The following is a 62,334-nucleotide window of genomic DNA, read 5'->3' as shown; positions in this document are numbered from 1 at the left end:
ATGTATATTATAACTCTATATATCTCATAAAATTTCAATTTTTCTTTTTAATTTTTCAATGTTCCTTTATCTTTTATTAACATTTTTCTTAAATATAAGATTTTCTTATAAATATAGGATTTTTAATTGCCAAATATGTTTTATATAAATAACTTCTCTTTTTAAAAGCAGATTTATTTATAATTCACAAAACTGTCTCTTAGAATTAGTAAACCAAATTGTTCGCGAAAAATTGTCGTTGACTCTGTTATTGACGTATCGTCGAGAGAAAAATAATTATCTGGTTCATAATAGTGCATAGCGTTCGTAACCAGATGCAACGTCGACGCACACGCGCCGGAAACAGTCCTGCTGCCCTATACCGTCGCACGCGCGTGCACGCGTGTGCGTGAGTGCATTCGCGTTGCACTGGTACATTGCGAGGGTGTGGGTACGAGTGTGCGTAACACCACCACTATATAACGAGAATGGCGGCCCTAGGTTGACAGGAAATGGTTCGAGATAAGATAATGAGGCCCCTCTCGCCTCCTCACCGCATCCGGCAGCTTTCTTTGCAGCGCCGGCTCTCGCGTAACGTGTTATAAAAGGCTCCTTTATATATGCGCCACTTATAGGGACACAGGTACAAACGCACCGGGGATCCGCGACGCGAAGGACCTTTGATGCGTGCGTCCCCGATAGCTGTCCTCGTAAAAGAATAAATACACGAAGAGAGAATAATTAAAAAAAAAACCTAGGTAGAAAACAAATAAAAATAGAAGCAAATTAAATAAATATAAGTGAATCATCTGCATCGAGAAAAAGAGAATTAATATTGTTGACTTGTCTAAGGTGGTGGCGGATAATAACTCTTTCATCGAACCGTGATAAATTAACTTTTTTTTAGAAGATCAAAAGTTTTTTGTTATCATCCAGCATATTTATAAAATCCAACTTTTTTATCTTGACGTCTTTCTTTCTCTTATTTTCTTTTCTCTATGATGCTTTAAATAATATTTTACATTGTATCGAAATAACTATGTAATGCAGGATTATTATATATGAAAAGTTTATTTTTACAACATTTTTTACTCGCGATTTAGATCAGTATTTCTTGCAAATGCGATATAATCTACGAAATACACATTTGATGACAAATGCGCGAGATGACAAGTTTAGCGTTAAAAAAAGCTAGTTTTTTTTATTTTTAATAACCGACGCACAGATAGTCGCCACGTTTTGTTGGGATTCGTCAGCGCAGTCGTGACTAACCGCATCCTGTTGTCAGTGATAACGGAAAAGGAGTATAACCACGAACGAGTGGTCTGTTTTCCGTCTGTTGTTGTACAAATATCAACGAAGTATCATCGCCGCTGGTGAGCACCGATCATTAACATTCGATTCTCCACCGGTATTACGGAAATTTAAATTTAGCTACTGTTTTAAATAAAATATACGTGCGATTAATCATTTTTATCCTGCTCTATCGATGTGCTCCGATTGTTTCCGATAATATCGCGCAAAACGGTTCGTTTGATACGCTTGTGGCAGAATAAATATGGGATATTAAATTACATATCTGTACACGACAGAGAGAGAAAGAGAGAAAGAGGAAGAGAGAGAGAGAGAGAAAAAAAGAAAATGCTTTTATTGCATTTATTGATAAAATGTCGAACAATTATTATCGCGGAGACTATGTAGCAATATATAAAAAAATAATCGATCCTTTATAATATGACGTTCTTAAAAAAATATAAAGCAATCTTTTTTTTTACTTATTGATATTTAAAAAGATATTCTGTAATTATTATTCGCATAAAAGTTGCGTTTTAAAATTTATTTCTATTTTCTTTTCTTTCACCTTATAATAATATTTTTTTCATTATAGGAAACGAAAATACATTTGAGATGCAAATTACACAGACGCACACACGAGCTATGTATTAATTTATTAATTAATATATCAACTAGATGCATTAGCTTGTTTGAATAAGTCAGTACATATATAAATGTCTCTTATAAATTAATAAGTAAATGTAAAATGAAAGGAAAAGAATATAAAAGGAGAAATAATATTAATAAATTTATATAGAAAAATTATTGTGTATTATATATAAATGTGTTTATTAAAAAAATCGAGAATCTATAAAAATACGTTTCGCTCAAGTAACCAGACAATATAAATTTATTCTATTTTCAAAGACTGAAGTAATATATCCAGTTAAATAAAGATAATAGGATAACGTTCAAATATAGATAAATAATTATCTGTGGTAATAACCGTAATTAATGACGTTCTACGTTTATAATATTTCGAAGGAGAAAGAGAGAGAGTCCGCGCATAAACAATTTCGCCAATTTGAAAAATTCATCCTTAATTGGAGTGACGGTCAATCACTGGAGCAATCAGGCCGCTATTTGTCCACCTAGATGATAAAACATTCAGAGACCCGTAGGTGGACCGGGCATTTCTTTTTTTGTCGTCTCCTACACTTCGAGGATGACCGTAAGGTTCATGAATATGGGGGCGCCCGCCTATTTCTTTCTTTCTTTCTTTCTCTTTCTCTCTTTCGTTTTCAATGACTCTCGAAACTGGTGCGCCCACATTCCTCAAGCACGCACAACCCACGACGTAAACTCTCCCGCGCGCGTTCGCTATCTAACTAGCCGTAAAACTGCCCACCAGTATTTCGCTTTGGTTTGCTCCACAATGTTTCGCTCTTCTCGAGCAATTTTGTTGATCAATGTGGAGTGGAGGGGAAAGATAAGTTTGAAAACTAATTTTATCTGGTGTCTAGAGTGATTGAATATATTTAACTAGGACCAAAACTCGAACATCTTTTTCCTTTTCTGAATACGTAAATAAATAAAGCAAGCCTTGTATATTTTATTTTAAAAAAAGAAATATAATTTATAATTCAGAACAAATCGTGATATTATCGCACAATTGACGACGAGATAATTATTTTCTAAAAATATTAATAAATTTAAATATAAATAAAATATACATAAAATAAAAATATAAATAAAAATTTTTTAAAAATACAAGTTCTTTAATTGCGTAATTTTCAAGAGAAAAATAATTTTAATACAGCAGATTTGTTGTATAAAATGTAATCTATAATTAAAAACCGTTAAGTATAAGTGCAGAAATGAATTGACGGTTAATACTTATATAAAAATCGTAAATAATCATGATTCTTAAACAACAGTGACAATCAAGATTGATATATAATTATTTACGATAAAATTATTGTAAATATAATTAATAAAAAAATCAATATATTAAAATTGATTTTATAAAAGATTTAATTTTCGATAAAGAGTTAAAAGATAATATTTTTTAAGATTTTTTATGAATTTGCATGTAATTTATCTTATTGACAAAGACATCGAATTTGGAAACTAAATATGTAATTTTATAGAATTTAAAACTGTAATCTACACACATATACATGCTTTACTGATTTCTTTTCCATACATTCTACTTTCTTCCTTAGATTTTCTTGAATACCTTATGCGCAGTAGCTTCCCGCTTTCTCTATCCGGAAATTTTATGTTCAACCATGATATTGCCCGGCATGGAAAAAAATCACACATTATTCATTATTAAAAATTACAATTAGAAAGCACGTTGCTCTAGAATCCTTCCTTTTATAGAAATACAGGAAGCGTTCAATGGTATTAATGCAAGTGTATAAAGGTGTTTTGTTACATCTTCTTTCTGCGCATTGCTCTTATATTGAAGCGGAAATACTTATTTTTATACATAGATACGTGTCGATAAAAAGCCATTTTTTCGAAATAAGATCTTTTTCACACGCATACATAAGGCAAACAGATTCCATTGCTTTTTCTGACGTTACGTTTCGATAGTTTCAACTCATTAATGACAAAATCAAGAATGCGATTCGAAGAAAGCGTCTTGCATAATGCGAAATATATCCGTTGCCGGCTACGGAAACGCAGCGTGGGGACTTCTCGGAACACATGACATAAAGCAAGTACGGGCAAAGAGTTCCGAGAAGGTTCGCCATGCTTGCGAACCTTTCAGGGTGTCCTGTGAAAATAAATTCCAAGCGTGAGAAAATCTGGCTGCGTTATAGGTAGTAATAAGACGAAAAGGGGATTGCATTATTAAAAAAGGGCCACAGGAACCACTTAATGCTCGGTTTACAAGGTCGACAATTGTTCACGAAAAGTGCCATACGTATCTGCTACTCTTTTACTGGGACTTATTTTCTAATTTACATTCGCAGTAACGCGATAATAAGTGACGGCGGTAATACTGCACTTTTAATGAAGGGCTTGTAACAACAGTATATAGAAACTGAGATAACGTTTCATCGAGCGTAACACGAAGGTTTTACGTTACGATAGGTGGGCTGCCAAAGTAAAGTAATCAATGAGGGGAGCGAGTAGAAGGGAGAAAGCTGAAGAAATACCGCGCTTCTCTCGCGCCCACGCGAAGACCTGCGACCTCGTCGTCTGTCTCCCTCGCTCCCCTCATGCTAGAATCTTATTATTCTTTCCGTATAACCGCTCTCCCTTCCGATCCTTGGGAACGAAGGATCGTGTCGAATCGGCGTTAATGGAAAAAGTAGGGTCGATATAGATGATGTATGTGTGTGTGTGTGTGTGTGTTTGTTGGTCTGGTTGTTGCCTGCGAGGTTGGCTCCACAACATCAATTTATCCGGTTACAACGCCCGCTGTACTTGCTGCAATTCGAGCGCGGAGCGATGTATCTCGGTTTACAAACAAATTTGCAAGTGCGTTGCAAATTAAAAAGTTTTGACTCGCTGCTTTACAGAACGCTTTCGTAAGTCCGTAAAACGGGAGCACGTAATTCGTAGGACGCGATTATTCAAGTATTTAGGAGTATATTTCATCGTATTAAACATGTGAAAACTACTTTTCTGCGAATACGTTCCAATACATTTATAAAGCTAATATTATGCGTAGTAAAGTAGTCGAATTATTAAATAAATATTATTGAGATTATTAAAAAAATAAAATGTTATTTTAATAATTGTTTAATAACGATAAGAAATATTGACTTTGAGTCATTTAAATTTCTTTTAGGTATATGACATAATATACTGCTGTTTAACATTTAATTGTATATAGAAATTGCATACAAAATCATATCAATATCATATTAAAATTATATTTATATTATTTTAATTTATATTTCATTTTAAATGTTTGATTAATTATGTAGCATCAACTGCGGTTTAATTCTTGATTAGCCATCATGGTTAATTGATATAGATTGTAAAGAATTCTTTTTTTTTTTTTGTTTTATTTAGCTTATTGTGCAAAGACCTAAATCTACGTTTCCGATGTGGAGGCTGTGCGATAATTTGATAAAATACGCTTTTTATGAAATACCGGTCAAGGCCATGCCGTTTCCAAGGAAAATCCTATGCCAGAGGAAAATATAAAATCGTGATGACATCGCGGAAAAAATTATTAGTTATTATTTATAATCACATAGTGATACTATTGTTTTTTATAATTAAACATAGACAGGACTATGTCATACGTAGAAATGAGCTAAATAATATATTTGAAGTAAAAATTTGAGATATGTATGAGAAGAAAATATTATATTTATTAAAATTGTTGAATTTTTTATTTAATGATAAGTCACATAAGCAGATATAAATATTTCAGATATGTATTTCTCATATCATTTAAAATAATAAAAAATGTAAAAATATTTGAAATAATTCGAAGACTTTAAATATATTATAAATGAAATTTTTTTTCTCTGATATTTTTTAAAGCCGTTACTTTAATTAACGGTTTTGATTATTGCATTTTAAATATATGTTTTAAATAATTACTTTCTATGTATTTTTAAATAAACGCTATTCTATGTTTAACGATCACGATTGGTCGTAATATATGAGGAGAAAAATATCGAATCATTTATGCCATTTATGTCAGGTAGCTTACAAGAAAACTGAATCACCTATTTTCAAGAATTATAATTAAACTTACCATTCATTGACAAAAGAGGAGCACGTGCCATTTATGTTACAGTTGTTTTATTAATGGACAATTTTGCAAAAAATTTTCTTTTGTTGCTTTATTGTAAAAAAAACGATTTAACAGAACGACACGCACATAATATTGGAAGCGACTAAAAAAAGCTGCAAATGTAATATTTCCAAAGTTTATTTTTTTCTTATTTGAATAATAAAATATTAAATTATACAAAATGAATGAAAATTAAAACAGATTAATAAGTATAATAAAAGACTGTCTTAATAAGTATATTATAATTCTTTTTTTCTTTTCACAAGAATAATAGAAAATTCGATTCACAGAACGAAATTTGTATCGGTTATTAGAAGTTACATTGAAAAAAGGCTATAGAAAAAAATATATCATATTTTTAAAAATTATTTTTTTTCAGTTGAAAAACACGCCATTATGCAGAACAAAATAATTTGCAACAGTTAAAGAAAACTCGATTTAAACAAACTATTTTAAAACACACGACATACATATATTATGAAAAATAATGTTTTTTGTTCACGAGAAAAAAGTCTGTAGCCGAAGAAAACAACATTACGGAGTACTGTATAGATGCTATTTAAGAAGATTCTGCTGATGAATAATACGATTAGAAGAAGTAATATTTTTCAAAGAAATGCGTTTTCTAACTGGATAGATATTAATAGAGTCGTACTTTATTTGCGTCAATTAATTATTATATAATTTCTCTCATATTTGAGAGTAAGGGTAAATAAATATATCTTTAATGTATAAAAGAAACTATTTGTGTTGATTTCAAATAATTTTTGTAACAACAATTTTAAAACAAAAATTTTATTTCTTGTTGAAACAGTTGTGAGAATTAACGTATATCGAAACTTTTGTATATACGCTTTCTCTCTTTGCATGTGTTTCTCTCTCTCTCTCTCTCTCTCTCTCTCTTAGTTATTTATTTTTTTTAATATTTACCTGACAAGGCTAACGTATCATAAATCTGATATTGTTTGTCGAGCAATATCGATTTCCCTGTACGAGCAGCAGGGAATTTGAATAGCCGTGCGTAGGATGAACCGGGCGACCGGAAATAACGCGGTTTCACTTGCTGCTTGTATAACCGACGGTTATCGCATGAAAGTCTTGCGGATCGTGCTCTTCGTCGTATTATAACACAATGGTGCATTGACGCGATGTAACTACGGTGATTCGCACATTTTCTCCTCTCTTTTTTTTTTTCTCTTCTTTTTTTTCTTTTTTCTCTTTCTCTCTTGATACGCGTACTTCTTTCTCTCACTTGTCTTGTCTTTGTTAAATTCCAGATTTTTCGTATTTGAAATTACTTTGCTAATAGCAATGTAAGAACACAATAATATATATCTATAGGAATTACAGTTTTTATAACATGAGAGAAAGAGACAGAGACGAAGATAATTTATATTTTATTTATTAATTATAATAAAATATATATTAAGAAAGTACGCACATTTTCTCTCTGTCTGTCTCTTTCTCTCTCTCTCTCTCTCTCTCTCTCTCTCTCTCTCTCTCTCTCTCTTTAAATATTTTCTTGCTTAGTAATTTTTGCGATTTCATAATTATGTTTACTGTTTAATTAATTCAATTAATATTAGTTAAATATTAGTATGATTGAAATATTATTTTGAGCGTACATTTTTGCCTCGTGAGAACTTACTTTTTATTTACTCATTAGCTCAATTTATTCAATGTAGAATAATTAAAACTAAATTTTTTTAAATAGAAAAAATTAATTAGAATTTAATCTTATCAATTACAAGAATATTCTTGGAGTTCTGGGGAGAAAAAAATAGACTCTGAATCATCGCTGTGTTGAATTGTTTAATCTACTCGTTTATGAAGCTACGAAAACGTTAAGAAACGCACAAAATGCGCCACAGAATCGAAACACGTGTCACCAAGGGTCGAGCCTTTGATTACTGGAGCTTGGGCGCATAAGCGTAAGCCGGCATAAATTGCCGATTACCGTTGCAAACGGTCGCCTCCCTTGATGAAAGTAATTAAGTCTCGGCGCAACGTAGGCCGCGCACGACGGCATGACGATAATTCCTGGAAAAGCTCTCGCTCTCTCAGCTAATTACGTAAATCGCCGGTATAGTAACTCTCCTCAAGAGCGAACGCGAGTGATGTTACACAAACGCGGCGAGATCCTCAATTTCCGTCGTATCGTAATAATTCTACGGGCACGCGATGAACGAGTTTCTTGTGGACCGCTCGTACAAAGGTCGATTCATTGAGAAATCAGCTAATGTACCGGGTGTTTCACGAGCGAGAGACTCCGATGAAATCTCGCCAGAAAGCCTCTTTTCTAAATTTATTTTGCAAATTATGTTTAAGATTCCTCCGAAATACAGCTTATATTTTTTTAATCCGCCAGAAATTTATCACATATTCGCTGAATTGGTCGCGTTAAGTAACGCAATAAAGTAATGAAGCATCTTGTATTACGGCTAGTTCTCTTATTGCAAACGAGATTGATCGTGCTCGATAGCTTCGCTTTATTTAGACTCGATGTCCAAGCTCCAAATTCCAATACTCGCACACAGATAGAATTCCCTTTATGGCATTGGCACGCGACCTAATATATCTTGCAATGTTACACAATACCGAATTTCCCTAATACGGCACGAAGCGGGCCATTGGACCTTTCGCAAACAGCGAAATTGAATATTGATTACGTTTTTGTTAGAAATTTGATCACTTATGAATTTAATTAACCGTGCAGATTGATGTTTTTTGAATATTCTACAAATTACAAAATAGTCGAACTAGTATTTGTAGAAAAAAACGGTCGTTATTTGGTCTCGGTTAAAAATCAACGTTCGCATTTTTCTCCCTGGGCAAGTTAAACGCGAAGCATTATCTGAATAATAAGAAATTTTAAGTTTAAGCGTTAACCCGAAAATCACACTAATTTTCCCTCTTCACGATATCACTGACATTTAGTGACAATATTTCCCAAGTGTAATCATGTCGCCCACTCGTTCATAAAAGAGAAAAAATTTAATCTGCACAAATATTGTAGAAGAGAGAAGATTTAGACTTTTTTTCAAGCTCAAAATTCAAATATTTTCTTTTAATAAATATCTCATTGGCTTTTTGCTATATCATGAAAACATAGTATGTAAATTTTATTTATTATAAATTTTATAAAAATAAGAGATAAAAAGAGGAAGAGAGAACGTAGTTTTGTCTAATAAATTAATATTGAATACCTATAGATTATTATCAGCAATCGTCAGCAATATAATAATTATCAGCAGAGATATTAATGATATCTCGTGAAAAACATTTAACGTAATTTTCGCTTTAATTAGAATTTCATCGAAAAATGCATTGATATTTATGTAAATTGTACATTAAATAATGTGTAATATACATGTAAGTAACGAATACAACTTGGATGAAATTCTATTTTGCAAAGTAATTCGAAAGATGAGATGTAAGTGACAGATAGATTTCTGACAAATACATTTCTTTGAAATATCCGTAATCTCGACGACAGTCATGCGAGATAAGAGTGTACAAGCATGAATCAACGCGTGAATGGAATCCTTCCATTCTTGATGACTTTTTATACTCCGTATCTGATCGCACGATCATTCGGTCGTTATCGTGCGACAGCGATAAACCATCTCGCTTCGGCGAGGCACGCTCGTCGGTCGAGTTCGACGAACGTCGCTCTCGACGGCGCTAATTGGTGTAATTAATTGCAAACTCGATGAAAGTAAGCTTACGTAAAAGTAAATTATGATTGCGACGCTCATGACGCGTCATTTCTGTGAGCGAGAATTCACAAAGACTGATCAAAATAATAGTAACAGTCAAACAATATTTAATCATTCACATGTTATTGTATTCGATTTAAGTCTGCTTGCGATACGCTTTATATTGGCGGAATAAAATTTCTAGTCGAGCAGCTACTAGTTTATAACGCTAAACGTAATGATAAATGCGGGACACGCTATCGCGGCTAAGATTGGAAATGATTAAAACACGTACTCTCTTAAACTGAATCATTGAAAATTTCACTGATTAAAACAGCGATATAAGATTTCATCAAACATTGAATATTTCACTAATCGTTCGTAAAAATAGTCACGTTTTGCTCTTCCGTCTTATGTGTATCTCCTGATTATAACAATAAGATTCCACTGAAAAATCATACATATTTGCAAGATGTAGCTTTTACAGCTATTTATATTTCTTTTACATTGCTACTTTTTAGGAGAAACTTATGTATTTAATTAAGATGTGATAAATTCAGGAAAAATGAACAATTTTTCATCAAACTCACAGTTATTTCTCTATAATAAAATATATTATTAATTTAATTTTAAATATAATATCGTAATTTTAGATGTGAGACACACATTGTAAAATACCACTGATTGAATATCACTGATTGAAATACAATAACTACTATCGCTAGCTAATTTTTTCAATAACATTTTAATAACATTTCATGATTTTTAGTGTTATATTTATAACTGAGGTCATAAGCGACTATTCACTGCTCCTTCTTCAGTGAAAATACATTTATTCTATTAAGAGAATGCGACAGTCCATTATCTGTCCGCGAGTTAAACAGTAACACGTGCATAGAATTTTTTAGAATTTTTAATAAAATAACGCGAGAATATCGTGTTAACGATGTCCCGATGTAGAAACAAAGAGAAGCGAGTTGTTCTTATTTTTAATCGCACTTCGTATTTCTTAACATGCGTCATCCGCGAGATAAATTTGCTCCACGTGGTATCGATTTCTAATAAACGTCTATTAGACGTTTAAAGCAAGTTTATTAGACGTAGGCTCTTTATAACTTGATTTGCGTGGTACGGCACCTACGAAGGGTGCAGCACACTATCGATTTCAAAACGATGTGGTGAAAATGCGAAAATTCTGGACTTTCGATTATGTGACATACGTATTTTTTAATAACTTTCTCATAAAGTTTTCTCATTGCAACACTCACAAGTTGGCTCCTCTGGAATATCATATTTTTTAGACTCGTTAAATTCGCATTTTTTCTAAATGCAAATTATGTCTTTGCTAATATCTCTATATATGTTCCGATAAAAATTAATAATTATATGACAGGTATCTTTGGTATCGGCGGCTACAATCTCTAGATGGAGCCTACGAACGGAGACTTGCTAACTTGGAGTAAATCAGTTATCTATTGTTGTACCGCCGACGGTATTCACTGGTAGCAAAATTTCCTGCAGAGAGTATCGATTCTAAATCTCGACAAAAAGATAATAAATTTAAATAAATTCAGCTAATTTGAAACAACCAAAAAGAATAATGCTAAACTTTTTCTATATACACACGTATTATATATAATTTTTTAAGTGAAATATATATAATGTTTTTTTTATAATTTTTTTTTGAAAATGCTAAAAAAATTTTATTTTAGAAAAGAATATTAAGAAATTAAAAGATTCGAAATTAATTAATTGGATATAAAAGAATAACACTTGCATTAAAGTAATATCATTATTGCAAATTTTTGCCGACTTAAATTCATAAAATAATAATACGCAATTAAGTTTCAGGACGTGGAATGAAAAAAATACAAATAAAATTAATCGTTTCATGAGAATATTTAATACGATTACAACAATACGGTTAAGATAATATACAAAGTATTAAGCGTGTCTGTTTTATAAACGGCGGGCTCCTGTTACGGGATAAAGTAATATCTCGTTACACGTAATAAGTTTTGTACTTCATATCGCCCGCAAGTCTACTCTGCGAGTCCCTAAAGCTTATTTCTTTAAAGAATCGCAACAAAGTAGACATTGAAGAAACTTTACGAACTCAAAGTATATAGATTATATCGAGAAAGAGAGAGAGAAGCATTATTAATTAATTTAAAAATCTTACTGTTAAAATTTGATAAACAAGAAACTCAGATGGCACTCGGTATCATCGATGTTCATCAGAGTTTTAAATATCTTCTATTATATAAAAAAAGTTAACGTGATAAATTCAATTTTTCAATCTTCCGAGAATCCGCTCTAAAAAATAAAAATTTGTGATGAATGCAATCAAATCAACTACAAGTGCCGAAAATAATATTCAAGAAAAAAAAACATTTCACAAATCTCAATTTTCACAGAAATACTATTTATTTTAGCCATTTGGCACACTGAATTAATAAAAGGCTATCTCAGAGAGCAAGTTGAATTTAAAACGTTGTCGTAAATCAAAGAAATCATCGTCGCTTATATCGTTAATGATGATAATATGATCTGTCAATCTTTAAAAGATTCTAGAAAATCACTTTGACAAGAACAGCTTTACGAAACGAATAATGAAAGTTTGCTTAAATCAACTTCGCACAATTCGCGAATTGCATAGTCTCGATTCTATACTTTACGAGATTCCTCTCTCTCTCGTGTGGTAGAATCAGGGTTTGTTCGGGGCAGTTCTAGGCCTCTTCGGTGTCGCATATTTGACACAGAGGAAACCGAGAACGATCAAAACGGCTGTGACGGCCACACCGGTACCCAGCCACAACTCGCCGCGAATGTTCAGCTTGTCGAGACCGACCTCGCGGAGAGCTAACGCGCCGTCAGGTGGTTCGCACGCTGCCTGGATGATGATGTCCTGCCGTTGAATTTGCTTGGGCCTACAATTGGCCAGTTTACTCATGCTTTCACTCTTGTACAGACGCGGCAGCAGCAGCGACAACGACCACTGCATCGTGCTGATCCGCTGATACCACGACGGCAAATTGTCCAGATGCAAGGTGACGCCTCCAGCCAGGGTTATCTCGCCCACCACCAGGCCCGCGAACAGCGCTGCCAGGTACGTAGACTTGCACACGTGCGCGAAAAAGATGCAGATGAGATGCTGTAGCATTAGATACAGCAGACCGACGGCGAGGTAGTTCCACAGCGACGTCAGGTTCTCGTCCGGTACTAGATGTAGCCCCGACATGGCAAACGCCGGTGCCAGGTATATCAAGTAAACTATACACCAAGCTAGGACGCTGCAAATGAGCTGAGAACAAAAAAAAATGATGTTACTGCTGATAGTACTTTTCATAAAAATCTCAGATTTGATAGTATATGTATATAGTATATGTAAGATATCTATTTATTCTTTGCTTTATAAATTATCAATAGGGAACAGAAATATAAAGAAAAATTTTTATAACTTGTGTATTTTAATTCTCGCAAGCATATATTAAATAATCTATTTCTAAAATAACATAACGCGAGAATATCGCGTTAACTATGTATAGGTAGAAACAAAGAGAAGCGAGTTCTTATTTTTAATCGCACTTTGCATTTCTTAACATGCGTCATCCGCGAGATAAATTTGCTCCACGTGGTATCGATTTCTAATAAACGTCTAAAGCACATTTTTCTTTCAATAATTTTTAAAAAAATTTTTCGAAATAATTGCTCTCTTAATTTCGTAACTCACGCGCCTTTTGCCAAGATAAATTTTAAAAGTTTGATAAATTTAAGCTTACCTCTATGAGGATATAGATGAATCTGCAGTACAATCCATCCCTGATGTCTCTCTCTACGTTTGGCCTGCTGTTGGCTACATCGCACATGGCCAAGAGGCTCAGGGGCCAAAAGAAAATGCCCAAACTAGCATAATGATAGCCTATTCTGTCTCTCAAATATAGATTTGACTCACTAGCAACGTCCCAGAATATTGCACCGAGTAGAATACTGAGCGACGCGGAGATTATGATTTTTCGCAGTAATCGCGTCAACGTCCATGGTTGACTGTAAAAGAGCGTTCGCAATAATAACGCATAAATCTGCAGGAATATGTTGGGACCGGATCTCGAGGGCGGAAGTGCGCCGGGTGGACCAGGATCGCTGAGTGGAGGCAGCCTCGTCCTGGCCAACTCTGCGAGATGATCTATCCTCTGCGAGGATTCCAGCATTGCTTCCGCCGATAAATCGTCCAGCGTCACTAAATCGACTGGAAGAAAGAGAAATAACATTATTCGTATGTTTTTCATTATTTAAAAATATTTGAAAGAAACGTAATTTTTATTAAAATTTAAATTTTATTAAAATTTTAGATACATAGACGGAAGTTTTAAGTTCTCTTTTATTAATATTTTTTGGAAGACTAAAACTTGTGCAACTTTTAATTTTATCTTTTTTCGTAAGATAAAAATAATATTACAAATCATGGTATATTTGTGTAATTTTTATCTTAATTAAAATACATTTTTTATTGAGTCTGCAGAACCTGTTACTTTATAGATTATCAAATTACTTTGGATATATTAAACTAATATATTTTATTAATTATAATCGACACAACAAATTTCTTCCTCTTTCTTGTGTTTGAAAAAAATAATTTTGTTTGTTTCTTGCCAAATTATTTCCGTACTTTATTCGTAATTTATAATCAAGATTATTTTTTTATTACTTACGATAGTAATCGGACGGATTCTTGAACGGAGGACAGGGAAAGTCGGCGAGCGCGAAATATGGCAACATGTCTCTCCTGAGTCCGGAGTACATGATTCGACCGCCGGAGGTGAGCGTAACCCTCGACACCATCGTCAGGATCTCGTATGTGGGCGGATGCAGGGTGAGAACGACGAGTCGCTGACCGCGACTGGCCCACTGCCTCAAGTATTCGATCAGGAAGAAGGCGTCGAAGATGTCCAGACCGTGCGTGGGTCTGTCCAGGGCAAGGATGTGCGAGTCTTGTAGCAGCCGACAAGCTAAAGCCAGTCGTCGGGCTTCGGAAGTCGTCAGGGTATTCACCAGACAGTGCTTGGTCGCCTCCAAGCCGAGCTCCTGCAGAACAGCTTCGGCTTCGAGCGTGGTGGTGTTACGACCGCCTCTCAACAGCATGTAAAAGCTGAGGGTCTGTTGAGCTGTCAGTCCAGGACTCAAACCGCTCTCCGTTGGCAGGTAAGCGACGCGAGATCTGATTTGATTTGATTAATAATTGAACGAGCTACTCTAATATTAGTTTCAATTAAATATGAATACATATATATCCATCTAATTTAACATCAAAATTATTAATATCATATAATTATCGGATATTGGAATCAATATCCATAGAGCGAATCTAGGTATAAAAATAATTGGCAAAGCTTTATTGCAATTCTACATAGTGCAAGTGGAATTAAAATTAAAAACCGAGAATCGAATATTTTAATGCAATAAAAATTAATACAGATTTTCAATACATACAACATTTTTTAAAATTGTTTACATATAATGCAAAATCGAAAAGTTGTGTAAGATTATAGAATACGAAACAGTAATAAAAACAGTAATAATAACGGAAGCGACAATTGAAGCGATAATTAAATAATAACCACTGCTTATTATTCATCTTATTATTCAGCTACATGAAAATTTGCATGCTAATGCTCTCTCGCTGCTTACTACTTGCTAGTTATAGCCTGTTTCGCTAATGTCGATTACCGTTATGTAGCCATGGTTAACTAAATCTTTTTTTTCTACCTGGATCATAGCCAGCTCTATGATCTAGAAAGAAACGAAGGAGTCAGCCAAGCTGCAGCTAACACATGTTGAAACTGGTGATGAAAAAAATCTTTTTTTCTTATTTGTACTTCATTCACATGCATAACTATAATTTATGAATTAACTGCTGCATCTATATTGTGAAAAATCTTGGAAAAAGACTAAAACTTACGGGCAAAAAAAATAAATATTTCTTTCACAAAGTAACGCTATCAATTGCACAACACGTCTAGTGACTCACTCCCGCGTACTACAGGAAAGCGTACGTGCAAGAAGATTAGAAAGTATATACCTCAGAGTACGTGCTGATACGGATCTTCCATTGAGCAGAATATCGCCCCTCTTTATACGCCTCTTGCCCGCGATCGTCTCGACGATCTGCATGCCTTCCTTCTCGGTAGTCGCCATGATGGCTAATACCTCGGCGGCACCGGCCTCGAAGGTGATACCACGAAGAAGCGGCAACCCGTCCGAGCCTGAAGCCTCCACGCCTCGAAGCTGCAGGTGAGGATGCTGCAGACACGGCACGGGTCTCAATGGCAGTGTATAACTTTCTGGTCCCAAGATACCTGGGTGTCCTATAAAACACATGATATTTCGAACTCATTTTTCCATTTGACATTTTTTTAAATCTTCCTGTCAATTTAAAAAAAAAAAGACAGAAAATTTTTAAGTAATCTTATTTATGAGATTTAATACATTTTATAACATCGATATATAAATGGATGTTGAAAATATATCTAAGCATCGTAATCCTCTCTCTTTGTCTCTGTTTTTCCCTCGTACCTTGTGTTATGTAACCAGGATCGATCGGCGCGATGCTGTGTCGTCGATTGGTCCTGACCGCGCTCTGTAGAAGGTTGGCCTCGCTGGCGCTCCTCAACCTCGGATGATCCCTCGCGACAGTTAATTGAGAGTGCGTTTGCTCTCTCGGGACCGCATGAACGTGCCTGAAGTCCGGATCGCTTCTGGCTGAACGCATAATTGACGTCGAATGCACCGGAACACCTGCATTTGAAATTAATAAAATTTATAAAAGAGCAAAAAATGAAACACTATCGTATATTCGATCTTGATAAACTATAATTTTCATATATAATATAGCAAAATTAAAGTAACTGTCTTTTATATATTTTACATTACTTCTTTATATATTACGTTTATCTCAGATATTTTATAAAAATACAATACGCTTTAATAACAAATTAACTAAAAGACGCAAAGAGAATTATGACAAATATGAGAATTAATTTATTATAGTGTTGCACAAAAATAATAAATAAATGCGCGCAGATGTATGAAAAGATATCAACATCCTCTTAAATCTCATACTACATCCGTATGCATTATGTATGCATGCGTACCTGCGTGCGACACGCGTCGCCCTTCTTCGCTGGAATCGTAGCCGCTGGAGCCGTCGCGATTCCGCGAGCTGGGTGGCAGGACGCGTGGCAGACCGAATTTTAAGTAAGTGTAGGAATTGTTGGCAAGCGGGCTCTTGGGCCCGTATCGCGGATGTCGTAGGATGCTCTGCACCGTGGAATCGCGGAGTTGGAAATTCCCGTAAGGCAGCGGCGACTTCTCGGCCGAGCCGAGCGCGGAGTCCGTGAAGTCCGAGTTCAGGTTTTGCCTGGCAGAATAACAGAAATATGTGTATATGTACATACAAATATCCGTATATATACATATATATGTATGTATGTTATGTATATATACATGCAGAATATTTTTACAACATATACATACATATATATAAAAAATACGAACGCGAATAATACGATTATTATTATTTTTTTTTAATTAGTTAAAGATTCTCTGTTGCTTAATAATTTTCAATAAACGATTTTCAAATTTTTTAAATTAATGATGTATTTTAATAGTATTAATGATGTATACAGCTTGCTGTAAATGAACAAGCCCGACAAAGTAATTCCTTTCACGTAGTAAGTAATAAAAAACACCGTAGGCATTCGCTTTGGTGTTCCGCCTCTAGTGAGGCTCAAATTGGACGATGTACGACGCGAATTACATGCTTCCACTTTAAGTACAAGTGTGTTCACCTGTAAATCGACCATGCGTGCAAATCCTCGCTGGCTGGCGGCTCCAGTCCTCTGGTGTCCAGAGCTCCTGGCACCGAGTATCTTCTCTCCAGCTCCCAGGCTTCCGAGCCCATATTTTCCGGTGACTGCGCAGAGATCATAGAGACGACCGATTAAATCCCCGTGAATTAATCAAAGAGAACGTTCATCTTTCTTATTTTAATTGCCACGCCTTAACGCCGTCGAAGGGGAAAGTTAGCAACAGAAACGCTCTTTTCTACAAGTATTTTTGTCAAAGAAAATTGAAACAAATATTACTATTTTATTATAGTTTACACGAAAGTATTTATACATAAATAAGGCGAAAAAGAAAAAAATCTTATTTGGAAAAAGATACGGTTAATTATATACAAAATTGATTAAATGTTTTAGGAATTTTTAATTGGAAGAAAGAGAGAGGAAGAAGAAAGAGAACAAGTATAAGCTTTGAAAAAAATAAATAATATATTTTTCTAAATAATTTTCTGAAATTGTAATGCTCTTTTATTTTTGAAAGCAATCTCGTAAGACTTATCGCAAAACATCCTATATGTAAGAGATTTATCATAAAATCCTTGATACTGACATTTTGTAGATGTAGTTTGATTATTTTTATATATTTCACACAGTTTATTGATAAAGATAATAATAAAATGAATTTTTAAAAATTTTATTAAATTATGTAATAAAAATAAAAATTATTTTATATTATTTTATAAATATAAAAAATTGTTAATTTATATAGCATATGTATAAACGTTACACTTAATTTTCAATTTAAAAAATTAATTAATTTTAATATAAATAATTTTACTTTTCTTCTATTATAATTACTGTTGAAAAAAGATTGTACAGTCGATATGTGTATTCAACGAGGAGATAAATTAAATCGAGAATATTTTACGAAACGTTCGCACAATGAACGCTTTCCTCACATGAAAAATCCTCCGACACACTCTCGGTGTGGATTTATCGCTCTTGTGTCCGCGAGGTTGTCCGCGGGATCAAATTTATCGCGCAACACAAGTCGGGGGGCGGGGGGGGGGGGGCTGTTATTAAAGCATCCCTGCGCGTACAAGAAGGAATTCTCTCGCGTCGTGTATCTACTCGGCTCGTCCTGCAAAGTCCTGCAGATACCTGTGGCCGGAACGACGACGATTTGCCTCACAAGCAAGAGCGCCGAGGCAATTTCAAAGGCGCGCCGATTATTCGTGCGGCTCCTTGGAATGCCGGCGGCGTTATTCTCAGCGATTATATACCGTGTCCGAATATAACCGCATCCATCACTGCGGATTTTCTATTTTATTTCTATTGTTTGAAAAAATCAAGGAAGGAATGAGTGAGGAAGAAAGAGTTTTGTTCACAGATTCTTGTTGTACGAAAAAGAGAAAAGAATAAAGAAAGACTTAGGAAAAAGAAAAGACAATGTATTATATAAAAAATTACAATAAAGGCCACTTGTAGACTTTCTTGTATATCCTATCTTAAATTACAGTACTTACAACTTTTCGCGTACAAGAAAGATGCAATATATATTTTTTCCTTTAAAAAATTCGAAACTTTTTCAATAAGTTGCACGACGCATTCTTCTTACAGATTCTTTCTACCGATGAAGAACTAAGGGTGGTGTCGTGACGAAGTTCCTGGCCGTCGGCGAACAAAGGAGTACGGCCTCGTCGAATTTTATCGCGATGTAGCAAATTGTTCTTGTGCTTGCGATCGTCAATAAAGGAACGCGCAGACCATGGAGAATGCATCTCGATCGGTACACACTGTATAATTTTGACCTAGGCTTGTTTGCGTGCCCCTGCATTGGTTAGTATCTACACATTTTTTTTCTCTTTCTTTCTCTCTCATGCTATTTTCTATACTTTAAATAATTTTCTATCTTGATTGTTAAAATATTGTCAAGCAATTTGCACTTTCGGAATTTCTGGTCCAAAATACGCATGAAAAACTTCATTGCAATGTGAGCTTTATGCAACGTCAGCTTTATGAAACTATTACTTCAGAAAGCATATGTCGCGAATTTTATAAAGTATCGTGGTACAGATACAGTGATGCGATCGGCGCAGATATACCGGAAATTAGAGTCTGTGGTCATATCGTAGCGTATAACAGTATATGTCTAATGATGCAATTACGAAAAGCAGCACGGCAAAATGTCAGGTGGTTACCGGAGCAGGCTCTAAATAGCCGAGGAGTTGATAAATTCTGGTTTTCACATGTCGTCTTTCTTTTAACTGCTACATTCTGGAGCGATTACAAGATACAAGCGAGTAATACTCGTTTTCTTGCATAATCTCTCCGATGTATATACCTAAGCGACGATAACTCGTTAGATGATGTTATTACGTTATTATGGACTTTCTCCGTGTACAAGGTCTCGCATCCTTAAGCTGTCGCATCTCACGTAACTGATATTTTTTTCCTATCGTTATAATAGTTTCCGGTTTTACGCAAAACACGTTTGAAATATATTTCAACACAAATTCGTGCACTTTACAATTTCTTAAAAAAAAAAAAAACATGATAAAAATGTAATATATTGCATTTATTATCTCGAGTTCTTTTATTATTTGATTTTACCTTTATATTTTTTTATTACAATTTTTTCTTATCATATCATAGTTTCCGGCTTTACGTAAAGTGCGCTCAAAATGCATTTTAACCCATATTTATGCCTTTAAAATATTTTTCTAAGAAAAGCTGTAACCATATTATATTTTTAATTTTTATTCGTTTTTTTTTTTTTTTTTTTTTTTTTACTATTTGACTTTATCTTTATACTTGTATTTTACAACTATACATTAATCTTTTAATGCATAATTTTTTCTGTTTTTCACCTTTATATATTTTCTCTAACATTTTATAAAACTTATCTTTATTACACTTTCTGCCTAATTGTCGATATTTCTTAATTGCGCTTCCTGTTTACCACGTCGCAATGCGTCGATAGGATCGCGTTTTAGCAAACAGCTATCTTAGATTCATCACCGTTATCGGATCTGCTCAGAGCTGTTGTAGCGCCAGGTAGGCACTCGTGAGGAGTTGACGCGAAAAGACACGTGTATTACGTTTGTCTCGAAGACGAACGCAGTATCCCATTTAACGGTGATATTCGCGACCTAAAAACGCGCGCACAGTCCGCACCTGTTTAATGACTTTTCGTCGCGCGAACACACGCTATATCTTGGACACGTCGCACAAAGATCCGTTCCGTACCGGGTGGCCGAATAAAGAATATTTTCCACCGGTAAAAACATTACATTCGAGCGTGAAAATCGATTCTCGACGGAATAATTAGGAAGCTCGATGTTACGAGGATACTTTGATAATAAACTCTACCGAAGTGAAACAGCTCTTATACATATAGTTCAATCTTGATGAAACTTCTGCAAGAGTGGAGCACGCACGAACGACCCGATTGAAATGATCAGGGTTGCTAATCTTAGCATTGCCAATTATAACGATCTTCATTATTCTCCAAGTTAGCATCGGATTCTGTACTCGGATCGTTTTAATGAATTTCGGAGCGTGTACTCTCTCTAGAGGATATCTTACCGCGCGAGTTTCACGCAGATGTGTATCGAGGGACGTTCATCGGAAGACGAGATTAAATTAATTAGGGCCGTCTGTGTGAGAGAGAACCGGCCTCGCACGTTTTATCTTTCTCTTTCGGCGGCGATGCAAATGGAACGTCATATCGCGGATCGAGTGTTTCGAGCTACCTGAGAATCGCAGTAAGAAACGCATGCATAAACCATCTGCTTCATTGGTGCGACGACAGGTTTTAATTTATCCTCCCGTGTATTACTTCGCGGTATGCGTTCGCATTTCCGAGTTCCATACAAGCGCGAAAATGTATCGGGTGTCTGGCGAATATATGCATTCAATATTTATTGAACCATCAATACCTATATTATAAGCCTGTAACATCGTCGCTGTAATGAAAATATTAGTAATAAAAATCCTTCTCGCTTAATTAGACTGTTATGCGTATATAATTAATATATGTGCTGAGAATTATTGCAGGATTAAAAATTCCAACATTCTGTTTCGCATGATTCGCTTTCCAGAGATTTTAAGCATTCATTGTCGATCAAATATATTATGTAGGATCCTTGAGATATGTCGTTCATGTTGTTTATGACAGTTTTAAGATCGCATTAATGCAGATGTGGTATTTACGTCGCCGATGAAATGCGCAGAATTACAATAATACTCCATCTCGGGACGAGCTGCTTCAAACAACATTCCAGATGATACACAAGGCATATTTCTACTTGCCAGATGCTGGTGGAATGACATTTCTTTCCCCTTCGTCCAGGTGTTTCCCGTTAGAAATGACTCATCAGCCAGTCCCTTGTATGAAACTGAACTGGCTTAAGAACATTCATAACTTATGCCCGTCCGTGAGAACCGAGAAGGTTGAAATCGCGCACCATCTTATTAAAGTGAAAAATAACAGAGTAGTACCGAGAGTGCTCTTTGCTGGGGCTGTGATTTCCAAAACGGAAATAAATTATCATTTTTCTCGGGGATACACTGATGCGATCTTTCAATTTTAGAGATTTTAAGACAATATTTTTCAGTTTCTCCCTATTTCGAAAGAGCAAACGAATCTTCATTCACGAGTGAAATTTAAATCTTACAGATTTTTCTAGACAAACACTTGAGAATAGAATGTCGTGTCTTACGGCACAGTATGCGCGTTGAATTAATTTACGCAAAAATAGCTGTGATATCTTTCGCGATGTCATCGTAATGAGGACTGCGACGTAACACGTGTTCATCGGTGAAGTCATCGATCAACGGATTGACCGAGGTTTCTCTTCTTCGTTAAACGCGTTTCTACTGTACATTTTACAAGCAGCTGACATTTTTAACTGACAAGAAGTAACGGCACAGTCTACATTATAACTTTCAACTTTTCATAAAACTTTTCGCACAAAACTAATCAATTATTTCTCGTCGAGGAATCTACCACCGATGCCTATCGTGTTAAAATATCTCGAAATGATGGGCAATTCAAAAAAAGAATGAAAAAATTAATAGATAATAACGTTTAATAAGGAATAAAGAAGGCTCTCATAAAAACAATCAATTTTTGCTGAAATTTTGTAAAAAGTCCATAGGTATAATAAAAAATGTAATATAATTTAAAAACAAATGCGACAATGCATTTACGGAAGGTAAAACGGCAAGAACAATAAGCGATAAGAAATTATACATTTTCGCGTCAGAGATAAAAGAGGGTTTCTAGACGCGGCATAAATCGTCGGTCGAGGTTGCAGGTTTGAATTCTCTTCGTGTCATTGCATAGAGCGAACGCGAGCTGTTTGAATAGCGCGTATATTATCGTACCCGCATACGAAAGAAGAAAAAGTCTGCGGGTTTGCAAGCACGATCGTCTCGTCTCGTTTCGTCACGTCGTCGCCTGCAACGACAATGAACGTAGGTTCCTGCTGAGCGATCCTTGCTTGGTCTCACGATCGTGCATGGAATGATTAACCCACGCGTTACGGATAGGAGACATTGTGGACTCGGGACTAACATCTCTCATTAAAGGACGCGTTGGAAAATGAAGCGAGAAATCTCTCTCTCTCTCTCTCTCTCTCGATACATATAGAGAGAGATACATATATATCCTGCAATTAATCTGAGATGCCATGCTATTGAATCGCCTCTGAGAAGTCGAATACGATATGCATTTGACAATTTTTTATATATTATGCAATATAAATTATAATGATATAATGGACGAAATGCACGCGAGACTGTAGCTTTCTTGATCTCCGTCGTCGAGTATGTTTCTCATAGGATGTCTTTTTCTTAAAAAGATAAATTTTTACACATATCGAAACCGGCTGATCTCGTGCTATTTCAAACCTGACTTTCTTTTCCAGTATTTAAACACCTCGAGCGGATAAAATATGATATTCAATGTCTACGCACATGGCTGCTACAAAGTATAATATAACGATATAGAATTGAATCAGTGGGCTTGCATACGTACTTTTCAATTTGCGTAACGCGGTGATTTTTGCAGGCGGCCAATAAAACCGCCTCTCGCGCGGCCCGGTTAACTGTTCATTTGCATATCCCGTTTCTGCAACAGTTGTATCGAGCGACGACCGTGCGATTTCGCGGTATGAATTCTCCATTAAACGCCGTCCACCGCAAACGGCTGTTTTTGCCGACGTTTAATATCGTATCCGCGAGAGAGAAGGAAAGTGCGCGTGCGATAGTCCCGTGGCGAGATATTCGTAAAGGCCGGCGATGATACGCTCGGAAAAACGGCTCTTATAGCCGCGTGTACGCAGCTGAGCATGTCGAAAGCAGGCGGAAAGTGACGTCCAACACACGTCTTCGTCGGACGTACATAGCCTGCGCGATACCTGGAAAAATCGTCGGTCGCGTGATCGCGCTGTTACAGCGATCGCGAATTCGCATCGCGATTTTACAACGAATACACAGTCACGCTGCTTAATGTAATCGGAGGGGTAAGCGGTTGAAAACGAGAACGTTTTGCCGATGCAGGTACCCGCGTGACTTTTTTTTTTCGACAAAACGTCATATACGTGTGTATTCTTCAATTTTATAGGTATAATAAAAAATATAATATTTTACTTAACATTACACCGTATATATTAAATTTAATTATATGGATAAAATAAAATATTTCTCTAGATTTATTTAATTTCAATATAAATACTTATCGAAAGAAATGACATGAGATAATTTAGCAATGTTTCAATATATACGGGCGAGATACTTTTACAGTTTAGCAACACATTGTGAAAGTTCTTAGCAACACTGATAACTATCGTGGAATTTTCATTATGACAATATGAATGGATAAAAAATGAGATGCAATGTTGTAAGAAGTATTTAAAGTGGACTTGCGAAGACAAAATTTATTTCTAGATAATAGCTTTATACATATATTTTTATTTTTTTCAGGAATTATACTTTTAAAGTATCTTATTATTTTAGCGTTACACAAACCATGAATTTTCCTACGAATCTATTTCTTTATCTTTTTTAATAAAGGAGAACAAATAATTTTTATCAAGTAAATTTAAACATTTATATTTTATAATCTAAAAATTAAAATAATTGTACAATTTGTAAAATTTCATTAATCAGTGTTAATCAAGATTTATTGAATTATATTATATTAGCATATCGAGATGTGTTTAAATTATTATCTTATTGCATTATAAAAAATTGAAATTATAATTTGAATTTCTTAGGTTGCATAGTTGGACTGATTTTAATCTTTTCAGATGTAGGAAAATTGCAAGTTACGATCGCGGAATGTCTTTACTTATATATTTGGGAGTTTCTCGACTCTCAGCCGAGACAACGGAAGCGATATCTCGATTTCGTGATCTCTAGAATCTACTGTGAGACTATCCCACGCACTGATTTCTATACCTACATGTGTACGCCAGTCAACCGTGCACGCGTGTCCATGTACCTAAATAAAGTGTAGTACACCGTAGCCTAGATCGTACAGTGTTACAGACATAATTATCCGCGCACGCAATACGCGATTGTAGAAACCGTGGTGGAAAGTCTATGTTCCGAAAATAGTGAAGTATCGCGTGTTAAACAAAATTCAAACGATCTTCGAAGTGCATTCATAGTTAATTATCTTCATTAATTAAACGTTATTAGTTCCGAGATTTCAATTTTAGGAAAAGAGAACATGTGTTCTACATGCATTTCCGCTATTTTTTTCCTGCTACTAACATTTCTTAATAAGAGGCATAAATTAAAAAAAAGTAACGTAGTTTGATTAAAACGATTAATTAATTGAATAAAATTCCTATTTGTAAAAAAGAGAAACTTCAATAGACGGCATGAAATCAGGATCAGAAGATCGGAAAAATGATTTGTGTTTCAGTAGAAAGAATATTTTTATATTTCTCCCTTATATATCTTTACTTTCTTTTATTAGTCTAACAATTACTCACATTAATTAAATTCCTTATAAACACTAAAATAGATAATATTTTCATTAATATTCCATTATCCACTCGTCGACCTCATAAAATTATTACATAACACGGATGAATACCGAGTACTTTTACCACTTATTCATTACAAACGATGATGAGCAACCATCGGACCGCAAAACTTCATCGGAGAATGCAGGATATAAGCGAGGTCAGTTGCTGTTAGATTTTTCAATATTCCACCGAGGCAATCTCTCTCTCTCTCTCTCTCTCTCTCTCTCTCTCTCTCTCTCTCTCTCTCTCCCCGAAGTCCCTTCTCCGCCTGCCTCCCCGCGAACAGAGAGAGGACGCAAACGGGGAGAGGGAACTTAATTGAAATTGCAAATCACTCGAAGAATCGCATCGCGCTCGAGGAAGTGTCGAAGAGCACTCTCGTGTGCGCTCGTTAAAGTCACCCGGCGTGACTCCGCGATTTCGCGGAAGGACGCCTGTCGTCGTCGCCGATAATAAGATTGCCGGCGATTACGATTTATATATGCATTTCGACATATCCGTTCCGAAGTATCTGATCAAAGTGAACGGATTGAATCCTCGCCCCTTTCCGCTTCGCGATTACTCGCCACTTGGGGTCTGGCCTTGCGTCGTTAATGAGGAAACACGCGGAATGCGACGAAGGAAGTGATGGCTCGGACCGCACGCGCTTTAGCTTTTTACATGTGAAAGAAAACACCCCTTGGGAAATATGAATAAAGATATACGCGGAGATAACGAGAAGGAAGTAAATAGTAGAAATCAAAGTCTTTGTTTTTCCGAGTTAATTTGCGAAATTAAATTACTTTAACGGAAATTTAATGTTAATACTTAATTACCAGCTCCTTGCTTAATTGGTTTAAAAGCTAGAAACTCGAAAGAAAAATGATGGTATATATTTCACGCAAGATTTTCACTAAAGAAGAATAAAGTTATAAAGTTTCAATAAATTAAATATTAATTATAAAGTTATTTAAATTAGTTTAATATATATTAATTATAAAGTTTAAATAGTCTAAATTTCTTTTGAATAATTTTAATCTCTAAAAAATCGTCGGGCGATTTTGGTATTTTTATTCCTGTTGGCCTAAAATGTATAAAGTTTATTATTATTTTTATTATTCGCTCCACTCGCTCCCTTTATTCTGAAATAAAAAAAAAGAATTCTTGAACTACATTTCTCCATTATACCGACATAAATCGGGCACTTTCAACGTTCCTGATCTAATCGACTAATAATCCGCCCATTCTCAGGAAAGTAAGACATTATCTTTGCATGTAGAAATAGTGGTTTCACGTGCACACATAATAAAATTGCGCTGCTACAATTTAGAATATGGTGAAACGTAAGCTTTGTATGCTATTTTGCAATAAGATATTTCATTCCCTGATAAAAACTATTTATTTCACTCTCTACCCGTGGAATTAATACTAATTATAATAAAAATTAAACTATCGTTAAACTAATAATTTTATTGATAATTGTCAAGTGATAAAATGTTAAAAATTTATTTTTATATTTATTTACATTATATTTTATACATTTATATCCTTTTTACTAATATAATAAATTGAAAGTAACTTTGTATTCGTAGTTTTTTAAATGATAGAAAAATTATAACATGATATAGGCAAATGTCATACATGTGTTTATGTCATCGCATTTTTAAGGACCACTTGTCGCGCGTTCTGCTTCCTTAAGAAAAAAGTACGTACTTATAGAACAAGTTATAGAACTTGCATGGTATGCGAACTTTTAATTCATGGTTCAACGATGAAGGAACATGATGATTTTGCATAACGAGAAAGACTCGTACCGGTGAAAGCAACAGGTGATTAACAACCGCGCCGTTATCTCTTTTTCGAAGGCGGCTGATTCGCTCCACGGAGTTTCTGGATATCTTTTTATTTTGGAAAACCGTGACACAATATTGTATAATCGAAATTACTACATAATCAGGATATATTTGCCATGTGCTAACAATTTTTCTCTATCATTTTTATTTTCAATGTTTATTTTCGAAGCGTTTGAAGTTTAAAATCTTAAAACTATACAGTGAAATTTTTTCTCGAATGTATAGGAAAAAAATTTGCTTGCTATTCTGTTTAACGAAAAACGCGGATTACGCTCTTACCATTTTTCTTTTCGAAATCTCAAATTTTTATGCATTACATTATAAAATTATTATTCGCAAATTTAATTACTTCAATAAACGCTCGATTTAAATGTTTCTAAATTTCTCACCTTATTTTCAGAATATCTATTATATTTTTCAAGTTGAGTTGATATATGTATATATAATTCTATGGGAAATTTATATTTGAATTTTGTATACATAATTTTTGTGAGTTTATAATTTCTATTTTTAATATACATTTAAATTATTATATATAAGAAACAATTATTATATATACAAACGTGAGAAAATTAATTGTTTTCTTAAATGTAAATGTGCGTGAGATTCCAATATAAAATAGTATAGAGATAATTAAAATCATAGCACAATTATGAGATTGTATCACATAAAAAAATGATAAAATATTTTTTTATTTTTTATTACAATTCAACACAAATTTAAACGCGCAATAAAAGAAAAAAAAACATTTTCGGAAAAGCAAAACAAATTTTCCTCAAATCTTTCAACGTAAAATAAAATAAATCTATCTTCAAAAGTAGAAAAATACTTGAAATTTTATTTATTTTCACTCGATTCAGGAATCTAATCGAGTTAAATCAATATCACAGCATGTGAGACATAGAATGAGATTTTACAAACAAGCTCTAAAATTCCATGCACGTTCACCACGAAGACGGAGAGAAGTGAAAAAGAAGGAGGCTGCGCCGCATGATCTTCATGACAATGACTCACCGGCTGTGTATTTGCTAGGCCTTCAACCTTGGAAGCTGGTCGAGTCACGACGCTGATGACGACGCTGCTGCCTCCTCTCCATGCCGGTCGACGATTCTCCCGATCGAAAGACGCACTTTTTCTAACAGGACGCACTAGCCGCGCGTGAGGAAACGATCTCCCGGTCTTTCCTCTCCGTCGTCGCCCGCGACGCCGTCGTCTTAGATTTTTCTCTATCCGAGAAAAGTCTTCTGCAGCGCTTGGCGATCGCGAAGCGCCGGGTTTCGCGCGACTCGCCAGAGTCCTGTCCGAATGCTGGCCTGCCGCTGCTGACGAACGAGCCCGCCGAGGCCCCCACGAGTTTTCTCCCCTCTGGGCCCCATACGTGCCCCACCGTCGGGTTTACCAAGTTCGCAGTGGCGTCAACTCGCTTTTCGATCTACGATCATCCAACGTGTGGATTATCCCTTTTGCATCATTTTTTCCGCACTTTTTGATCTCTTGCATTTCGCTAATTTTTCACGAATTTAAACGCGTGGAGACTCAATTAATGAGGAACAGTTTTAGAAGAGTGAGAATAACTTGAAGCTAAAAATAAGATAAGACTGAATTAAAGTAAAATGAAATATTATTTTATTTTAATTCAGTTTTATCTTATTAATAAATTTTATTAATAAATTAAAATAAGTATACGCGACTCTTCTCTTTCCTTAATATATTATAATATATCTGATAAGTCTCTCATTAAAAAAATTCTCTACGCCATTCTTTATCCTACATATAAGATTCATGTCGCTATACATTTTTGAGTAACGGTATATAATTAATAAATGTATTATTATTATATCTTGAACAGTTATGAGATAAAGAAATAGCATTTTAATATTGTACATTTTTGACGTAAATATTTACAATGATTTGTATCTTGTCGCCCCCTCAAAGTCAACCTTTCAAGTATTTGTAACATCATTTTTTAACGCGTTATTTTTATTTTATAAGATATACTACTTAAATTTACATTTTTTAGTCCTTGTAATTTATATAACGCTTCATGATGCACATAATTCGTCTCTCTCTCTCTCTCTCTCTCTCTCTCTCTCTCTCTCTCTCTCTCTCTCTCTCTCTCTCTCTCTCTCTCTCTCTCTCTCTCTCTCTCTCTCTCTCTCTCTCTCTCTCTCTCTTATGCAGCTTTCTGATTTATGTAATTTCAAAAATTTATACACCACGTAAAACGTATTTTTAGGATAATTTGCAATAAAAATCTAGACAACGTCCAATTATTTCTCGTAAGGCTTTCGGAAACTCTAGCATCACACTGCTTACGCCGATGTTCTGCCTGGGTCGGTCTCTCCCTCCTACCGCATGAGTTCGCGTCGGAGAAGACATTCACCTCGAGGAGAGCCAACTCCCAGCCAACCAGCCAGGTATCGTTACCTGCGGCTACGCGTTTCCTGCGTCCCAGCCTCGCTCGAGCGAGTCACTTTTACGCTCGCGGCGGCCTCAGTACGCGTTGCAATCCGCTTCGCGACAGCCATTCGAGAACGTATTCTCGCGTTATCGTTGACGTATTATCGGAACTATTATTTTGCAAAAAACTTCTTTGTGACAACTCAACGCGAGCGCTGTCTCTTTGTTAAAGTGTACATGGCATCGCCGAACAGGTTCAAGTGTTTGATTGACGGATGGATCTAATGACAGTTTTTTCTGCTTCTTGGTGTATTCCAAATGTTATTTTCAACGGATATTATTTCTAATATCCTGCAAAGTTTGTATTTTCTTATTGATATATATATTAAACAAAATTATACTGATTTTTATTTTAAATTGTTATAATAAATTCTTTTACTAAAGTATATTTAATTATGATAATAAACATTCTGTTTTATTTGAAAATCTCGGATAACCAAAATATATTAAATAACAAATTAAATACATTGTAAAAAAATAAAACTATTTATTATTATACTAGTTTATTATTATATGTGTCTTGATTAATTGGCAGAGAAAATTGAACGTGTGTATTTTGTAATTAAATATGTATTTAGAATTTGTTTGCAATAATATTCGAATGTGAAGTTATTAACAGTAAATATACTAAATTATATCTAGTTACATCTAACACCATTTATGTATTAGAAAACTTAGAAATAATTCATTATTCATTAATTTATTAAATTGATAACATTAATAATTATTTATAATAATAAAGATATATTCAAAATATTAAATATTTTTAAAAATATTACAAATTTTATTATAATTAGTAAAATTTTATCCATATTATTCGATTGAAATATTAAAATGTATTACCATGAATAATAATTAAAATAATATATTGTGTTATAAAATTAATTTTTTTTAAATTACATGAGTTATTTAATTGATTTTTCCTTTATATACTCGCATTTAATAAAATTTATTCTTTTGGTGAAATTAATATATAAAACTATATCTTAGAAATTATAAAATATCACGTTATGTGCGAATAAATAATGTTATAATTTTTTATCTTTATCTTTATAGTTCAAGTGTTATCTCAAGGAATGTAATCGTGGGAAGCACACTTAATATTGATCCTCAAGATGATTCCGTCCGATTGCATTCTGGATATATCCAACGTGTTTCATTCCACCTCGGTAGTGATCGAAGGAAGTTGTATTAATAAATCTGAGCCCACTGCGGTACTTAGAGATGTATCAGCCCGTGTTCACGGCGGGGAAGTCTTAGCCATTCTAGGATCGAAAGGTTCCGGCAAGCGAGCGCTCCTCGATGTTATCGGTGAATTCATGTTTTCCTTTATTATTTTATTGTGTATCTTAACGTAATAATTTTCATTATTTGTAACGTTTTGCAAAAGTTTGTAAAATATAACATATTAATTGTGTGTGTATATATAATGACGATAATTTAATTAAAGTTTACATTATACTATGATTAATTTTTTTTACTATATTTTCTGCATTATGTTTTAATAATTAAAAATTTCAATGCTTGAATTTTATTGAGGAAAAATAGAGAAATAAGAAGATAAAGTTGTTAATATCTACAACGATTCTATATAATCTCATTCTCAGAATTAACGTAGCATCGATCAAAATAATAACTCTTTTATTTACCTGACTCTTTCAGCCGGAAGGGCAGAGGGCAAGACGAGAGGGAGAATCACCCTGAATGGCAATCTGTTGACGCCGGAGCTGTTCCGACGTCATGGTGGTTACGTGGCCCACAGGTGTCATCTGCTGCAGAGTCTGACGGTACGTCAGACCTTGACATATGCCACGTGGCTCGGGAATCTGAACAATCGCGAGGCCCGGGTACGGCAGACCCTTGCCGATCTGGCGTTATCGCAGGTCGCCAACAGGTCGGTGAACGATCTCACTAGGCCAGAGTATCGACGACTGATGCTGGGAGTGCAACTAGCCAAGGATCCGATCCTGCTGTTGCTGGATGAGCCGACCTGGGATACGGATCCGCTTAACACATACCTCATCGTCTCGATGTTATGGTCCTATGCCACCAGACGTGGTTCCATCGTCGTCCTCACCATGGAGACACCCAGATCTGACGTGTTGCCTTTCGTCAGTCGTGTGACGCTGTTGTGTCTGGGTGCAGTCGTCTATTCGGGGCCTACCAGGAGCATGCTAGATTACTTCACCTATATCGGATTCCCGTGTCCGGAATTGGAGAATCCCTTGATGTATTATCGTAAGTATAGCATGGAAAGACAACCTAGTTCCACTTGAGTTGTTATTTCGAAGTTATTTCAGAGACTTACAAAAAATTGATGAATTTATTTATCATTTAACGATATGAAAAACAGATATTTGATATGTTGATGAATCATATCTTAACACTTTTTCAGTCTGCTTGTCGACTGTTGATCGCCGCTCCAGAGATCGCTTCTTGGAGTCGAATCAACAAATCTCGGTCTTGGTCGAGAAATTCAAGGTGGACGGAATGCTTTACATGAAGGAAGCGCCGCAGATATCACACAGTATGAAAGATATGGCTCTTGGTATCATGCACAAAGGTCTAGGTCGCGGAATTAAGCCTGGATGCTTCTCGACTCTTTTGGCATTGTATTTGTGAGTTTCTCGAATGATAACAATTTGTTAGTAAAAATACACAATTTCATGGTAATTAAGAGTTACATTTTCAAGAACTCTTTGACAAGTTGATTTTTCTTTTTCGCGAAAATTATTGCTTACAATTTTTTAACATATATTTAATATTTTGAATATATTTAAATATATTTCTACTTTATTATCTTTTTTCATGGTATATTTTTATAAAATAAGATTTTGATATATTAGTATCATTATATTATTATATATATTTAGACGAAGTATGACAGCTACTTTCTCCTTGAATAAGACCGGCCTGGGACATTTTGCCGCTCGCCTGCTGTTACTGCCATTTCTGGTTGCCCTAATGAGCATACTGTATTCGCATTCGAGTCCCATACAATCAAGGATATTTTTACAAACCGGCGGTTTAATTTTTAACGTCTTGACGTTATTTTACGTTACCGGGATAGCTGTGACGTCGCTTTTGTGTAAGTCGAAAAATAGATTAATTTAAAATTAATAAGTGGCAATCTATATTTACCGAATTTCTGCTAATTTATTATAATATCTATATTTAATTCATTTGCAAACTCTCAATTCCCTAGATTTTAAAAATATGTTTTTTTTATATATATTTTTTCTCGTCTATTTCTATTTGTTAATTGTTATACAATCGAGTTGGAAAAATAAAACATAAAATTATGGATTAATATAGTTCCAGGATTCCGTGCGAGATATTATCAAGAGAAGCGAGAGGGTCTCTATGGTGGTGCGATGTTTCTGACGGCGTACAATCTATTGAGTCTTCCGCTGAGCTTCATATCGACCCTGATAACGATCGGAATTCTAGTACCGATTCTCGAGCTAGATCTGCCCTCCTGGGCGTATGCTTCTGGTATTCTGTGGTCCAGTTACGTGGCGGCCGAGCAAGTGACAGTAGCTGTGCTAATGGTAGTCGGCCGTCCCATAACTGGTGCGATCACAGTCCTGTACATGACCCTGTTATCTCTGGTGATCGCATCCGGCGCGATTCGTAGCCTGAAAAATCTGCCCTATTGGCTGGCGACTGTCTCCACGGCGTTACCGACCAGATACGCCTCTCTAGCGCTGAACCAGCTGGTTGTTGATACACCCATCCTGTCCAATTTGCCCTACAACGAAAGCTTTACCTGTCCAAGCTCTGCCGAACTCTGCAGGTATCCGGACGGCAAGACTTATCTGATAGAACGCTTCACCAAGGAGGGCGAGAATATATCCGAAGTATTGAACATAGATCTGAATCTTCTGATCTCTTTAGCATTCGCCGTCGGTCTCATTATATTAAACAGCGTCTTATATCTATTACCGTTACCTGCTAAAGTAAAGGCTAAATTTAGAGAATAACATGAATAACGAATATTGTTTTGATAGATATATTTAGAGTAAAAAATAAATAATCCAATTATTTTAATTTATATTAGATTATTTTCAATGTATATAAGATTGTAAATAACATAAAAATTAGAATATCGTACGGTTGAGAGAAAAAAAGAATCGCATATCAAAAATATTAAAAATTTTTATTCTGTAAGATATATATATTACAAAATATTATTTCATTTATATATAACGCTATACAATATAGCATATGATGTAACGTGATTTGCTTGCTCAGAAATACGGCATGCACATTATATAAATTGTTTTCGTAATTTACAAGAAAAATTATGTAATTACAAAGAAAATCATATGTACATTTAAAAAACAAATATTTAACTTTCATATACAATAACGCAATTAACGGATATATTTAATTACATTAGTTATAACAGTTATCTAATAATTTAAATGTTACATTATATTACATTAGGTACTGATATTTATAAAAAAAAAAACAGAAATATTACAGAACGTTAATAGAAACAAAATTATGCAACATAAGTACCTATTTTTTTATTTACATTACATGCTTCGTGTAGTAAAAGCAACAACATTTTCGTGAAATATTCAATTTTCTGTATTAGAAAAGCCATGTGTATATAGTTTCTAAAAGATATAAAAAATTCACTTTGTTATCATTTATAATTTATGAAATATATTTACAATTCACGATTCATCAACTTCAACTTGTCTCATTTCTTTAAGATCGTCGGCAACGCTAAATTCACAACCAGTCGAACTAACAATCTCGCTGATATCGATATTAGCGGCAATTTCAATAAGCTTTAATCCTTCTCCTGGCACCACTTCAAATACTCCTAGATCTGTGATAATTAAGTTCACACATTGTTGACCTAAAGAAATGTTACAAAAAAGAGATTATTACATACATAAGAAGTGCACAGCTGGAAAAAAATACATATCAAATCAACATTAAAATGTAATGACAATAGATAAGTATTAAAGTAACATAAATAAAATTAAGAAACGAGAAATTATGAAATATCACAATATTTATGAAACGTTACCTGTGACAGGCAAAGTGCAATTCTTTAAAATTTTCGGACTCCCATCTCGAGCTTTGTGCTCCATAGTTATCACTACCTTCGTGGATGGCGAAGATACCAGGTCCATGGCACCACCCATGCCCTTTACCATCATACCTGGTATCATCCAGTTGGCCAAGTCTCCATTCTCCGATACTTGCATTCCTCCGAGAATAGTTAGATCAATGTGTCCTCTGTAAAGTACAATACCGTTAAACCTCTCTTTAATCTCAAAGAAAATATATTTATATAATGCGCCAAATGTATTACATTTTCCAACAATCGCTAAATATTTTTTAAACTACTACTATCTCTATTTTATACTATCTCTACTCTTGAAATTTTTGACACAAGAAAATTCTTTTATTAAATATGAAGTTTTATTTCTTTTTACATTAAATCTCTCTCTTGAAAATTATGACAATTTGGCAAATAATTCTAATTAACAATACAACAATATTAAATTTAAATATGAAATAATATATATATCTCAATTTTAAAATAATCTTTCGATATTTGATATGAATAATTGGATAATATTCCAACATTTGTGAGAGATAAAAATTACTAGTTTTAAAATAGTCTAAATCACATACCCTCTAATCATGCCAAAGCTTTCATCACTGCTAAAGTAAGCAGCACCAGGTAGCACTGTTACAGTTTCCTTTCCAGCATTGATAAGATCAGGATCAACATCAGCTTCAGTCTCTGGTACAGGCCCTAGTCCAAGAATACCATTCTCTGACTGCAGTGTCACTTTCACACCTTTTGGGATATAGTTGCTAGCAAGCATGGGTATACCAATTCCCAAATTTGCTGTAAAAGTTTCAAATTAAAGTTTTCATCTTATCAAATACTTAGTTGATAAAAGAACTTTTTTTTAAATATATCTTAGTTAAGATCGAAATATCTATATATTTCCAATTCAGATGGATTTTATTCTCATCACTTTCTCTTACCATACATTCCATCTTTAAATTCGAGAGCAGCGCGCCTGATAATCCTATCTCTCGCTTTGCTAGCTGGAGTCACTTTCTTGGGCTTCATAGTTTGTTTTGTCGATCGTTTCTGTGTGATGAAAAAAATAGCATTTATAAGAAATCTGCACAATTAAATATATATAATGATATGAATATTAATCAAGATAAATAAATGCCAACCTCGACTCGTTTCTCGTAAGAGAGTCCTTTTATAATCCTATCCACAAAAATGCCGGGCAAATGGATCTGGTCAGGATCTAATTGGCCGATCTCCACGATTTCCTCCACTTCGACGATCGCCACTTTGGCCGCCTTGCACATCACAGGATTGAAGTTTCTGGCGGATTTTCGAAAGACCAAATTCCCTGCAGTGTCAGCCTTCCATGCCTTCACGAGCGCAAAGTCGCCAGTAATGGCAGTCTCCAGTACATAGCTCCGTCCATCGAATTGATTCACGTTTCTCGCCTCGCCCGAAATTTCGGCATTACCATCCTTGTCGTACTTCAGGATGACATTTCCCTCTTGCACGATAGTGCCATAAGCCGTAGGAGTGTAAAAAGCCGGAATACCCGCACCACCTGCTCTCACACGTTCCGCCAAAGTGCCCTAAGGTAATCCAATTTGTAAAAAATTGTAGATTTTTTGCAAATGTTTTTGCATTCTCGAAACCTCATTACCTGTGGCGTTAGTTCGACTTCCAATTGACCACTAAGATACTGCCTCTCGAATTCGGGATTTTCACCCACGTATGAGGCAATCATCTTCTTGATTCTGTGCTCTTTCAACAATATACCTAATCCAAAGTCTTCTACTCCAGCATTGTTCGAAACTACAGTTAGATCTCTAGAACCCTTGTTTAGTATGCCTGCTATTAGATTTTCTGGAATACCACAGAGACCAAATCCACCAACCAAAAGCTTGGCTCCATTGTGCACATCAGATATAGCTTCCTCTACATTCTTGAACACTTTACCATTCCCTATTGGTGTTTTCAATTTTTCAGTTTCTTCTTCCACTTGTGGAATATCTGCTTTGATGGAGAAATTAGCAATGCATACCTGTTAAATAAAGATTTGAGTTTATTAAAGTATTTTAATATAAACTTTTGTCAATGTCTAAAAAATGAAGAATTGGTTTTATAATTTGTCGAGACATATAAATTATATAAGAAAAATATGAGAATACAATGTAGGAAAAAAATATAAAAAATTATGGCAAACGAAAAAAATTACAACCAAGTGAATAATAATTAAAATGCATAAATAATTCAATAATCGTGTATAAAATTATATGTATTGTAGAAAACAGATCAAAATAGAATCCAAATCATTATCCGGCTAGATAACACGACCAAGTTAGGTTAAGTGATATCTGATAAAAGCGCAATAACAATTGCGTGAGTTGTTTACGTACCCGTGATATTTTTATAGAGCCTTGAGTAGCTCGCGAACCGCTGCTCAAACGTAGAAATACGTCACCAGCCTTTTTCAATACGAATGCCATAGTCATTGTGTATATTAAATATACAATTATTATTCGCAAGATTCTTTTAGCATCAAAGGTTAAATGCTATTTATTCCGATATTTTTTATATTTTATTTAATTCTTTTTTTGCGGTATTCCAATTCTACTTTCGATCGTTCTACAGTAAACTCTATCTTGATTTTGTTTCGAAATGTGTATCGTTCTTCGTGATCCTTTCGTTAATCGCGCCGGTAAAAACTACTCCTCCATTAAATGCTTACGCACAGAGGCGCAGATGCTAACTGACAGAACACAGAACAGATCGAAAATCGGAAGTTCCGATTCTTGATTTTTCTCCGCGATACAGTGGCGCTAACTAGATCCATTTTATGCGGAACTACATAGCTAAACCATTTTTCGGTGCCATGGTAAAACAACCGATTGGTTCGTGTCCGTGCTAGATCTACAATTGTGGATTTCGAAATATAAAACATACCTATTATATACTTTTATATTAGTATGTTTTATTATATATTATTAAAGCACGTAGTCTTTTGCACTTAAGTATATAAAATGGAGTAAAATATATATACTTATATATACAATATGTATAAATATAAAATTAAATGATTTTTGAAATTATTAAAAAGTTATATTTTATATAAATTATTTATATTAGAAAATATATAAATATATATTATTTATATATTAAATATATATTAAATATATATTAAATATATATTAAACTTATTATATATTAAATATATTATTTATATTTGAAAATTAGAAATTATATTTTATTTATATGTATATTAAACACATACAAATTTAATTTTTTTAATAATTTCGATAAAACTATCTTACACTTAATTAAATATATATATATAATAAATAAATATTGTATATACTAAAGTAAAAAAGACTACGCACAATTAATAATATATAATAAAACATACTAATGTAAATCCATAATGTTTCATATTTTACGGACACGAACCAATCGGTCGTTTTACCATGGCACTGAAAAGTAAAGCTAGCCATGTAATTTCGTTGGCTGTAAAATGGATCTAGTTAGCGCCATTGTACAGCAAAGAAAACGCGTCTCAAGAAAAATATGAGGCCTGGTGCCTCTCAGGTTTCTCTCTGTTATAATAGTTAATAATAGCTGCATTTTTAAATATTTTCTACAATTTTTCTGGGCATCTACGTGCTGTAAAAAAACTCAACTCTATCAACAAAACATGTTTACGCCGTTTCATAATCAGAAGACGTCAGCTTCTTTCACAATCTTTTGTGAAATTTGAATAAGAAATAATAATCTAAAATGGCATAATAAATAGATGGATATGTTTTATCCGTTTCTTTTTAATTTGTATTTATTAATACGAAATTCTAATACGAGTTTTTAATAATTTTATCTGGAATTGTAAGAGATGTGTTATTAAAAATAATTAAATATGAAATATAACAATAATAGTCAAAGAGAAATATAACAATCAAAGGTCAACATTTTTTAAACTGTAAATATATTTTATTTTCTTTTTTATTTTCTTTTTCATAAGTTAAAGTTAATTGATTTTCTGTATTTTATCTTATGTTATAACTACATTTGAATTATGTAAGAACGAAAAATTGAGAGATTTACAATTTAAATATTTTAAAACCGAATAATGCTGTATCACTTTTGCATGACTTTGCGTAACATATTTGCAAATAATACGTGTTTTAATAAGACTGATTTCTTTCCCTGTTATCTCTGTCAGATAAGGAATGCCAGTCAGTTGGTGACGACAATATTACAGTCTATAAATATCAATTTCTCTCTCTCTCTCTCTCTCTCTCTCTCTCTCTCTCTCTCTCTTTCTCATTTTAATTGTCTGTATTATGATTAAGTGAAATATACATATATGGGATCATATAAAAATTATGTATAACTAAAAATATTTTATTATGCTAAATAATTTTTCGCACACTTATGCACACATTGTACACTTGTTCGTTCTTATGTATCAAAATATATTAATTCGTTCTTATTTTTCATATATATCTTTCAAATACTCGATGTTAATGAATATTAATTGCTCATGTTAGAATAAATATGGTCAATATTGAAACTGATAACATGATAACTCGTGATTTGTTTTAACGCTACGTTAACATGTTTACGCTATAATTTGAATAATTGATACCAATCGTTGCTAATATTAAATTATTTTTTACGTATTTACGTAGGTCGATATCAACTCGAACAAGTAGCAAACAAAAATTGCGACTTTAAAGAAATCAAAATCTACATTATTTTAGCACATACATAAATGAAGATATTTTCGCTGTAGCAGTAAAATCGTATTAGAATGTAAAATAAATTCCTGTGATCTATTATTTGATATTACAATAAAATTTATTCCATTTGTAAAATAGAAAAATTTCATTGAGTATATTTATTCATAGGAGTATAAATTTATTGTGCTTAAACAAAATAATCTGTTACTACTAAATGCAATTTTCTGTTATAGCAAAATTATTGACAGATTTAGCAGAATTATTTTCAATAAATTTAAATTAGAATTCTTAACGAGTTCTTTTGCTGTCCACATAATAACGAATATTATTGTGAAATTTATATTATGACAGTATAAAATTTGCCATGTTAATAAGTTTCTTTTTTTCGTATGCTTTTATTACAACATTACAATTGTGTAATTCAGAAAATGATATGTGAACTTGATACAACTTTATCATTCTTTCTCTTCTCAAATGATTAAATAAATATTAATAATATTATGACAAAAGAGGGAAGAATCACTTATCGTGCATTATGTGATGCTATCTTATCAGATAAAATTTTATAATAATTTAATTATAAACATGAAAAAAAGAATATCCAAGCTTTCGAAAAGAATCAATCGCGAGTATTTTCTTTTCCAAAATAAAAAAGTAAATTTAAAATCAAATAATAAAATTTTAATAGATTTTAATAATATTCTTCTCTCTAATATAATATATATAGAATTTTAATATCTTAATCAATTTTAACAATAAAAATTCTATTTTAACGTCATTGCAGCAAAAACTATTCTCAATTTTTCACATCACACACAATCTGCGAAAAATCTTTGTATCTATTTTTTTCTTCAGACTCTGCCGTATGACACATTATATGATACGATATAGAATATTGCAGATTTCGGCCTGCATGTTTGCCGTCGAATACTCGATTCTCTCCGAATATATTAATATATTCGCAAACCGAATCAAAATTTTTAATAAACACAGAGATCTCGAGAACCACGACTAGCGTTAATCATTAGACTTTCAGAATCATGGTAACAGACAAGAATAAACGAATGTCTCTTTTCACGTAGAAGAACATTCGTTTACGAATAATTTCATTCAAAATTTCGTTTCAACGAAGGTCTCAGCCATTTAACTTTCTTTGACATGTATTCGCACCGCTCGTCGTTTCGTCATCGATCCGCGCGTCATCGATGTCGACCTGCTCTGGCATCTGTCACGGCACCCCACAATTCGATCACGAATTCGTCGGTGAAGCCAAAGTCTTCCAAATCAGAATTGTCTATCGCTTCGGCAAAGTCTATGCTATTGCATTTACCCTCGGCGAGTTCCCAGATTTGCGTGGCTGCGATCAAAATCAGACAAAACAATCGAATCAGTTTTTAATCATGTAAGATATATATATATAAATTTTAAAAGAAAAAAATGACAGAGAGAGTTTTATTACACCCGAATTCAAAAGCTTACCTAATTCCGTATCGGAAATTCCCATGAAGCTCTCCAAGATGGTATTGATCTTCTCGACTCCCAGTGCAGCCGCGTCATCAATCTGAGCAAATATTTATTTAATATTTTTTAATTAGTGATTAATACTCGTTATTATTTATTAAGCAGAAAATAAACACATAAATTTGTACACTTGAAAATAAATTTAAATAATTCAAATATTTCGTAAAACTGTTTTGTTTTTCAATGTTATTCATATTTTTCAGGATGTTATCAGAACGTCCTTTTCTGATAAAATATGTTTTATTCTTCTGATGAAATTTTATCACCTGTAATGTAATCTTTTTGAATAGTCTCTAAATTTTTATATTTACTGCATACTTGTTGTATGATCTGTGTGCTGCCGTCGGCTTTGAATCTCAGAGTTTCCTTTCCAGATCCGTAGCCGACTTTCTTTCCTTTTCTGGGATCACCACGCGGTCCGATGCTGCCAAAACCGTTCTTCTGCGGTTCCACCAGCCTCAACGTAAACGTCGAACCCTTTGGTATGTCCTTCAACATCCTCGCTACTTCAAAGTGTCGTCTGCCCACAAGACTCGTCGAATTGATCCTCTCAATGTGATCGCCCACCTCGATCACTTTTATTCTGTCGATCACGGAACCCTCTTTTATACGTTTTATGAATGCGTAACCGGCGCCGTTATCGGTGATAGTCAGGCCCAAGGCGTCATCCGACTTCACCAGCTCGATTTCCTTCGGTCGGCCTGTGTCAAAAATGCGTTACTGTCTTTTATGCACGTTTGCGAAAATTTATTTTAATTTAATATAATTTAATTCAAGGTATATAAAATACTATGAGCCAAACTTATACTAAATATTACTACATTTGTTTCAAATTATTGTATAAAAATTGTTGTGACTATTTATTTACTGACGTTTATCTTAATTCAAAATAAATTATATTTGTTTAGAATTAGAAATTAATTACAAATAAATATGTAATCTGTTTTTATTGACTTTTGCCTAAAGTTCAATATTGCTTTCTTTCTTAATTCTACGATGATATCTCAAATGGATAACAACCTTTTTTATGGGCGAATATGAAGTCACCCACGCCGATTTGTCCACCTAGTAACTCTGTCATCTCCACTTTATGTGTATTGAGTGTGCAAAAGAGAATCTGAAACGTCAAATTTTCTTACTTAATTTTCAAGTATTTTCATGATAATATGTTAATTTGCAAATTAACTTCAACTTTAAACTATTTTTATTTAAATTTTTACAAAAATTACTAAGTTTATATTAAACTTATTTTGATTAAAATTTTACTTAAAAGACCATATTTTAATTATATAATATTTTATTAAAGATTTTATCTAATTTTGATCGCTATTTTTTATTTAAATATTGGTAAACTTTCTATCTAGATTATGACAACACTTATCTTTCTCTAATTTCTTTTAGCTACAGTGAAATATAATACAATAGTTGGTTTAGCTGACTTTGCAATGAGAAATTGTTCGACCCCGTGCTCCAAACGACCCATAACGAGTCGACGAGGGACCTGCTTACATCGCGGCGACCGCGTTTACACATCGAATTACACGCGGCTCTCTCTCTCTCACTGACAAATCCACCGGGTCGACGAGATGCCACGGTCCGTGACCGGCGTTTCCGGCGTTTCCGGTCTCGTGTCTCCCTATATACGTAGGGCGTTTTGTGCTAGAAATGTCGAACTGGCTTTCCTGTGTATATTCTTATATGTGGTGTTTCTATTCCGAACAACATTATATGATATTTCATGATTATTAATTTTGAATAAATTACCGCTCGTCGACATGAATTTTATTTTTTTCTTTATTATTCTAATAAAATTATGCTCACTAATGCGATAAAAAAAGTATTTTTAAAAATAAAACCATAAACTTACAAAGATAGAAGCGCATTTTACCATTAAACGCAAAAAGAAATATAACTACTACTAACTGACGACAATTTTCAATGAAATAAATATATATCTTGCAAAAAGGAAAGTCATTCGAGTCAACTACTGTGTTTGCATCTGCCAAAGAAACAATAGTCATTTCGTCAAGTCCATGAGAATGCTAAATTCTTTAATTTACATTATTGAATCCTTTTTTTTTTCTTCTCCTTAAACTTCTTAACAAATCATCACAAATTCACTCTTACCTCTTCCGCAGGCAAGTCGTAGCACTCGGCAATCTTCTGGTACAGCTCACGGACATTGCTAAAGTCCGATATCAGTCCCGTGGGACTGCCATGGGCCAGCTGGCAGTGGAAGACGAGCGAAGGCGACTTTAAGTCCCGAGACGAGTCTCTCGTCTGCTCGTGCTGAAGAGGAGCGTTATTATTACGCGACCGGCTACCAGTACCGTTACTGCTCGCGCCTCCGTCATGATTGTTGTCATCGCCGACCTGATGATGGTTGCGATATTGAACGCCGTTTGTAGCTTTCTCCGTTATCGACGTAGCCCGCGCCTTGAACAGCGGCATTTTCGATTCTGCAGGAACAAATCAAACCGAGGACTTGTAATGGGGATGTTCCTGGGTTTTAATCGCAAATTTTTTTATCAAGACTGATGGATCGATAAAGGCGAAACATGTGATACTGACAATAAGATAGCATTAAAACTATTATATTCTTATCTCGAGATGAAACTCCAACGGTGACTTGTAACTGTCATTCATCACACATACATATTTTCAAAACAATTATGACTTGTGTAAAATATATTTGTCAAATATTTATAAAATATTTTTAAACATTCTCCAAAATTTATTTGTTATGTCGAGTAAGACACTGAAAGATCGACGAGATTAGTTTGTTAAAATTATCCGTAGTCTGCATTGTGAGAGATTAACATGTGTTTCACATAATCATTGTCCATTCAAAACTGTTTCTTTCGTGTGAATCACTGCTCTATTTCTCACTTTTTAATTCTTAACCGGTACTATTCCTAATCGGTGAGCTTGGAAAAAATCTTTACATATTTTTCATCATTTATTTTTCATTATATTTTCCAAGAGCTATACTCAGTCAACATCAACAGGACGTTGCTGAGGAAAATGTATATATATATATATATATTTTTTTTTTAAAGTACATTTTAAACTTTTATTACGATTAGGGAATTAAATTAGTGTTTATTTAATCCTCTAGATAAATTGCGATATCTTTTTGCAATTCCAGTAAATAAGAGGCATTAGACAAGAAAGATGAGAACCACGGTGAAAGAAACTTATACGGTAATTGCAATCTCGCAGATTGCCGGCTGTGCAATGAGATAAAAGTACCTATCGGCCACATGTTACATACCACGCATACAATCTAGCTGCAAAGTATATATGTGAATATCATTACTCTTTGTTTTTCCCAATGTAATATGTATAATCGTTTCCAATTTTACAAAATTACCGTGTCTTAAAATGACGTGTGCAACAACTTTAATATATAGATATGTCCATAAACACGTAGTTTCAGTAATGTGATGGTATACAAAGGCTAAGTGTCAATAATATTGATATCTTCGTGCTTGAAATTAACATTTTTGCATCAATTTTACCGCGAGCATGCTTGTAAATGCTTAAAGTTTATTAATACATATGATATTAAACAAATTTCCAATATAATAATAAATAGAGAAATGTCAAACTTTTGCAATTACTCAATTTCTTATAAATAGCAAGATACGATAATTGTAATATATTATTTTTATTATGATAATATATTATACAAGAAAAAGTGTCATAACATTTTTAACTTTCCTTATTCTACTATTTATAAAAGACACACTAAAAGTAGTATTGATTATCATATGTGATATCAATGATTTCTTTCTTGTCATCGCTTTATTTCAATTCTAATAAATAATTCTAAATATTTACAACTATCGATTGCGAGTATTTGTGAATATTGTTATTTTGCGTGATTGCATAATTAAAAATTTTAAAATAGTATTTATTAGTCTCATCACATTATTTAGATATGTCTGTCAAGCATATAACATATTGTATTCCTCAAGGAATTACGTACCTCAAATATACGGTTTGTGTAACATTATTTTAGGCAAAGCCGAGTGGTTTTCTTCGTCCGTCTCGTTTACGCACCAAGATCGTAAATTGTGACAAACTCTTTTTATACGGTACTTATTACTCGCCTGAATCATTTTTCTTCGGGGGGACGAGGAATAAATACTGTATAATGTCTTATACACGTTGTTATACACTTTTTTCCAGTAACTTTGAATTTATCTAAAATTAAGTGAGATTTTCTCGCAATTTCTTAATTCTCCATCGAGCTAAATTTATTAATGACAATTAATGACAATTAATAATCGATATTAAGAATACAAAATAAATATAAATATTTGCAGGTCTGATAGAATGTCTAAAAATATCCATTGAATATGTACGTGACAATTTCAAGTATCAATTACCGAAAAAAACAGATTGCAATAACAAATCGAAATCTGAGATCTAAATCACAGAGACAAAATTTCTGAAATTTCCGACGATAATGCAATCAATTCCAATATCGAATCACATTGTTTTTGAAACTTGTGATTCGTTATTGGAGTCAAAATCCTCGTTTACAATTTCCTGTAATATTTCACCGGTAGCTCATTTGAGTCATTGCAAAACGCACGCAATACATGCATCCGATGTCACGCGATTTTATTAGGAAAGCAATGTTCTTGTTGATGTTATGCAATATTGAGAGAAGCGCGGCCAGGAAATAGCAAAATTTTGTAATTTAATTTGTAATTTAATAATTATTATTTATATCAAATTGAATGTATTATGATGCAAAATCATTATTCAAACATAACACTTTCTTTTAATTATAAATAGCAGACGATAAGTTGGAGGAATTTAAACTGAATTTCGATTAACTTCTATTTAATTATTGATGTGTAATTTTTTATAACAACCATTGGCATAAGATATATTTTTATTCTCAACCAATCAAGAATTTGTTTAAATTTTGTTTTTTTAACAGAGAAATAATTTTTGATACCTCTTTTTTCACATTTCTAGAATCTTTTTATTTGAAAAAAATATATATGAGAAATTTTTAATAGCTCGCGTATAAATTAGTATTATAACAAAAATGCGATAAATACACAATAAAATATATCTCATATATCATCAGTATATTATCTGATAAATATTACTTCTTCGATGAAACGCGATATCGAAATATGCGCAAAATAAGGTTGATTGATTCGTTAGTTAGAACGTATGTTGTACATAAAACAGATAAATGGATTCGATTTGTACAGACTGTTAACATCGCAATCTGAGACTAATTGTAAGCTGTCGCGAATTTCGTAAAGGCTCTATTCCGCTAATTGTAAGACAATGTAAACTGTCAACTATGCGCAATATTACCATTCAGTTCTGATTATGCTTAAACGTCTGACAATCTAGATCGCGTGAGACATTGTAATTCGGATTCCTCATTGTATTGCTTTGCCATTATTTACCGACACATTGAGCAACAAGATCGATTAATAATTCGCGACGTGACCGATTAATATATTAGAATAAGAAAAATGAACTGAACAAACAATGAAATTCTTTTTAATAATAATAATTAATTAATTAAAATTTCTTTTGTTATATAGATTAATGTTATATTGAAAAATATATATATAGAGAGAGAGAGAGACAAGATAACCAAATGAAATCCACTGGCTTTTCTATCTTTAACATTTAACATTTGTTGGCGTAAGTGAGAAACAGCTTTCTCTCTCAAATCCGATTGTTCAATCATCGTCTAATCAGGCTACAGAAAAATAAGCGACTTCAATTAATAGAAGTGGTAAGGAAAGACAAGCTTCTCTGGAAACTGACATCGCGAATTGAGCAAGAAGTAATCATGCAACACACATGTTTGATTCTTTCTTTCGTCTATCACAATAGACAGAAAATGTATATAATATACATTTTACACAAAGTATTGGAATATAATATAATAAAAACAGCAGTACTTTTTTATAATATTGAATCTTTTCTAAACAAAACTAATCTTGTATTTAATTTCGTTTTATATTTAATTTAGATACCTATTATGTGCGACATTATTTCCTCCTTATTAGAATATTACAATGTAATTACACCGTTTCTCGCAATCTTAACTATTATAGTCTCATTATAAATTCAGAGCAGCTTTCGCCGCACAACCTGCTGGTATACATTAAAGGTAATTAAAACTAATATCATGACCGTGCGCCGCGACACCAAACATGAGCATACAGTAGCATCAGCATATACAGAACAAATACAGGGTGTTTCAGAATCACTGACATGTAATTTTTAAAATATAATTTATATTAAAATTTTTTTTCATTTATATTACAAGACGTGATAAATTCTTCCCATTATGTACCCAGAAGAACTGAAATACGAAAAAGTATTTTAGAACATATATAAGCAGAGATACAGAAATGATCAAAGTATAACTATTGATTTAACAGTTAAAAAGATAAATTATCCAGATAGGAAAAAAATTGTATTCGGAATAACATTTGACAATTTACGTAATTGATCGTGAACAAACGATGGAGTTTAGCTAAGATACCTTTTTTAGACACCCTGTATAACACGTAGTACATGTCGATACCGTAATGTTACGAGCGAGTACACGCTGGCGTGTACAAATAACACGCGATGCATCCATCAGGATGAGTGAGAAAAGATCGGCCTCTCACCTGTTCCCGCCGACGTTCGACTTGCACCTGTATATCCGTATATCCTTTCTTTATTTTTCTATCACGAACGCGACACACGCACAATTATCACGGTAATCATATGGTAGAACGGTATTCGGGACCGCGTACCACGTCACGACTGACAGCCACCGCGGGACCCGAAAGGTACTCCTTTCTTTCTCTCTTCCTATTCGTTATCGCACACTTATCGCTTCGTTCGTTCTCGCTCGATCCTTATCGTGGATTCGTGAATAAAACGCGCGCGCGCGGACTACGTTGCTCGATCATCATCGTGGATCATCAGGGCCGGCTCTAGATTGACGTTTGCGCGAACTGTCAATTTCATATGCTGCAAAAAAAATTTGAATGGAATGAAACGAATTAATGGAAATTTATTTCCCCTCAAGTGACTTTCTAATTTTTGAAATTAGAAATCGGCTTTAAACTGTTTGATTTTTTACTTCTTCTCCATCTATTTTAAATTTTACAATAAAGACTCACGGTAATTAAAAAAGAAATTTAGAAAGAATGTCCTGGAATATAAAAAATATTAAAATTTTACAGACAATTTAAAAGTTAGAATGAACGTTGTGTCTTTTATTTCACGCATTTTGTTATGTTACTTCAAAATCACTTTAAAACTATTAATTAATAATTACTATATTATGTCAAAATCACTTTAAAATAATTTGTACCTATAGATGTATGTATCTATTTTAAGAAATATAAGCTTTTTTATTTTGCTTCAAGAATTTCATCGTGTATCAGATTTAGAAAATGCTGGAGCATTCTCCAAATCTGATATACGATGAAATTCTTGAAGCAAAATAAAAAAGCTTATATTTCTTAAAATATGTAGATTCATACATCTATAGATATAAATTATTTTAGAATGATTTTGAAATAACATAACAAAATACGTAAAATAAGACACGCACATATGACACGCCTATCTTTTCTACTTCGCTTTTGGCTACATCACTATAAACGACCACAGTTCAGCTGTTAAGACGCAATTAATAACCGCCAATTCTTTTCGATTCATTTTCTTCTCTTAAAAGATTCCTACAAAATGACTCTTTTTTTAAGCGCTAAAAAGATCAGCTTTTTTATACCATATTTTAACTTTACAATTAATATTCAGAAGATTTAATGACCGTTCAATAGTTTATTGTGTGAGCAGCGCACTCGCTAATTGCATCACTTATGTGATCATATATTTATATATTTAAGAACATTATCCCAAAAAATCTTAGTCTTTAAAAATTCCTAAGAATATTTTATATTAAAATATAAATGTATATAAAAACAATCTGTATTAATTTCTTGCGCAAGAAGAATTCTTACAGAATATCAACATCACACATATATTCGCTTATATTTCCTCTAAAGGAAAGATTTAATCGATTTTCCATACAAAATATTCCGAATAAGATCCCGTCTCTGAAAAATAAGCGATTTATCCACTTTGTCACAATTTTATACCTGGCAGTTCGACTTGTCACATATTCACGGAGCCGGAAGTCTACGATATCCGGGAAAAAGGAACGGGAAATCGCTGTCGCAAGGGCGGTTTTTCCTGTTCTGTTTAGCACTCAGCGACGCCTTCCTCGGACACAAGAGACCATTACAATGGGAGAAAATATCGCGCAAGAGCCGATTTCGCGAGCTCGCGTGCCACCGCAACCGGAAGGCAGCGGCGAGAGGACTGATCGCCGGAGGCCCCTTCTCGCGCCAGCTGACCCCCTCGAACGTGCCCGCCTCTCTACGTTATGTTACGACACTAACAATGAGGCACGAACCACGCGCGAATTCTTTTCTCTATATTTAAAATATTTAATTTTGTATATTTTTATATATATATATATATTTTTTTTCCTATAATAATTATGTTTCTATCATCAAATGTATTTTCCAAACCCTCCTCCCGTTTTTTTTCTCTCTTTGATATCGTGTGAGATTTCTTTTTTATAATAAATAAATATCTGAAACAGAAATAAAAGATGATACAAAACTTTCTGTTTATGTTACGTGACATGTTATTATATATAAAGATATTTCTCGCCAACGTCAAGATTGGCGTATTAAACACATGTTCACATTTTTTTATATGTATTATAGACAGATTTTTATTTAACCTTTATATTTTACAATACTTTTATATTGTATAATACTTTTATATAAGAAAAGTATTACAAAAATGACATCGAATCGTTGAACAATCAAACGATATAAAATGCGTATCAAATCGTGTACAAAATCGCGAAAAACCGTTGTATAAAAATGTGAACAATTTTGCCGGAATGTAATTCACATCAAACATTGTATTACAGTTCAGATCTATAATCAATCATCGTTGCATCAAAATGTCAAATACTTATTTTGAAAAATATTTCGTACAGATATAGAAACGGATATATTATTTCGATTTTAATGTTTTTCAAATCGTACGAACGTCGTTTTCAAAATAATCTCGCATCGATCAGAGTTTATCTCTTATTCAAATCACTTACATATGTAATAATCATGCAAATAACAATAGAAGCAAAATCAATATTGTTAACGAGTTTGATACATTATTCTCTCAATTTTTATAAGAAAAAAAAAAGAGAAAGTATTATTTTTTTATTATTAAAATAATATCCTAAGAGTTTCAAGAGAGAAAAGGAATATCAAAAGATGCAGTAGCATGTCAAATATTTATAAGAGACAATATCTCATTTACGGACTAAGTAATCTAAAGATAAGCCCTGATCATCACTTGCCCTTATTAATTATTGTCACAAAAAGTATCAGATAAAAATGTATAACAATATATACTCGCTGCACCCTACAAACAGTAATAACAACATAGCGCACTTGTTAACAAAAAAAACTCAAATGCACTATATATAGAAAAAGTTCAGTCTATAATATACGGAGAATCGTCTGAAATTAACGCGCGAATTACACTCTTTAATTTGCAAGCGAATTGCATTCGCAAGTTTATAAATTCCTTAATAAACACATTGCAAATATATTGCCCGTAAATCAACGTTCTGCGGCAGAACGTACATAAATGACTGGATACGTTAATTGACGTAATTTACACACGCCGCTTATTCTTACGTAATAACGATGCAGGATGCTTATATGTCAGCATAATAGCTTCTTGTCTAAAAATCTTACTTTTCGAATAATTAAATGTATTAATTCGCAATGTGTACTAAGACGCGTAAGTATATGTATATACATAAGTGTTTTTATATATAATTAAGTATTTCACGATCTCACGTGCGAAAGAGAATATCCCGGGAGAAAAATGCGCGGACAATATTATGTTACGTGGCTACACAGATATGTACGAATACTCGTTGAATCTCATCGCTCTTCAATATATACATATATCTGTATATAATATTCGTATCATCAAAACGAGAGCATCTATAAAGATTTCAAAAGATACGAAGTGAAAATGTAGCTCGCGTGAGCACGTATAAAAATTGAATGGAAGTTTCAAAAATTATGGGCAGCTAAATATAGTTCTGGTTGAATGATGAACACCTTCGGGACATGACCACAGTTGGACTTATCCTCCATCGCCAGGTAATTTCTCATCGGCACGAGCAGCTCGTCGTACGGATCCGTGTTCAACTGATATTCTTGCATAGCTTTGTAGACGGCCCTGAAAGGCGGTTGCTTCTGCGAGTGGAAAGTACCACGGGAACCGTGTAACACCAGGGCGCCATCCCTCTCCGCTTCCGCGCAGACTGACATATACATACAGTGGTCAGGTCTATAGTTGTACCGGCACGAATACACATACAGCTTCTCTGGATGATGGTGAAATATTATATTGATGATATCCTGGTCGCCCCAAGTAATCTTCAGTCTGTATTCCTTGTGTATAGGAATCACATAGTCGGTCCATCGAAACTCCCGCATTCTCGTCAGATTCATCAGCATCACTCCAGAATTGACACCTAGCTTACCATAATACGGGTGCTTAGCGAATCTATTATACCAGCCAGTATTAGGATCTTCATGCTCAGGGCTGAGGGCTGCCAGTTGACTGGAGTTCATTTTCTTGAATTCGTCCCAGATCTTGTCAGGTGGTGCCAGAAACAGGGTATCCGTATCCACGTAGAGCACCGCGTCCGTATCGTTCAGCACCGTCTGAAATATACGGAATCTCATGAATCTAACTAGTAAAAAGACATCACTGGAGAATCAAATCACCAGCTGATCCATTGCTTACCGGTAGAAACAGTCGCTGAGCCGCGCAGGGCTTGAACAGCTTCTTCCACATCGCCACGTCGCTACCATCCGGGAAGGTGATGGGCCGCACCAGGAAGTCGAATGTCTTATTCGATATGAGCCTCCATTCTGATAGCTTCTCACTGAAGGCCGGTATCAGATTGTTTTCCGCAAGTATCACGAATTGCAGTGGCCTGTTGGCAAAGACCAGCGCCGACTTGAGCATGGTCAGGGCCTCGTGCAGCCTGTCCCCGCACACCACCACGCATATCGTCACCTCGCCCGTCGACGACGACGCCGGCGACTTCCTCTGCTGCAGCGTTAGGCGCTCCCTGCTCGCGGGCGTCTGGTCTGACAGCTTGTTAGAGAAATTGGTCGTCACATTGAGCAGTATTATCAGCGCGGCCAGGATAAGGCACAGCAGGAACAACTTGTATACGGATCTCATCGCGTCGCGTTTTGTGTCACAGCTCTCTCTCTCTCTCTCCACGTGTCGTCTTTCTCTCTCTCTCTCTCTCTCTCTCTTTTTTTCTTTATCACTAATCAAATCGCGTACGCGACGTTGACAGCGTTGATCTGGACGGCATTTTGGAACCACCGACGATGATCCGCTGGCGGTGAACGCCGTTCGGTCGCGTCGTCAATACCGTGAGTTTCTGGTCTCAGGAGATGGCGAGCGCCATATTTACAAATATAACCTCTCATTGTCAGTCAAGAGGTCTATTTGTTTTGTTTACACTTTCTACACTCAGATTTTTGCTCCTTCTCTTCAACGGGCAAATGTACATATGTATATTCATTCCGTTTCAAAAACAGAAAGTTTTAAAGAGTGCGAGCAAAACATAAAATGTAAACACAGAAAAGTGAAATCTGATCTAAATATATAAATAATCACCTATTTTAATATAATAACTTTGTATCCTTGACATATTAAAAAAATATTTTTAAAAATTATAGATACAAATATCACCTATTTTAATATAATAACTTTGTATCCTTGACATATTAAAAAAATATTTTTAAAAATTATAGATACAAATCTCATCTATTTTAATATAATAACTTGTATTCTAGATATATTAAAAAATATTCTAAAAAATTATAGATATAAATAAAAAGCATTTATATGGAAAATTTTGCTTATATAATGTTACTTCCCTATCAGCACACATGTTGAAAAGATGTTCATAAGAGATTCACAGAATATTAAAATATGTTTTAACATTCTATGGATCTCCTATAAACATCTTTTGAACATGTGTGCTGATAGGGTTTTAGTATCTGATACTGATAAATTATTAGCAACAATTGTTAACGAGATATATAGAATAGTAATTAATATATATTATTATAATTAATATAATGAATTTTCAAGTTATACACTCACAAAATGATTTATTATTACAAAAGAGAGAATGTATGCTAATAAATACCACACTATTATATTGTATATGGAATAATAACAAATAATGTTATATGCTATGAATTGGGCTATATTTTAAAGATATTAATTGTTTTTCTATGTTACTAATAATCTTCGAATCTACATCCTGATAAAAGAGAGTATCAAAATCTTGATGGCTCATCATAGCTTTCAATGCCTTTTTCGCGTCGTTCCTATAAAAGATAAGATAATTAAACATTTCACATTTATATTTCTGCAAAGTCAGAATTTCCAATCGGTTCTCCAATTTTATGTAGAATATAAATTAACTTTAAAGAGTAATAAAAAATTTGAAATATTTTCATGCAAAATACTCTGCAAAACAAGCATCTAGTATAAATATCTATTTCTCAAGAAATAAAAAATTATTTGTACAAAGATAGCTTTCTATACACATACACATACATGTAAAAATGTTCTTGCGCAATAACAAGAAATTCTTATATAATGACATATTCATCTATTGATTCTATACCTTGTTTCATTATTACCATCAAGAAGAAATTTAGCACACATTGTAAATATCTTTCGGCGGCAATCCTTAAGACTTGGATTTAATAATAAACATTCCACTCCAATAATATTAATAATATTATAAAGCAATCGACTTACAGTCGCTCTTACTAATGGATTCTTGTGGCTGCGCATAAAGATACAGGGTGAACAATTTTATTAAATAATTACGTAATAAGCATACAACAATGTAAATATATGTTCAAACATAGGCACATGTGAAATAAATTCGTTCATTTACCTGGCACCATGTTCACTGGTTAATATCCTGATACAAATTGCAGGGGACAAGTGTGTCACCATAGAATCCAAGGCACGTTGAGCATCGTTTCGAATCCTCTTGTTTGTGTGCGTACTTTTTAAAAGCAACATAGATACAAGTTCATCAAACTCAGGTCTTTGCGTACACTGGACTGTCTTGTACAACTCCATCGTTACTTGGCAGACAGTTCTAATGACATGAGGTCTTGTATTTCTCAATAAACTGTAATATCAAGATTAAATTAAATTAAAACAAAATAAAATAGTCGCGAGATAAATAGCAGAAATGTTTAAGTATGAGACCTGCACAAACTTCGATATACGCGAGGCATACTGGAGTCTAGCAATTCCGGCTGAATCCTTGAAATATGCATGAGTTTTATTAAAGCTGGTATAGTGCTCTGCCATTGATCCTGTTTTAAACTTTGCAGCGCGTGTTTTAACGTTTCTTGTGGATTCGCAAATTCCTCTGGTGCTCCTGTTTCATCCTCCAGCAAAGCTGCGTAATCCCCATAATTGGTCATAGTATTAGAATCCTTTTTATGTTTGCTATATGATGAAAAAATAAATCTACATTTAAATAACATAAAAATAATTCAAAATTTTCTATTTTTATTTATAAAAATATATTTTTTATTTAAATATTGCTATAGAATATACATTTTAGAGCGTGTTAGAAGAAAATTCGAATTCATAGTAAAATGCATTAAGTTAAATGCTCGCGAAAATACCTATCGGATAATTGTGGATCTCCCGAAGCCCCCGAAATCGTTTCGACAAATCGTGTTCTCGTAAATTCTGTTGAATTTGTACTCTCACGTTGAATAGATACGGAAGCCTTTTCCATTGGCATGCACGTTGCAGACTTACCTTTTTTTCGCGAGAATATTTTTATCGCAAAATAAATACAAGCTCGTTAAAGATTCACTGTTATCGTCTAAATGTCCCTACCTGCACCCTTGCACATAGGACATGTAACATATTTCTTGCATTCCGTGTGTGCCATCTTATTACAAATTTATAATTCAAAGGCAATATGTGAAGAACTATATATTTTACAAGCAAATTCGGGATTCTTTAATGCTGCAAGAATTTGTCTGCTTTATTATCTTTGTTTCTAAATGTCCATTTTAAACATGCTAGCATCGCTTACATAATACATAATTTTCCATAAAAGCATCCTGCAGACAAATTCAAGCAGATGCATGATATTAACATAAATGTTTGTTACTATTAATCTTATGTCTTATGCAACAATCTTAACGAATGTTGCAACTTTATCATTTTTTTCATTTTTCAGATAAATTAATAGAAATAAATTATGAAACTATTACAGTAACATATTATGTACAAAAGATGGTGAATTGAATATGTGATTGTTAGACGCTGACAAAAAAAGACATTTGCAAGTTTTTCAAAGAAATTTTTTTACACAATATGTAAATATGTACATACTTCTCTCTTTCTCTCTCTCTCTCTCTCTCTCTCTCTCTCTCTCTATATATATATATATATATATATATATATATATATATATATATATTACAGCGTCTATAACAGCTATAACAACGCCATAAAGCATATAACACAGTCGCATATTTATCCTAATGGATATGATAAATTGGTCCTTTGACGAAACTTATTTCGTTTTGAGGATGCACTTTTTGTCAGCTAGTCACAATTTTTATAATCAACCCATCTTGATTCGATTCGATAATATATGTTGTGCGTGTGTATTATCTAGTTAATAATACACTTATCAGTCGAGTTCCGTTAAATATCGATTGGAAAGATTGATGTGTTTTTTTACAGTTTTACACTTTTCTTTCATAAATGAAAGAATGATGTCATCATTGCTATTGAACGCTACTCCAAAAACTGGCTCAGTCTATGTATCACGATGGCGATTTCTCTAGCGAAATATTATGATCCAAATGATCGCAGTGTATGGGACATTGATAGTACGATACCGCGCTGGCGTGGCCGGATCTCCCTGACGTCATAGGTACACCTTGGATCCATTGGTCCTGAATCGAATCGTAAATTTCTACTATATTTAAAAACGTCGTGCCATCGTAGCCTCCTGAAAATAAAAATGCATTCATAATTCTATATAACGTATCTTCTCAAAAGAAAAAGAAAAATGTTTATAAATCAAAGATCAACATATTTACCCATTGCATATAATTTGCTGTCGAGGACGGTGACGCTGAGCGCACTACGAGCGATACTGACGCTGCTCACATTTTCCCAGACGTCACGTTCTGTATCATATCTCTCTACCGAATTCAATTGCGATTTCCCGTCGTATCCGCCTATAACGTATATGTACTGACCCAGACTAGCTACTCCAGCCCCGGAACGACTGCACTTCATAGGAGGCACCATCGTCCATTCGTCGTTCTCAGGATGGTAACACTCGACAGAGCTGAGTCGATCCTTGCCGTCAAAACCGCCAATCGCGTATAGCAATCTGCAGCAGGATCATACTTTTCACACTATGGTCTCGCTATCTTAGAATTTTTTAATCAATGCGCAAACGATATTTCGAGTATTTAAAATTAAAACACTATCTCTAATTGAGAGCAATGCCTATATTTCAAATATATCTATTTATATAATTTGCATTAATATTAGAATATGACTATTATTCTAATATTATTTTTTGTTTGGCGTGATAACTAGTATAATACCTATTGACTACTGCTACTCCTACACCTAATCTTTTGATGTGCATAGGTTTGACATTGGTCCACGTATCCTGATCCGGATCGTAACATTCGACGCTATTGTGATACTCGGCACCCGCGCTACCGCCTACGGCGTACAACAAGCCGTCCATCACAGCGACTCCGACTCTATTCCTCGGTACCGACATTGGGCTGCAAGCTCGCCATTGATCGGTTATCGGGTTATACCTATCGACCCAATCACTGTCGTACCTGAAAAGAATCACATTATTTTTTCGTACTGTATCTCAAAGTCTTCAGCTTCAGCATTTGCAAAAGCCTTGCCATTTGTATAGAATAATCTGAGCATAATCTTTCAAATTGCTTGATAACTACATTTAATATATAATGAGAATGTGAGGCAACGCACGCAACACATAATTGACATCAAAGTCAAATATGCTAACCTGGTTCCCGGTGAATTATGTCTGCCGCCAACCGCATAAAACATTCCCTTCAGGAAGGCGCCGCCTAGGCCAGATCTGGGTACGATTAGCTTGGCGTGCTGCGTCCACGTCTTATCGTCGGCATTATAGCCCTCCAATACGTCAAGCGAATGCTTGAAGAAACCACCAGCGATATATATCACTCGCCGTGTATTGGGTGTACGCTCCTTGACAATCGGCTTTTTGTGCAGCGTCAAATCTTTGAAGATTTGTGCTAGATACTCACGACAGGCCGGCACTTTTTTTAACACGTCACAGTTCTTCATCTGTTCTCGTAAAAAATTCGGTGTGAGATATTGACAGCGTACCGCGTGCAAGATGTGTTCCATCTTGGGCCGCCTCGCCTCTTCGTTGTATTTGACCCACTTTAACACAGCATTGTAAACCTCTCTTTCCTCTTGTACGTTTAACTCGTCCTTCCTCACGAGTGCCACCAGCTGTATAGCAGACAGTTGTAAAAATTCTTCCTCTTGACATATCTGATTGAAGTGCTGAACGATAAACTGATTTGCTTTATGGTACAAATCATGGCAACCATGCTGCTCAGCAAAGTTAGCGATTCCAATCGCATTAGTGGGATCCAGTTGTCTCTCCAGAAAAACACAGCACGCATCTATCACATTAGTGACCTGTATTGTAACAGTATTTAAATCACAAATTCTGTCAACACAGCATTCTCTGCTACATGCTCAAGTATTTTAACAAAATGCATCTCTTTCCTCAATTGTTTATTTACATACTTGGAACATGGTAGCTGCTGATAGCAGTGAACACACTGTAATCTCAGTGACTCTTATTTGACCAGTGTACATAAAGTACATTAAACGAGCCATCGTAGTTGGACAAACACCTTGGAGTTTCACTCTTGTCATTTCGCATTCTTTTAATCCTCCGGTAAACATTGCCTGAAATTTTACAATTAATTAGTTATTAATTTACCATCTTTATGTAATTTTCTTTATAGAATTTCTGTTGTTAACATAAAATGACTAAATAATTTATATAAGTGTGCAATAATTTCTTATAGCTAGTTGAACTTGCCTTAAAATAGGGACTAGCTGCTGCTAAAATAACTTTATGCGCATGAAACAGTTCGGTACCAACTTCAAGTATTACATCAGTTAACATATGATGACTGCGCATCATAAATATCATCTTCATAGCTTCCTTTAGATAATTTCCCATGCAAAATGTCATGTCCCCGAGATCACCCCTCTGCTTCTCTGTATTGAGCATACCCTCCCAATCCGTTTCTTCCCCTGATACGGGAGGCGTACTCGCTGCATTGCCCTGAGATAGGAAGCTACTCCGAGCCTCTTTCTTCTGTCGAAAATCTCTCTCTCCATCCATTAAAGTGAGCTGTAAAATGACAAGAAAAATACACCTTTATACATTTACATATCTCGTGTCATTATCGAGCCAAACAATGACTGTATATCTACATGTCTCTATCTCTCTCTCTCTCTCTTTTAAAACTCGTAATGTCACTATTATTCACACAAATCGGAGCAATGACATATTAAAAAGTAACTGCTCACATTTCAAAACTGATCTAGTCTGTAACAGCAGCGTAATCGTTTATATCTAGGTGCCAAAAAAAAAAAAACTCACGACGAAGGATTACGCACGACAGTGCGTAATAACAGCAACGTAATCGCGCAACGTATGTTACACATGGTATCGCGAAAGCGTCGCACGTGATCGTAAGATGTTTTTGACGGCGGGATTCGCGACATCATCATCGTCGCGGTGGTCATCGTTGTCTTTGTCATCGTCGTCGGTGTAGAAATGTCTGTGTCTCTCTCTCTCTCTCTCTCTCTCTTTCTCTCCCTCACGCGCGCGCATGACACTTACCCGGCTTGTCAGGATCGCGGGAGATCTATTAACGTCGAGACACCGTTGACTGACGCGAAAGCGAGACTCGGAAACAACGGCAAGACAGCGCGATCATGTTTCGCGATCGATCTTGCCGATGATACACGATGACGCAGGCATCCTCCACCATCCGGCGCCGATCCTGCTCTGCTGATAGATGCGGCGTCACGCGCGCGTTCTGCCCAGACGTGCACGTATTATGCTACGATGATTTACATACGCACGTGTTTCACCACTGTCGATCACGCCCGGAGCGCGGAGTACGATCGGGTCCGAGATCGAGCGGGGACGTGGGTGGGACGTGGGACCTTCTCTCGCGCTGTGTCGCCGCGAGATCGCTTCGTCACGATTTGCACTGTAGATACGCCGGTGTGCCTTATTCGCGCCTCCGATAGCAGTCGGCTAACTGGCTGCTTGTTAATCCGTCGTATGGCCCTGACGATGACTCGGTAATAAATAATAAACGGAATTGACGAAAGAAATCACAACGCAAATGTTTCGAAAAAATCATAGAAAAGATGCCTCGAATTTTAATTTCCAGACGAGCGTTTTATATCCAAGTATTTGGATTTAGACACGCATTTTTTAGATTTTATAATGCGATACCGGGAAATCGATTCTTCCTGTGACATTGAATTTCTGATCAATTCCGTAGAATGGATTATCACAGAAACTGTGTAATTACAAACGTGAAGCAAATATATGCGATAAAAAATACATTTCAAATTCTTTTGGAATCTTTTCCGTTTGAGCAATATCTTTTACAATAAAGAGAGAATCAAATCTTTAATATTTCAATTATAATAATAGAAAAAGAGAATTTGAGCGTGACAAGAAATACAATTAAATTTACATTTTATTGGAAGAATCGTATGTAATAAATATCTTTTATTTTTAAACAATTTTTAAATCGGTATAATAAAATCATTGCGAGCACAAATTTATATTTTTTCTACTTGCTTTTACACATATATGTATATGTAAAAGCAAGTACAAAAATATAAATTTGTGCTCGCAATAATTTTATTATACCGATTTAAAAATTTTTTTTAAATAAAAGATTTTATATATATATATATATATATATATACCTTTTTATATTATTTCTACAAGATTTAAATAAAATTTTAAAAATAATACACTTTATCTTTTTCATTCTTAAATCATTGTCTTATCGGTAAATTTAGAGCAATATATCAGTATTATATTATCAAAAGTCATGTATAGTATATATATATACTCACCCGGCGTGTATATATATATATATATATACATACATATGTGTGTGTGTGTGTGTGTGTATTGATGAAGACATTTATATCAGGTCAAGGATGGACATATACAATATGTTCAAAATATAATTTTCTCACCTTTAAAAGATTTTGTTACATATGTAGTAGGAGATTTTTTTGTATTATAGAGATAATCAATGCAGATTCATTATAAAATATGCTAATATTTCTCCACGTAAAAGTTTTGTAAGAATAATCGACAGAAAGCTGCAGCAATGGAAAAATTTCTTTTCGTTTTTGCTTAGAACCCCAGGACCGACTATGAAACAGCAATTGTGACCGTAGATGACTCGAATGACTTGCAAATTCCGCGGCCCGTTCGCCTCGACGCTTGACGGCTCGACGTGCGTAGTCGAGCGAACGATACTTGGAAGACGCGGTGCGCGCGTGTACATTCATGTCAGCTGTTCCGCATATCCAAGAGATATACAGATATTAGATGAATTTTAATCATTTTAATTTTTGATAGAGAGAATTATGACAGTTTAAATGGAATGATAAAACGTGCGGTACTTTTTTCTTTCCACGAAGGCTAAATTAAAATGTTAAATAAAAGAGATATATACAAATATGAAAGAGAAAGACAATAGAATAATATTGTCAAAGAAGCAGATATTTATAAAATAACATACCGTCATATTGATTATACCATGTAACATACTAAAACTTCTTGCAATATAATATGGTATACGTAATATATGTAATATATGTGTATGTACATACATATATATACATGTAGAAACATGTGTATATATATTTCTATTTTGCATGTACATACTACTAGCTTTTAAAATAATTTAAGAATTAAAAAATAGGTAAAATGATTTAAAAAAACTATTAAAATAAAATTTTAATTCCTAAATTATTTTAAGATGAGTTACACACAGGGTGTCCCAGATCCCAGGGTCACTTCGAGAACCATAGTCATGATACACAAATAACTAGATGCGATGTAGCATGATTTTATTGGACCCAAAAGTATATAGATCCGAGAGAAGTCTTTAATAATACATAGATCTATATAGACTCTCCTTTTTTCTCACAAGGACAACCCGGAGTGGGTGACTACAAAAAGAGAAATAGAATATATATATCCTCTTTGCCAATAACACCGACGATGATAATCTCTTGTCGGTGCCAATAACGAAGAACCAGAGAGAAACCTAAACCACAACGTCGTTTTTCAAACAAATTTTTTCTCGCAATACGCTAGCGCCAACTAAATCCATTTTAGAATGGGCGGAATTACATGGCCAGACTCATTTCTCGGTGCCACGATAAAATAATTGGTTGGTTCATGCAGAGATCTCTGGTTCATGTCCGTGCTAAATCTATATAATGACGGTAGATTTGAAAAGTACACGAATTTTAGCTACGTAATCTTTTTTATTTTAATACATGTTATAGATAACATAATAAATATACGTATTATTATATAGAAATTATTTTTATATACGTATATATATAAAAATAATTTCTATATATATATATACATATATTTTTTTATGTATATATGTATATATATGTCTAATATATATATATAATATAAATTTACATATACGTCTATAAAAAATATTATTCTTGCGAAAAAGAGAGAAAGAGAGAGAGAGAGAGAGAGAGAGAGAGAGAGAGAGAGAGAGAGAGAGAGAGAGA

The 62,334-nt window shown here is 34.1% G+C and overlaps 7 protein-coding genes across 18 annotated transcripts; 1 reads left to right on the top strand and 6 right to left on the bottom strand.

The window, feature by feature from the left end:
- Window positions 1-11,603: 11,603 nt before the first annotated feature.
- Window positions 11,604-28,769, bottom strand: LOC140672771 (ATP-binding cassette sub-family G member 8). Of its 2 annotated transcripts, XM_072905166.1 has the most exons (8): window positions 28,456-28,769; window positions 17,571-17,695; window positions 16,875-17,140; window positions 16,297-16,518; window positions 15,803-16,088; window positions 14,436-14,941; window positions 13,506-13,972; window positions 11,604-13,027 (listed from the first exon to the last, which is right to left on the bottom strand). In XM_072905166.1, the coding sequence occupies exons 2-8, from the start codon at window positions 17,681-17,683 to the stop codon at window positions 12,431-12,433; spliced, it is 2,457 nt and encodes an 818-aa protein (XP_072761267.1). In that variant the 5' UTR covers window positions 17,684-17,695; window positions 28,456-28,769; the 3' UTR covers window positions 11,604-12,430. The 2 variants fall into 2 exon arrangements, with proteins under 2 accessions (XP_072761267.1, XP_072761265.1); XM_072905164.1 differs by lacking the exon at window positions 28,456-28,769 and having other exon boundaries at window positions 17,571-17,710.
- LOC140672772 (ATP-binding cassette sub-family G member 5) lies at window positions 14,793-34,596 on the top strand. Of its 4 annotated transcripts, XM_072905168.1 has the most exons (7): window positions 14,800-14,925; window positions 19,185-19,403; window positions 30,958-31,212; window positions 31,564-32,139; window positions 32,297-32,519; window positions 32,775-32,989; window positions 33,217-34,596. In XM_072905168.1, exons 3-7 carry the CDS (start codon window positions 31,017-31,019, stop codon window positions 33,882-33,884), a joined length of 1,878 nt encoding a protein of 625 aa, XP_072761269.1. In that variant the 5' UTR covers window positions 14,800-14,925; window positions 19,185-19,403; window positions 30,958-31,016; the 3' UTR covers window positions 33,885-34,596. The 4 variants fall into 4 exon arrangements, with proteins under 4 accessions (XP_072761268.1, XP_072761269.1, XP_072761271.1 ...); XM_072905167.1 differs by lacking the exon at window positions 19,185-19,403 and having other exon boundaries at window positions 14,793-14,925; XM_072905170.1 differs by lacking the exons at window positions 14,800-14,925; window positions 19,185-19,403 and adding an exon at window positions 29,601-29,858.
- Scot (Succinyl-CoA:3-ketoacid CoA transferase) lies at window positions 34,042-37,716 on the bottom strand. Its single transcript, XM_072905171.1, has 7 exons — window positions 37,360-37,716; window positions 36,624-37,004; window positions 36,127-36,552; window positions 35,926-36,034; window positions 35,563-35,782; window positions 34,949-35,160; window positions 34,042-34,774 (listed from the first exon to the last, which is right to left on the bottom strand). Exons 1-7 carry the CDS (start codon window positions 37,453-37,455, stop codon window positions 34,587-34,589), a joined length of 1,632 nt encoding a protein of 543 aa, XP_072761272.1. The 5' UTR covers window positions 37,456-37,716; the 3' UTR covers window positions 34,042-34,586.
- A 1,267-nt stretch (window positions 37,717-38,983) lies between these two features.
- On the bottom strand, window positions 38,984-49,850 carry Kermit (PDZ domain-containing protein GIPC-like protein kermit). 2 transcript variants are annotated; one of them, XM_072904208.1, is made up of 6 exons: window positions 49,371-49,850; window positions 43,342-43,673; window positions 42,235-42,331; window positions 41,533-41,915; window positions 41,173-41,254; window positions 38,984-41,050 (listed from the first exon to the last, which is right to left on the bottom strand). In XM_072904208.1, exons 2-6 carry the CDS (start codon window positions 43,663-43,665, stop codon window positions 40,893-40,895), a joined length of 1,044 nt encoding a protein of 347 aa, XP_072760309.1. In that variant the 5' UTR covers window positions 43,666-43,673; window positions 49,371-49,850; the 3' UTR covers window positions 38,984-40,892. The 2 variants fall into 2 exon arrangements, with proteins under 2 accessions (XP_072760309.1, XP_072760310.1); XM_072904209.1 differs by lacking the exon at window positions 49,371-49,850 and adding an exon at window positions 47,886-48,427.
- Window positions 49,851-50,728: 878 nt separating this feature from the next.
- Window positions 50,729-52,869, bottom strand: Shams (glucoside xylosyltransferase 1 shams). The gene is made up of 2 exons (XM_072904207.1): window positions 52,123-52,869; window positions 50,729-52,040 (listed from the first exon to the last, which is right to left on the bottom strand). Exons 1-2 carry the CDS (start codon window positions 52,567-52,569, stop codon window positions 51,381-51,383), a joined length of 1,107 nt encoding a protein of 368 aa, XP_072760308.1. The 5' UTR covers window positions 52,570-52,869; the 3' UTR covers window positions 50,729-51,380.
- A 375-nt stretch (window positions 52,870-53,244) lies between these two features.
- On the bottom strand, window positions 53,245-55,345 carry LOC140672244 (TOG array regulator of axonemal microtubules protein 2-like). The gene is given in 7 exon segments (XM_072904210.1): window positions 53,245-53,738; window positions 54,041-54,205; window positions 54,320-54,562; window positions 54,643-54,888; window positions 55,071-55,216; window positions 55,218-55,288; window positions 55,291-55,345. Coding segments are annotated over 7 exon segments (1,071 nt in total). The 3' UTR covers window positions 53,245-53,593.
- Keap1 (kelch like ECH associated protein 1) lies at window positions 55,331-61,334 on the bottom strand. 7 transcript variants are annotated; one of them, XM_072904202.1, is made up of 8 exons: window positions 60,760-61,190; window positions 59,369-59,834; window positions 58,556-58,873; window positions 58,255-58,419; window positions 57,476-58,143; window positions 57,033-57,281; window positions 56,514-56,812; window positions 55,331-56,422 (listed from the first exon to the last, which is right to left on the bottom strand). In XM_072904202.1, exons 3-8 carry the CDS (start codon window positions 58,862-58,864, stop codon window positions 56,235-56,237), a joined length of 1,878 nt encoding a protein of 625 aa, XP_072760303.1. In that variant the 5' UTR covers window positions 58,865-58,873; window positions 59,369-59,834; window positions 60,760-61,190; the 3' UTR covers window positions 55,331-56,234. The 7 variants fall into 7 exon arrangements, with proteins under 7 accessions (XP_072760303.1, XP_072760301.1, XP_072760304.1 ...); XM_072904200.1 differs by lacking the exons at window positions 59,369-59,834; window positions 60,760-61,190 and adding an exon at window positions 61,314-61,334; XM_072904203.1 differs by lacking the exon at window positions 59,369-59,834 and having other exon boundaries at window positions 60,760-61,192.
- Between the last annotated feature and the right edge of the window lie 1,000 nt (window positions 61,335-62,334).

The sequence above is a fragment of the Anoplolepis gracilipes genome, chromosome 13 (genome assembly GCF_047496725.1).
Source record: "Anoplolepis gracilipes chromosome 13, ASM4749672v1, whole genome shotgun sequence".
Taxonomy (NCBI): Eukaryota; Metazoa; Arthropoda; class Insecta; order Hymenoptera; family Formicidae; genus Anoplolepis; species Anoplolepis gracilipes.
The sequence above is the reverse complement of the archived record's forward strand: the minus strand, read 5'-3'. Positions and strand labels throughout refer to the sequence as shown.

Bases quoted from the DNA above. Each gene is read 5' to 3' on its own strand.
- LOC140672771 (XM_072905164.1), bottom strand. From the start codon at position 17,710: ATGATCTCTGCGCAGTCACCGGAAAATATGGGCTCGGAAGCCTGGGAG. The intron at 17,141-17,570 runs GTGAACACACTT...TTATTCTGCCAG, and splicing joins CACGCATGGTCGATTTACAG to GCAAAACCTGAACTCGGACT. The intron at 13,028-13,505 runs GTAAGCTTAAAT...TTTTGTTCTCAG, and splicing joins TCATCTATATCCTCATAGAG to CTCATTTGCAGCGTCCTAGC.
- LOC140672772 (XM_072905167.1), top strand. From the start codon at position 31,017: ATGATTCCGTCCGATTGCATTCTGGATATATCCAACGTGTTTCATTCC. The intron at 32,520-32,774 runs GTGAGTTTCTCG...ATATATATTTAG, and splicing joins ACTCTTTTGGCATTGTATTT to ACGAAGTATGACAGCTACTT. The intron at 32,990-33,216 runs GTAAGTCGAAAA...GGATTAATATAG, and splicing joins AGCTGTGACGTCGCTTTTGT to TTCCAGGATTCCGTGCGAGA.
- Scot (XM_072905171.1), bottom strand. From the start codon at position 37,455: ATGACTATGGCATTCGTATTGAAAAAGGCTGGTGACGTATTTCTACGT. The intron at 36,035-36,126 runs GTTGGCATTTAT...TTCATCACACAG, and splicing joins CTTACGAGAAACGAGTCGAG to AAACGATCGACAAAACAAAC. The intron at 34,775-34,948 runs GTAACGTTTCAT...ACATTTCTTTAG, and splicing joins TTGCACTTTGCCTGTCACAG to GTCAACAATGTGTGAACTTA.
- Kermit (XM_072904208.1), bottom strand. From the start codon at position 43,665: ATGCCGCTGTTCAAGGCGCGGGCTACGTCGATAACGGAGAAAGCTACA. The intron at 42,332-43,341 runs GTAAGAGTGAAT...TTGACGTTTCAG, and splicing joins ACGACTTGCCTGCGGAAGAG to ATTCTCTTTTGCACACTCAA. The intron at 41,051-41,172 runs GTAAGCTTTTGA...TTTTGATCGCAG, and splicing joins AATTTCCGATACGGAATTAG to CCACGCAAATCTGGGAACTC.
- Shams (XM_072904207.1), bottom strand. From the start codon at position 52,569: ATGAGATCCGTATACAAGTTGTTCCTGCTGTGCCTTATCCTGGCCGCG. The intron at 52,041-52,122 runs GTAAGCAATGGA...CGTATATTTCAG, and splicing joins CTCAGCGACTGTTTCTACCG to ACGGTGCTGAACGATACGGA.
- Keap1 (XM_072904200.1), bottom strand. The intron at 58,420-58,555 runs GCAAGTTCAACT...GTAAAATTTCAG, and splicing joins CAGCTAGTCCCTATTTTAAG to GCAATGTTTACCGGAGGATT. The intron at 56,813-57,032 runs GTATTATACTAG...ATCCTGCTGCAG, and splicing joins GGAGTAGCAGTAGTCAATAG to ATTGCTATACGCGATTGGCG.